This window comes from Lygodium microphyllum, chromosome 30 (assembly GCF_053477565.2).
Source record: "Lygodium microphyllum isolate KBCC chromosome 30, Lygodium_microphyllum_v1.1.10, whole genome shotgun sequence".
NCBI classification, from domain to species: domain Eukaryota; kingdom Viridiplantae; phylum Streptophyta; class Polypodiopsida; order Schizaeales; family Lygodiaceae; genus Lygodium; species Lygodium microphyllum.
Genome location: NC_141164.1, coordinates 3644479 through 3716567, shown reverse-complemented (window position 1 = coordinate 3716567; position 72089 = coordinate 3644479). Strand labels below are relative to the sequence as shown.

General features: G+C 42.1%; 2 protein-coding genes across 2 annotated transcripts; one reads left to right on the top strand and one right to left on the bottom strand.

Annotated features, from left to right (window-relative positions):
* Positions 1 to 14774: 14774 nt before the first annotated feature.
* Positions 14775 to 57775, top strand: MURE (ALBINO OR PALE-GREEN 13). Its single transcript, XM_087673066.1, has 5 exons — positions 14775 to 17074; positions 17175 to 17291; positions 17419 to 17594; positions 56706 to 56851; positions 56960 to 57775. The coding sequence occupies exons 1-5, from the start codon at positions 15115 to 15117 to the stop codon at positions 56976 to 56978; spliced, it is 2418 nt and encodes an 805-aa protein (XP_087529192.1). The 5' UTR covers positions 14775 to 15114; the 3' UTR covers positions 56979 to 57775.
* LOC148009497 (uncharacterized) lies at positions 36560 to 39007 on the bottom strand. Its single transcript, XM_087673202.1, has 2 exons — positions 37784 to 39007; positions 36560 to 36814 (listed from the first exon to the last, which is right to left on the bottom strand). The coding sequence occupies exons 1-2, from the start codon at positions 38945 to 38947 to the stop codon at positions 36560 to 36562; spliced, it is 1419 nt and encodes a 472-aa protein (XP_087529328.1). The 5' UTR covers positions 38948 to 39007.
* Positions 57776 to 72089: the final 14314 nt, after the last annotated feature.

The window sequence follows — 72089 nt, the reverse complement described above, 5'->3', positions numbered from 1 at the left end:
TTACTGGTGGATTTAAGCCCGACAAAATTTGGACACCTGCTGCGTCATGTCCATCTGTGCCGCATACTTTAAAAGTGAGACGAATTTAGAGTAGTATGTGTCAAGAGTGAGTCCTAGCTGTTTTAGCTCGTAGAACTCATTCATTTTCTGCGTACGATATGCAGGTGGTAAGTATCTTCCCTGCACGGCTTTCTTCAGCTTCTCCTAGGTAACAGACCCCTCTAAAATCCCTTGATCCCTGCACCATTGCTTCCACCAAAGTCTAGCTTCGCCAGTGAGCTTTAACTTGGCGAGCATGGCCTGATTGGTAGGTGCAGTACCAGCTGCTTCAAAGTAATCCTCCATGGATTCAATCCAAATTTCAACATCAGCCTGGACGAATCTGCCTCTCTCGTCAAACTCGGGTGGCTTTATCTACTTGAGGAGGAACTTCTTCTCCTGGGTCACAGCAGTACTTGATGTAGGAGGCGAATTTGGAACCTATACCTGGGGTTGTGCTTGGTTTTGGGGTGAGATATCCACATGGATACCAGGAGATGAACCTCCCGCAGCTACTCCTTGGACTTTCTTAGGCGGCATCGTAGCTCGAATGTGAAGGTAGCTTTTGCTCTTTCTTTTGAAATTCCACCGTCTCTCCTTCGAGGCAAGATGTCGTTAAAATGGTTGGTCACAAGAACGATTGATAGGACCTTTAGATTCTTAGACTCTTTGGACAGGAAAAATTTACAAAGCCTAAGAAGGTCCTATAGGGTCTATACTTGGCAAAAAGTTTATAGGTGAGTGTGGTTTTTCAACCACAAGAACCCTTGGAGAACTTTGACTTGGGGTAAAAGGTATAGAAGGCACTTATTCTCCTTCCTTGCACTTCCTCTATTTTTTTTTTCTTCTCCTTCCCTACTCCTCCTCCTTCACTCCTCTTTATTTCCTCCCTTTTTACCCTTCTACCTCCCTCTATTCCTTCTCTACTCTACCTCTTTTACTCCTTTCTTACTCTTCTTTATATTTTCCTCACCCTCTACTTCTTTTACACTACTCCTTTCTCCTTCACCCCTCCCTACTTTCCTTCATCCTCTACTTCCTTCCTTATCTTTTATCTTTTTCCCACTCTTCCTCCCTCACTCCACTCCTTTTCTTTATCTTTTCCCTACTCTTCCTCTTTTACTCCACTCCTTCTTTTCACTCCCTCTACTTTCCCTCTTTTATTCTTCCTCACGGGCTACTTTTTCTCACGGGACAACATCCGGGCCCATGATGATAGTTTGGATTTGGGGTCCAGGGGGGAAAAGAAAGAAGCTTAGGGGGTTGTGGGAAAAAAAAAGAGTTATGAGGGAAGGGGGGGGGGGGGGGAAGTGAAAAGGTTAAAAGGGTTATAAGGGAGGTGAAAGGGGCTTAGGGGGTTTTTTAAAACCCCGAGGGGGGGGGGGGGGTGGTCTGATATGAAAGGGGGCTTCCTAAGGCTTTGGGAGCTCCTCAAGAAGCTTCCAAAGCTTCTGGGCTTCTTTGTGGAGATGCCACGTGGGGGTGATGAAGCCTCTGTTGGCGGCAGTTTATACTTCCTAGGTGGCGGCAATAGGGCGAGCTGATGTGGGCGGTAGCCGTCGATTCTCCTCTCCCCCTCACACTCTCGGCCAGCAGAGCAGGGTGTCGCCTCCCTTCTCCCAGCCTTTCCTCCTCCTTTCAATGACAGTGACAACCGCCTTCCTCCTAACTATCTCCCACACCAAGTTGAATTCTCACGGCCCCTCCCTCCTCACAGCAGTCACACGGCCCTCCAGCTCGTAATCGCGATTCGGCCGTCTCCTCCTTTTCAGCAAGTTGCCGGCAGTGGTATCAACTGCGTCCCTTCTCCCCCTCCGTTTCTTACAACTTCAGCCCTTCCACCTTATATAGGGGAGGGGAAGGAATCCTCCCCCCCCCCCCCCCCCCCCCCCTTGCCTGTCAGTCGGCATGGAGAGGGCCATGAGCAAGCTCCAGTGAGGAGCTTGCTGGCCCCCCTCCCCTCATTCCAAATCGATACATGCGGCGTCTGGCACAGCACACGCACCGCCATGAGGGCGGAGAAAAAAAATTTCCCTTAAATTTATTTAATATATTACATTCTCTCCCCCTTAGAAGAATCGAGATGTCCTCATCTCGAGATAAACTGGGGATATTAATAGTTGAGAGTGCCTTCATCTACCCAAGTGGCATCCTCCTTGGGATAATCTTTCCACTGGACGAGGCATTCTCTCAAGGTTCTAGATCTTAACTGTCTCTCCCTAACATTTAAGATCCTATTCGGCCTTAGTTCAAGGACTCCTTGACTAGGCATTACAATTTGTTCGTCATCAAGTACATGGTTAGGGTTGGGTACATATTTTTTCAATAGGCTGATATGGAATACATTGTGAATCTTTAGGTTCTCAGGGAGTTGCAATCTGTAAGCATTGGGTCCTAGACATTTGAGGATTTTGTACGGCCCACAATACCGTGGACTTAGCTTCTTGCACTCTCCTAGGGATAGAGAACTCTTTTTAGGGCATACACGAATGAAGACCATGTCTCCCTCTTCGAAGACTCTTTCTTGGCGTTTCAAATCTGCGTATGCCTTTTGTCTATCCTTGGCCGCTTGTATGTCTTGTCTTATTGACTTTATTTGATCATCCATTTCTTCCAGCATCTGCCTTGATGCTTCAACCCTCAGGGTTGGATCAGAAAAGTTTAGAGGACTTCGACAATCATGACCATATAATGCCCTATAAGGGGTCATCTGAATGCTCTGCTGGTAAGAAGCATTGCAGGCAAATTCAACTAATGGCAAGTATTGAATCCACCTCTTCGGCTCTCGACAGCAATATGCCCTAAGCTTGGCCATTCAAGCACATCTCTCACCTTGGCTGGGTCTACTGATATTCCTTCTGATGATACTATGAATCCCAGATATTCAATCTGACGCTTGAAGAATGCACACTTCTTCATTTTTGCATACAGCTTATGTGATCTCATTGTCTCAAGGACAATCCGAAGTTGAGGTTCATGATCTTCTTCCTGTTTAGAATAGACTAAAGTGTCATCGAAAAAGACAAGCACGAAATCATCAAGATATGGCCTAAAAATGTCCTATATTAATCTATTGAAGGTAGTAGGTGCATTTGTAAGTCCGAATGATATAACCAAAAACAAAAAGTGCCCATATCTTGTATTGAAGGCCGTCTTTGGAATATCTTCTTCCTTGATCCTTATCTAATAGTAACCTGACCTGAGATCAATCTTGGAGAAGATCTTTGCACCTTGAAGACGATCAAGAAGCTCATCTATTCTAGGAATAGGATACTTGTTCTTGCCTGTTGATTGATTCAACCCTCAGTAATCAATACATAGTCGAAGTGTCCCATCTTTCTTTTTCTGGAATAGTACTGGAGCTCCCCACGGTGAATTGCTAGGCCAGATGTAACCCTGATCTAACAGTTGCTTGAGTTGTTCCTTCAACTCAATTGCTTCCGGTATGGACATTCTATAAGGTCTCTTTGCAATTGGTGCAGCTCCAGGCACTAGCCTAATCTCATGATCTACTTCTCTTTGAGGCGAAAGTTCAGTCAATTCCTCAGGGAATACGTCAGCGTATTCCTTTAGCCAAGAAGGTCCTTCATGAGACTCTTGCTTTTGATCTAACTTGTTGAGTTTGATCAAGTAAACGGGTAATCCTTTTCTGACTCCTTTTATGATCCGAGATACTTTGGCCAATTTGATTCTTGGCACTCCTGCCTCACCTTGAGTTGTGACAAATTCCAAATCGATACATGCGGTGTCCAACACAGCACACGCACCGCCATGAGGGCGGAGAAAAAAAAATTCCCTTAAATTTATTTAATGATTTATTCTTGGCTTTAATCAATCATGCAAAGAGAAATTGTTAGGGATAGGATATATTTGTCCGAGTTATTTGTAATGAAGGCGTTTAGCTTATTTGAATGAATGATAATGTATAGAACTTAGTTTCCTTCGAGTAGCATCATGCATTATAAATTATGAGCAAGATTATCTATTTACTGTAGTAGTATATTTCAATTAAATCCTAAAGGTATAGAAATTGTATCTTGCACCATTAGTCCTATTCCTTTTCGCAACGAATAATTGTAAATGATTAAATTCATAAAAGGTTTCTTTCGTTGCTCTAATTACTAGGAAGTTATCATTGCTAATTGCACATCTTAGCAAGGGAAATGATTGTTATTGGCATGATTTCATTTGCAAGGAAAAAGAAAGATTAAATTGAATTGTATTGACTGAAAAGTAAATTGTCACAAGGATAGCAAAACCGTGACAAGGCGATCAATATTACCTTCCAAAAGATAACCAAACCAATCTAAACATAGAAATACCATGCGAAAGAGTAAAATGTGCCTTGGAAATGATTTAAAGACCAAAGAAATATTCATACCCTAAGCACTTGACTACTTCCCTTATTGTAGGGTCAAAAAAAATTCGTAAAGATAAAGAACTAGGGTTGTCCCTGAGATTCTTAAAAAGAAACCCTAGGTCCGACATACGCTAGCTTAAAGGATCTAAAACAGATTATTCCATCGCAGGACTTGCGCAGCAAGTACGAAACCATTTAGTCTTGTGATTGATGCACAAGGAGAAAGGGTAAATACCCTCAACAAGGATGGCAGATCCCTATGCAAGTTATCTTGAAAAAGGACGTATTTTTGGATATCCTTCTAAATAAGGAAAGTTGTAAACCAGAAACTAGAGTATCTAAGGAACTTTAGGGTTGACCAAGTTGGGTTAATAAGGTACGCCCTACACCGGAACGTAAAGGATCTTGCCAATTTACAAAGCCTAAGAAGGTCCTATAGGGTCTATACTTGGCAAAAAGTTTATAGGTGAGTGTGGTTTTTCAACCACAAGAACCCTTGGAGAACTTTGACTTGGGGTAAAAGGTATAGAAGGCACTTATTCTCCTTCCTTGCACTTCCTCTATTTTTTTTTTCTTCTCCTTCCCTACTCCTCCTCCTTCACTCCTCTTTATTTCCTCCCTTTTTACCCTTCTACCTCCCTCTATTCCTTCTCTACTCTACCTCTTTTACTCCTTTCTTACTCTTCTTTATCTTTTCCTCACCCTCTACTTCTTTTACACTACTCCTTTCTTCTTCACCCCTCCCTACTTCCCTTCCTTATATTTTACTTCCCTTCCTTATGGGTGATGAAGCGTCTATTTTGGCGGCAGTTTATACTTCCTAGGTAGCGGCAACAAGGCAAGTTGATGGGCGGTAGCCGTCGATTCTCCTCTCCCCCTCACACTCTTGGCCAACAGAGCAGGGTGTCACCTCCCTTCTCCCAGCCTTTCCTCCTCCTTTCAACGACAGTGACGACCGCCTTCCTCCTAACTATCTCCCACACCAAGTTGAATTCTCACGGCCCCTCCCTCCTCACAGCAGTCACACGGCCCTCCAGCTCGTGACAACGATTCGGCCGTCTCCTCCTTTTCAGCAAGTTGTCGACGGTGGTATCAGCTTCGTCCCTTCTCCCCCTCCGTTTCTTAGAACTTCGGCCCTTCCACCTTATATAGGGGAGGGGAAGGAATCCCCCCCCCCCTTGCCTATCAGTCGGCATGGAGAGGGCCATGAGCAAGCTCCAGTGAGGAGCTTGCTGCCCCCCCCCCCCCTCCCCTCATTCCAAATCGATACATGCGGCGTCCGGCACAGCACACGCGCCGCCATGAGGGCGGAGAAAAAAAAATTCCCTTAAATTTATTTAATATATTACAACAAGAAAACCTCAAAACAGAAACCAAAAAGCAGAAAAAAGTGAAAAATGATTTTATGTCTAAAAAGAATGAGGAGGAAATTCTTGCTTGGAATAAATGAATTCCTTAAAGTGAAAATTGTGTGGCAATCCCTTTGTCTTGTTATGGAGAAAAAAATCCTACAAATGAACTAATGGAAGCTTGTTGTGCTATGACAGGAGCTAGAAATGGCAGGATAGCAAGACCACACCCATCGACTTCTCTTCACGAAAGAAGAAAATAGATGGTATGGTATCGCCCTTGAGAACTAGGCCTACAATTAGCTTAATTTCAGGACCATCCATAATGTCGACAAGGTGGTGATCGAGGAGGAAACGCCCAGAAGAATCATAGAACAATGCAACCTTACAAAGTATGTTGAGAAGTTTGGGCAGGAGGCCGACTATAATTGGTGTGTAGAGTTCTTGAGAACCTATGGCTCTAATAGAGCATGTGGCACCGTGACAATGGGTAGAGGTAAAGAGGCCAAATAGGTGCAGGTAGAGCTGAGTAGACCTTGGTGGAGAAGGCATTGGGGTTAGCGCCCAAGGTGGAGAGGAGACCAAAAAGAGATGTCTATGCCATGCTCAACATGAACAGGGACCAATTCCTAACGAACGATGGCATTAGCATCCAGGATATCCCCGATCTTGATGTAAGACTCCAAGCCAAGGCCATCCATGCACATTTTCAAGTCAGAGGTACAACTCGCTCATGCACAGGATTGGAGTGCCTCTGTTGGAGAGCCTGGCAACCCATTCACCTGACGAGATTGACTGGAATGGCTACGTGTAGAAGACAATCGACCATTCTGCCAAAGCACTAGCCTTGTGGAGTAGGCCAACCCGATGAAGAATCCCTAGCATCAAAAGCTGGAACAGAAAGAAGGGAACCTGCCTCAAAAGATTCATTCATAGGGTTCAATGGAGTACTAACGGCCCTCATCTAGGAGCCAATGGGAGAGGTGGCATGCAAAGAAGAAGTAGGAGAGACACCCGAGAGGACACCACCTCAGGAGCAAGAATAGTCTAGTAAGAGAACATTAAGTAAGAAGGAAGAACAGGAGACACAATCCAATCAAGGAGGGCTTAAAAAGTCCAAGAAGAAGACCCCCCGAAAGCAATAGCAAAAAACCGAGGGAGAGAATGACAAAAAAGGAGAAGGCCGGCTTTTAAAAGGCACAAAAAGAGTCAAAGAAGGGTGAAGAAGAGAGACAGAGGAAAGAAGAAGCCAAATTGCAAAGGATCCAAGAGGAGTCTAAGAGAGCCGAAGAGGAAAGGAAGAGGAGAGCAGAAGAAGAGGTAGACAAGCTACAGAGAAAGGAGGATGAAGACATGGCTTTGGCAATACGCATGTCGATGCACCAGCCCTCCAAGCAGGAGGAGTTGGCTACCATGAGCTCGTAAGGAGAAGAAGGCCCAACCACTAATGCCCAAGTGCCAAAAACCGCAGCACCACTAGCAATAGAAGGCAAGGAAAAGAGCCTGTTATATCCAATCCTAGTCGTTCTCATGCCTTCTACCCTAGCCACCACATCCACCCAAGGCACCTCAACCATTATGGATGGAAGCAACCTCATGATCTGGGTGCAATACTTAGTCAGCAATATACAAGAGATTGCATCTGCACCTAGCGAAGGAGCCCCTTTGGCAGGAACCAAGAGACCAGCTACTACAGATGACAAATAAAGACAAGACCTAAAGAAGCTAAAAGTAGAGGCATCCACAATGTCCATTCCTACGACAGTGCCGCCATTCGTGGGCTACAACAAGTACGTTAAAGAGCTCCTTTCATAGGCTAGAGAGGGCTAAGGAAGAAAATAAAACTACAATGATCGAATTGGAAGCGGAAAGAGAGACATTGGTGGCAGCCTTGCAGCTAGAGAGAACTTGCCAAGTGGCCAATTATTGAAAAAAGATATGGTAGTGCAAATGAAAAGAGTTCAAGAAGCCATGGATCAACTTGCAGTAGAAGCAGAGAGAGCTTAGGCAGGAGAAGAGCATCAAAGAGAGGCGAAGGAAATGAGATATGGAGATAGAGGAGCAAGGAAGGTTGGAAAGAGAGATCGAGTACTTGGAGGACGAGAAGTAAAAAGTGACTCAAAAGTGGAGAGACCAAGAGCCAATTATACCAATCTTAGCCCAAAGACAAAGGGAGAGCCTAGAGGAGATGAAACAAAAGGCCAAAGCATGGGTGACCCAGAGTGAAGGAAGAGTAAAAGACCTAACAGCCCGTCTAGCCTGTACAGAAGGTGACAGAGTATCAGTAGAGAGTAGAGCTGCAAACACAAGATTGGAAGCCCAACAATGTGCCTTCCTCAATACCATCTTGGATGTCACACAATCAAAAGAGGAGGAGGCAATTGAAACTCTAAGGAGGAAGCTGGAGATCTTCACCCATAGAGCCATAAAGCATGGACAGTGTGCCCAACCACAATGAGTGTTGCAGGAAGTAGCCTAAGCCAACATGATCAATGAGAGTATCTATTAAAGACAGGACTGGCAGTCCAAGAGGTGGAGCTATTAAGCTTTAAGGAGGAACAATGACCAAAAGAGCCAATGAGAGAGGAAGAGTAGTAGGTACCGTAAAAAGAATTGGGGTAAGATTTTGAAGTAAGGCAACAAGATGAGGAACAAGTCCCACAACAACCCTCTCCAAGACCGTAAGCCCAACATGAAGTACAATTTGAGGATGCAATGAATGAAAGAAAAGAGGAGGTCAAGAAAAGAAGGAAGAGGCTACTAGAACAAGCACAATAATTCACTAGGTGTAGTCATCCAATTTTGTTGTCAACTCCTCTGAATGTACGCATGAACCTAAATAACTATGTGCAAAGTATAGGAACTTCCTTAAGTAAATCGCTTAAGCCCTTAGCCTCCTCCTCTCGATTCGGAATCCAAGGATTGGTTCTCGTGCACATTCAAAAAAAAGGGGGGAAAGAACAAGGAAACACAAAAAAGAAAAGAGAATTAAGGGAGGAAAAGGAAAGACAAGAGTAGGAAGGGAAAAGGGAAAAGGAGATCTCACTTGATGAGTGCCACAATCATTACACCTAGGGGTCCTCAAGTTAGGCATGCCCAGTGGGTTGAGGTTGTCGGCCGGCTCCGTTCCTAACCCCCTAGCCCTTTTGTCCCCACTTCACTTTTAGGGCCCATCAAGGGCAAGACATGCCTAGGGTACATGTACAACTCTTCCCCACAACCTCGAAGCTTATTGTGTTTGATGTGAATGGGGCACTTTTACATAGGTGTCAGAGGCAAAAGGGATGATTACCAGTCAAGCCCTTAGAAGTAGGTAGATATTGGGTGATTTTGCATATAGGCCTTGCTAAGTTTCTGAAGGAAATATCTACATTGTTTGACATTTCTATTTGGAGTTTAAAGATGGACAACTTGAGCGGGCCACTCCAACTGCTTAGAAGTGATTGTGTAAAGCAAACAAAGCAAGCACCACAAGTTGTATTTCAATATGGCATGTGCAAAACAATTCCTATAACCACTTCTTCTAGAAGGAGACATGCAAAGCCATATTTCTTGAAATGTTTTGATCACATTGATTGGGTACACTTTAACCCAACGATGATACCATTTGTGGATGATAGCATGGACAAGATGCAAAGGAACCCACTACCCACCTCCTTTATATTCTTACCCTCATTTGAGGAAAATCCCATGGATACCATCCTCTTGGAACATATGCTTCCCTATTTGACTAAGCTAGCAAGTTTTCATAGGGGAGTCCAAGAGTTTGTTAGGGATCACCCATTACACCCTCAAATAATGGACCTTGATTGATATTTGCAATATGCTTACATACACTAGCTCGAAATAGCCATCGTGAGACATTTTCCTAAGAGTCTATATAGGTCTAAGGATGGGATGATGACATATGGAGTAGCCAAAATAAGCGAAGGAAGAACTAGTCTTATGCCACTTGGCAAGATCGATTTGAATGATGTTAGTTGCCAAAGTCTTGTGCAATCAGTAAGAGAGAGAGTTTCATGGTTTTCTACCATGGTTAACAAGTTTTACATAGAGTTTTGGGTATCTATAGATACAATCTAGGGTCTTGACTAAATGCAAAGGCTATGGTTGGTGCTCAGGTTTGAGCCTCACTACTTTGGAAATGGGAGAAGATGTATTATCACTTAGTTGGATATGATAGCATGGAGGGGCAATTATTATGTCATATGGTCAATCTTAAGGTAAGTATGCTTGGTGACATATACTTAGAGTCATCTTGTGGTTTGGGAGATGATGGACTCCTTGGGTGAAATGTGACTTGTTGCCTTGGTGGTGCTCTATTATGACATGTATATTGTGAAGGTGAGATTCCATTAAGGGATTATGGATCAATGTGTACATTTACTTTGTGCACAGAGGTTCACCATCTTGCAAATGTTGTTGTGGACTTATTATATCTTTTTGTAGTAAATTCATGTACTATAATGCAAAATGCATTACTATATCAAGATATCTAATTGTTGGAAGTTTCGAGTGTTGAATGGTATAGTATTGGAAAGAATAATTGAAACATATAAGGAGGCAATATAAAGTTGCATTTTACAGAGACTATGAAGCAATTGCAAGGGTTATTATAAGCCTGATCAAATTAGGATGAGAGAGGGCAAGAGAAAGAGGGAAAGGAATGTGTAATTGAAGCTATTTATGTATGTGGTTTCACTATTGTGTGTGCAATTACAATACCACTCATCAAAATGTAATTATAAAGCATGTACAAATATTAGAGAGGGGGGAGGGGTTGTGAATCTATACATGGATGTGAATGTATATGTGCACAATTGAACGAGTAGCAATGTGATAATATTATTGTCCAAATATTAACTATTAAAACAATTTGAAAATATTAGATCTCATACCTTTTTGTAGCAGGTTCATGCAGCATAATGCAAAATATGTTAGTATATCAAATTATTTGATGGTATAGTCTTAGAAGCAATAACTGAAACATGTAATAAAACAATACAGAGCTACATTTTACAAAGATTGTGAAGCAATTGCAAGGGTAATTGTAAGACTAATCAAACGAGAATGAGAGAGAGGAATGTACAAGTGAAACTATTTGTGTATGTGATTTTGCTCATGTGTGCACAATTGAAGTACTAATACATGAGGATGTGATTGCAAAATATGTGTAAAGAATTATGAGAGGGGGGGAATGTGAATATACATGTGCATGTGAATGTATATGTGCACAATTAAACAAGTAACAGTGTGATAATGTTATTGTCAAAATATTAAGTACTAATACATCGAGATGTAATTATAAAATATGTGCAAAATATTGAGAGAGGGAGAAAAAGTGTGAATGTATATGTGCACAATTGAACAAGTAATAGTGTGATAATATTACTATCCAAATATTAACTACTAAAACAGTTTAAAAATAGTAGATCTCACACTAGACTTGAACCCTTGGCAAAATGCACAATTGCAAGGGTTGTTATAAATGGATGCATAACTTCAATCTAAGCCTAATCATGAGAGAGAGAGAGAGAGAGAGAGAGAGAGAGAGAGAGAGAGAGAGAGAGAGAGAGAGAGAGAGAGAGAGAGAGAGAGAGAGAGAGAGAGAGAGAGAGAGAGAGAGAGAGAGAGAGAGAGAGAGAGAGAGAGAGAGAGAGAGAGAGAGAGAGAGAGAGAGAGAGAGCAAAAGTGGTAATCGAGGTAGTTAGCATGGGGGGAGAAAGAGACTAAGTGTTGATGGCACCATTGGTAGTGATGCTTACATGAGGAGGGGGCGAGTTAGATGTGGTGGTAGAGGAGGAGATGGAGATGGTGGAACTGGCATTGGTGCTTGATATATGCCCAAGGGAAAAGGAGGAACATGCAAAATATATGGAACAAGAATTGGAGGTTGCCAAAAAAACTTGCTAAAAAAGCTCATTTTTTACACACACTCCAAGGTGGCAAGAATGTGTATCTAATCACACTCATCCTCGAGAGAGAAAATATATATGGTCAAAGGTCGAGAGGTTGAAGGGTTATTAGAATCTCAATGTAAGAGTGGATAGATAGCATTTAAGTTAACTAGCGAGGTTTTCTAAGACTCCATCTCAATGTAGTCCACCTCCTTCTTATTTCCTAGAAAGACTAGATCATTGCCCTAGCTCTTGATGAGACATGCATTGTGCATCCATAGTTGGTTGAGCAACATGTCATAGTTAACTTCTTTCATTATAACAAAGTTAACCTTGAATTGTACCCCAACGATCTTGACTAGCCAATCTCTTAACACTCCCATTGGCCTAACCTTAAACCCATCGATGATGTGACAAGATGAAAGTGCACTAGTTCAATCGGCAGATTTCCCTAGGTTTGGAGTATGTCTTGATTAACTATGCTCATACTAGCTCTAGTGTGAGCACAACTTTAATTTCAAGATTTTCTCATCAAATCATTGTAATGCCAAGGATTTCCACAAGAAGAACATCATGTCACTCAGCTCCTTCCAAGAATGTGTTAATCCCTAAAGCACTTAGATTTTGAAGTGCACTAAAAACTAGGTTGTAGAATGTGGTGAGATCTGACAAGGTTTGTTCCTTGTACCCAATATTTTAGTCCTTGCTAAATCCATGGGCTATCTAGTAGACTTTTGAGTGGAATAGTAACTTTTGTGGATGCAAGGTCTATATATAATAGTAGGTTCAATCGTCTTATAGATATATTGCGGCTTGCTTGCATCAAGAATAAGAGAAGACTCTTGTTTTATGGACTGTGGGTCACATGCAAGCTCAGTTGTTGTGATTTCATTAAGTTGTCGTGGCTTCTCTTGAAGAGGTGCAAGCTTGGAAGGCTCAAGATCTTGTCAGTCTACTTGCATGCAACTTTTCTTGAGCCTCCTTTCCCCATTCCTTAACCTTGTCAATCAAAGCTAGCTACTAAATTAGGTTAAGGTATACCTTGTCCTTGGCAATGGCTTTCTTAGTAGTTTGTGGTGCTATTGTAGCACTTTCTACACTCAGGTAGTAATCATTTGTGGTGATGTTGAGAGTTCTTCACTCTTAAGTTTGAGTTCAACTCTTTTTCACCTTTTCTTTTTTCCAGTGGAGGTTGTCCACATAGATAACCTCATTCAGAATATTCTTGATGATGGAGTGATCAAGTTCAAAGGAGGTTGATCACTCCATCATCAAGAATATTGGAGGTTGTCCACATAGATAACCTCATTCAGAATATTCTTGATGATGGAGTGATCAACCTCCTCTGAACTTTATTTCTAATGGAGGTTGTCCACATAGATAACTGCATTCAGAATATTCTTGATGATGGAGTGATCAAGTTCAGAGCTCCCAATCAAGGTTTCATAAATTCTTTCATTGAGGATGCCCTTCGATGAAGGCTTTTGTGATTGCCTTGTCTTTGTGGTGGCAGGGATCCATTTGTAAAGACCCTGACCTCAGATACTTATTCTCTCATGCTTTTGTTCTCTTGCTTGTTGTTCATGAATCGAATAAGGAGGTTATCCCCAAAGCTAGGTTTCGATGAAGTGTTTGATAAATATGTCCTTAAGCAATACAAAGGAGGCCTTCCCAACAACATCAAAATTGGTAAACTAGGTTCACTCCTATTCTCTTAAATAAAGTTCCAAAGCCTGTGCTTACTTGGTATCACCTAGAAGGTTATTAGCCTCACATACTTACTCAATTGTTTGATAAAGGTATAAGGATCATAATTGACATGGTACTTGTCCAACTATTTTGCAACTAAGGAAAATTTTGCATGGTCTCTAGTGCTTAAAGTGTTTCCTATTCTAGTTAGGATAGTTTGTGCAATGTGGGTCCCTACTTACATCATATCAAAGCAATTGAATAGGTGTCGTTACACAAGATCTGCTTACATGGGCATAAGCTAATGTCTAGTGTCATTGTTAAGATCTAGTAGTTGGTTGAGGATATTTGTCCCTTGGGCTTGCAACTCTTAAAGTTTCTTTCCATGGCTGTAGGAGTCATGGTAGAGATATCGAGCTCCATAGCATGTTGTAAGCTGTTGATTGAGGCTAGGAAGTCATTCGAGGCATCTGCTGAGCCCTCAACTCTCTTCATTGTGCTTGGTGTTGTTCATGTGGTTTCTCTTGCCTCTTGATGAACTAATTGGATAACTTGGTCACTAGGTCATAGATAGGGGTGTTTTCAACATGTATAGATTTTCTAGGACTAGAGTCTCTACTTGTGCTTCTGGCTTGAAGTGGTGCTCTACCAAAGACACCTCTAGCCTCCACTTTCATGCATGCACCATCAGCACTTATATTGCTTGTATGAAGGGGTTCCCCTTGTGCAAATACTGCATGTACAAAGACACCCTACCTAGGAACAATGGTAGCCTTGCAATTGCCATAGTCATACACATGTTGCGACCTATTATCCCCCCCATCTCTCTCACAATGTACATCTCACCGTATACTCAACTCCTTAGGGTGTGCAAGTTGAAACAAAGTGAAAGATAAGCTAGACAAGGCTTGTAAAGGGTGCTGGTTAATGCTTTGCTTTTCATGCCCATCTTGCATGAACAGGAGACACAAAGTGAGGGTGTTGGGAGGTGTTCTAAGAAAAATCAAATGGCACATTTCAACACTTGTTAGGAGAGAGAGAGAGAGAGAGAGCTCCTTCATGGCACATGGGGGACGAGGTCTCTCTCTCTATAATGAGTATGCATGTTGTGGGAAGGCTCAAGTGGGAGTTGAGAGAGGCATTTTCAATAATTAGATTTAAGTTTAATATTAGTTTCTCTTAACAAATTTTCTAATCATGTAGGCTTGTGAGAAATTCTAAACATGCCACACAAGCTTAGGAGAAATGTAGAGATTCTAGGCTTATCATTGATTCATTTCTCTTAAAAGGTAAAAAGTATATAAAAGAAGAAATAAAGCACAGTTTGTAAAACTATACATAAAAGGAAGAGATGAAAGACAGTTTTGTGAGTACTCCGATCTTGAAGAACGAGTTCAGTAAAAAGTTAGAGACGATAGATAGGCCTAGCGTGCCTCTTTTGAATAGAAATACTTTCCACGCACAAATGTGTCCAGTCCAACCATATGCAAGCATAAGGTCGGGTTAACTGTAATCTTCAGTGGAGGAGACTCCGAGGAGGTCGTGGCTGTTGACGTACAGCTTCGGTGGAGAAGCCGCCTAATCCATAGAAAGCCAGAAGCTACAAGCTGGAGGGAGGGAAGGCACAGCAGGGAATGATACTGCAGCAACTAGCAGGATGATCGATGTAATGAAGCGTGTCGAAGAGGCATACAAGCCATGCCTGTTGTCTTCCTATCGTTCTCTCCCCTTCCGCCAGCAGAGAACATTCAGTAATGAAGAAGACGCTCATTGAGGAAGAATGCAGGCCATGGCGTTGTTTGTTCCTTCTTTATCGTTGTCCTCGTCAATCATCAACAGTAAGAATGATACAGGTGTTTTTAATCGTCGGGTTGCTTCGACTTCATTTCGCCATGGCCACTTTGCACAGCTTACCGTTCGAGCTCCTTTGGTAGCATCCACTGGTCGAATTGGTCCCTGCCTGGCTTCTCGTTATAAGAATGTTCCTAGCCCGGCCGACGCCGACCCTTTGGAAGTAGAAGAGGACGAAGAGGAAGACGAAAGTAAGGGCATAACGAAGTTTCAGAAGATATGGAGAGAGGCTGCGAGGAAGAGGAAAGAGGCGGAAGAACATTACCAGCAAAACAGGGCCGTTTATCGTGAGGCTGTAGGGCTTGATCCAGAAGGCGACGAAGAAGAGGAAGATTTAGATGAAAGCGAACAAACAACACTATCCCTTTCCAACGATGGTGATGATTTTTTCACCGCAGTGGATGCTGCCGTTGCAACATTGAAGAAGAAGGAGCCAGGGAAAAAGCAATTCAAGTCTTCCACAGATGATGAAAAGAAAGACGATGACAGAGACAAAACTGGAGAGGTAGAAGACTTTGAAGAGGAGGAGCAGCAGCAGGAGGAAGAATATGAAGATGCGGAGCAATCTTTAAAGAAAGGGAGGAAAAGAGTTTCAGCTCGAAGCAGTGGCTTCCAGGAAGAGGACGAAGAGCAAGAAGAGGAGGGTGAGCAAGAAGACGAAGGGGAAGTGGATGATGATGTCCTGGCTGACCCCTCATTTGACCTCAATTTCAGTCTTGAAGATGAGTTGGACCAGATAAAAGAACCCTCCTTTTGTACAACACTGGCTGAGCTTCTGAATGAAGCTCGTGTCATACCTATTTTGGTTGATGGGGACCAGGATGTTGACGTTACAGGGATCCAGTATGATCCTCAGCTAGTCAGCCCCGGTAACATGTTTGTTTGCTGTTCTATAGATGGTCATTCCCAACTTGTAGAAGCAGCTGAAAAGGGTGCTACTGTTATTGTTGCAAGCATTGAACCACCTGTGCTGGAAAATGTGAAGGCGGTGGTTTTGGTCGAAGACACGAGGTCTATTCTTTCAGCTTTGTCTGCAGCATTTTTTGGAAACCCTTCCAAAAGTCTCTATGTCATTGGCATTGTTGGGACTGATGCCAAAACTACCACGTCATACCTGTTGAAAAGTATGTACGAAGTAATGGGGCACAAGACTGGTTTGCTTGGTACTATCACCAACTTCATCCATGGAAAGAAGAAATCTGATACCTCCAAAATGACTAATGACCCTGTGTCTATGCAGGGGCTTATGGCTACTATGGTGCACAATGGTGCGGACATGTGTGTTATGGAGTTCTCTTTTGAAGACACATTTCCAAACTGTAGCAAAGAAGTGGATGTGGACATTGCTGTGTTCACGGGCCTTACAGCTCGACACTCTGAATATTCAAAAACCGAGCAAGAGTACAGGAATGCAGAATTAGGACCATTTGAAAGGATGGTAGATCCTAAGAGGCATGCCAAAGTTGTCAACATCGATGATCATAATGCACCCTTTTATGTTGCCCATGGCAATCCTGATGTTCCAGTTGTGACCTTCAGCATGGAAAACAGAGAGGCTGATGTTTATGCCCTGGAAGTTCAACTCTCTCTATTTGAGACAGATGTGCTTGTTCATACGCCAAGGGGAAACATAGAAATTTCATCAGGCTTACTAGGAAGACACAATGTCTATGGCATTCTCGCAGCTGTTGCTGTCGGAATTGCAGCAAATGCCCCCTTAGAAGAGATTGTTCAAGGGATAGAAGAAGTTGATGCTGTGCCTGGCAGGTGTGAACTTATAGATGAGGAGCAGGCATTTGCAGTCATAGTTGATCATGCACGGACCCCTGATGCTCTTTCTCGGTTGCTTGATACTGTGAGAGAGTGTGGTGCCCGAAGGCTTATAACTGGTATGTTTCCCATTGTTTAAAACGAATCTTTCACATTCTTTCAAATGTGTTGTGTGCTGTAAGTAATGATGATTCACTGATACCTCCACTTTGATTTTAGTTGTCGGATGTGAAGGTGATTGTGATCAAGGGAAACGACCAGTAATGGCAAAAATTGCCACTGACAAAAGTGAGGTGTCCATTTTGACCTCAGATAACCCAAAAAAAGAAGATCCCTGTAAGTACATGTGTACAGGAAGTGATTGTGTGTAGCATTTGTTGCTTCCATTTGACAAGCTCCACAGAGAGGCTTTAAAAACTTAGCCTTTGTTGAATGGAATATTGTCCCATTGTTATGAATGTAGTGTACATTCTCGATGATATGCTAGCTGGCATTGGTTGGTCCATGAAGGAGTACCTCGAACATGGTGAGCGGGATTACTATCCTCCTCTTCGCAATGGTCATAGACTATTTGTTCATGATATCCGGCCTATAGCTGTTAGAGCAGCTGTTGCAATGGGGGAAGAAGGCGATGCTGTGGTGAGTTATATCATCTCTCTCTTTCTCTCTTTCTCTCTCTCTCTCACACACACACACACACACACACACACACACACACACACATTGATTTTGGAGCAGAATAAAACTAGGGGTCAGTGAAGGAATAGAGTCCAGACTAACTTCTGTTGTGACTTCAACTGTACTGCAACTAATATGAATAACAGCTCCTTCATGTAGCTTCCATAAGTTTTGACTGGTTTGTATGGTATAGCCATACATAGATGCATTGGTTTGCATTCTTCAATCCTTGCTTTACTTACAGAACTTGATGTACAATATTATTACCTGTTATATGCTGTTCTTGGCATGAGTGAGACTGTGGTTATGGCTGAAAGATATCCTTGGAAGCAAAAGAAAGGGGAAAAAAACTCTAAGAAATTAGAGTCATCTTTAGAGTCGTACAAATTTAGAGGGGAAGTACAAGGGATATTGTTAGTACAAGGGTCCTAAGCAAACATGGTTTGAAGAAAAGCTTGACTGTAATATTAATAGTGGGTAATGGGTTGCCATGCTAAGGCACTGATGGGGTTAAGGGGTCATACTTAGACTTAGCTGATTCTTTTCTTCAACCATAAGGCACATTGCTTTTAGGTTGTACATACTTCGACTTAGGTGATTTTTTTCTTCAACCTTAAGGCACACTGCCTTTAGGTGGGAGATTGTTGGAGATAAAGGGCCATTGTGCCTTCTATACGTGCTCGGGTGTGAATGCACCCTTAGCACTTGTAGTTTATATATATCTATCACAAAAACCTAAAATTTATTCTTTTAAACTTTGAAGTTTATACTTAACAATTTAGACTACCCATGCTCATTGTAGCCCTCATAATGCGTAAGTTAGTGCGGCAATAGACTAGTTGCTCTAATTATCATGTGCTAAGTTGATTATTGCGAATCTTCGTGTGAATGAGAGAATAGGCACTCTAGTTTCTCTCTTATGCACTTGAAGAGTAATCTTGGGCAAGGACCCTCATGGCTAAGGGCTAAAGGGTCTCCAATGTGTATCCAAAGTTTTGCTACCAAAATAAAGGCTTCACAAGTGACTCTCTCCTCCAACAAGTGGGAGAAGCAAAAGCCACATGCCCTTTTTGATCCGCACAGCATTCTAGCTCCTCTAGCACTATATTGTGGTCATCCACAAGGATCCACGAGTCAAATAAGCAAGTTGGTCCGAACGGAGCTCTCTATCATTCATGACCATTGGCGACTTGTAGGCCGGATGTACCAATGTTGCAAAACCATGGATGGGCTTATGCATCCATGCCCATCTTCTCTCTGCTATCTCTAGAACATGTGTATGCTATGTCTCTGTGATCATTGTATAAGCATGTGCCTTCACCAATGCCGCTCTAAAGAAGCAAACGAGAAGGCATATGGTGGACCCCTGGCAATCACTCATATGTAACACCCTATAAAAGGAAGTCACGACAATGTCAACGGCACAGACTTTCTACCAAATTTACTCATTAAGGTACAAGTATTGTATGGCTTTGGTCTCCTTAGTCTCATGCTTACCTACTCATTCCATAGAGTGGACACCACTGTTTGGTGCAAGGCGTGCACCGCATCTCATAAAGGCGCTCTAGCAGTAACCACATGCAAGCAAATTGAGTCGAAGAAAGTTTCTTTAACTCGAGTGTGCTATGCTCATGATACATCGCAAGCACCTTTACCTTTAGCATGAAGAAGGTGGCAATTGATGTAGCGTTGTGGACCACCCTCTTCACCCACTTGAGCTTCCCAATGTTCTCCATGAGCAAGTCCAAACAATCACTTGCAGATGGAGTCCACACAATTGTGGAAAACTCGGCCTCAAGCAAATGGCCTATGCGTCGACAATTCGATTCATTGTCAGTAACAACTTGCACCACATTCGAGGGGCCCATCTACAACCGCAAGTTACAAGTAACAATACTTGGAGGTTAGAGAGAGAAAGAGAGAGTTAAGCCTTTCAAGTTTCAACTTTCAAGATTCAGGAATGAAAAGAGATGGGGGTTGGGGCCCGAGGGAAAAGAGAAAATCGAGATAGATATTAGAGAGAATAGGGAGATAGATAGTTATGCTTAAAATGAAAGAAAGTGAAACAAATTTAAAAGGCAATGTATACCTCAATGATAACTTGCCGAATGTGGCAGTAGATGAATATGCTCGTTGTTTTCCTACCCCTCTTGTCGGTATCTACGGCCTGCAAAAAGTAAGTGCTGAGTGGATATGCGACGAGTATGTTGATGATGTCCTGTTTCTTACGATCACTCTATCCGTTGGTGAGAATGGAGCAACCATACTTTATCCATGCGACCTGAATAGGGTCAAGGGCTCTATCAATCCTCTTCTTCTCTTTATCAATCTTTTTCGTCCTTATGTTGTTGTATGTGACATCGGTCCATCCTTCACATGGATCCACATTGGCAATGGCTTTTACCATATTCTTCCATTGCTCTTGCTTTAGGACATTGAATACAAGATTGCACTTAGTCACCGTGCGTGCAATTTCAATGTCGACAAATTTTGCCTTTCTCTAAGAAAGGCAATTGATTCACACACATGACCAGGTGTCCTATGAGCCTCCACTTTGTCTTTTACCGGAGCGAGATGCGGATGCGGATGCGGAGCCTCCACCGCCAATGGTAGAGGCCTCTCTTGCATCGGTTGAAGATATGCCTACCTTCAATGCTTCCTCATTAGTAGGCATAGGAGTTGGTGCGGATATGCCACTTCCTCCTCCTCTTGTGGATCCCCCTCTCATCTTGGCAAGAATCTCATCCGCAATGTTGTAAGGGATTTCCTTGCATGGAGCAACTTGCTCCCTTGTCTTGGAAAGATGTTGGAGAAGCTAGGTTGCACTACTTGTATAGCGCTTCATGCAATACTTGAACGTCCAATGGTGGGAGTTGGGCTTCTTTGTGTCTCTCTCCACATGGATTGCGTGCAAATTGAAGGTCTTGTGCTTTTCAGAAGTCATAGTGTTTATGACAAATGGAGAGGCTTGGGGGGGGGGGGAGAGAGAGAGAGAGAGAGGGAGAGTGAGATGCTTGAGTCTTGACTCTTGAAACTTGAATGTGAAAATTAAAAGAGAGGGAGAGGGTTGGGGTAAACTTCAAAGTTGAAAGAGCAAGATTGAGAGAGGGGATGGAAAATGCTTGAGCCTAGAGTCTTGATAGAATGTGAGAAAGAGGAGAGAGTGAGAGGCTAGAGCTTCACAAATCACAAATCAATTCAAGATTCAAGAGGGGTAGATGAGAATGGCAAATGCTTGCTGAATTGGTATGGAAGCATGGAGGAGAGCAACACCTTTTGTAGATGAGAGAAGGATCAAATAGTAAAAGAGGGGTCAAGAGTCAAACATGGCTGCTAGTAGGATGGAATCCAAGGGGGGCTGGGGGACGAGTGCATAGCTGGAAAAGGGGGTGAGTTGAGGTATTTGAGGCTTCTCACCCCGCCAAAAGTGCCATGTAAGACATATGTGCAGGCAGAACACGAGGAGATGTAGTGGCCAAAGAAGGCCTGTTTTATCTTATGAAACCATACAGTATTATCAATACCGTATGACATATGAAGGCAACTATGGTACGAGTGAATGCAGTGGAAGACTAAAGAATGAAAAACTAAGGATATGGCCACCATCATGTATGTCCATCAGAGGGCGTTACCAATGGAATGCCGGTGACAAGGTGGAGAAGTAGTCCTAGATGCATGTGTAGAGGATGACCTAGGAATGGATGCAAAGGGTGCAATGGGTGAGGAACTATCAAACCAATCAGCTAATCCTTCAAGATTATTGAAAGATAGAGGCTGTTGAGGCTATTTGTGTGCCACATGTCGAGTGGCCCCTTGGATATAAGGAGCCGATGGGTTAGGAACGGGACACGTAGTCCCATTGGATTTCTAGGAGTGGAGACAGTCACAAGGGTTTGTTGAGATTTCTTAGGAGGACGACCCTGGACCTTGGTACAACACTCCTTGTTTACATGGCCCAATCTTTGATAGTGTGTGCAAAACCTATTTTTCTTTGGGAGTTGTTGCTAGATGGGTTTTGATTCTTTGGTGCCATCAAAGGAAGGGGTGTCACCCTTGTTTTGGCTTGCCTTCGCATCTTGTGAGTTTTTTCTATCTTTGGTTTTCCCTTGTGATGGAGAGGCAAACAGACCCGTCTCTAAATAAGAGTATGCGGAGGACTTCTTATAGACTTGATAGTGTAGCCTCGTATAACACAAGAACTGACACTTAAACTCCTAGAAGGTCGGCAATTGGGGCAAGGAGATGGTATACTGAATGAAATGGAATTATTTTTTAGGTAGCTTGTTGAAAAAGATTGTAACTTGATTGTTGTTTGACTTGAGAGAGCTAGTAGTGGCAACCTCAATGAGTAATCGTCGATATTTTGCCAACTTGACTTTTAGATCATCTTGATCCTTAATGGAAAACTCTTGAAGCTCAAAGTTGAGATTGATATGCCAAGTGTGATCTCATGCCACATAGCAGTCAATGAGATGACTCCAACCCTCAGATGTGAGGGGAAAATGCTATAACTGAGAGTGGAACTCAGGGAGCAACCCTTGTAGTAGCTTAACATTGGTTGTAGCATTGCGGACTCTCAATTGACGGATGTGATTAGGGTGAGTCAGGCAAATGCTCTAGACCAACAGCCACAAACCACGAACCACAATGTCCTCTTGAAGGGGTGTGAGGGTAAGGGAGAGGCTGGAGAGAAGAGTTGATGGACTGAATGAATCAGCTGTAAGGAATGAATGAGAGAGTGGCCTATAAATAGGCACAATCAGTCTAGGATGGCGTCCCTTTTTGGGGCTGCAAACTCTAAATGTAAAACGCAGAAACACAAAAACGCAAACTACAGGTGAAGGTTGAAGGGTTTCTCAACACCCCCTCTCAGGCCCAAAAAGGGGGAACAAGAGAAGAGTGAGGTGGAGATGGAATGCTACATGCTGAAGAATGCTTATGTAGCAGGTGCCACTTGGACAGTGTCCCTCGTGGAGAAATTGTTCACTTGCCCAAGCGTCCTAGTACAAAGATGATGTAAACATGCAATGTATAGGAATATCGGACTTTGTGTGGTGCCGAGAACCATAAGGATATGCTCGTACTCAATCTCGGGAGGTGGCTCCATGCTGACCAAGGGACGAAAAAGATCCACCCTGTAATCTGAGAATACCACTTGAAAGGAGACCTTTGAAGATAGCTAGGAGACTGGATGAGCTGTAGAACCTGAAACTCAATCTCGAGAGAGAAGCCACTAGCTCCGTGACTCCATGCTGGAAGGAATACGAAGGCCTAGTCACCAAGTCGCTGCTGAAGACCCAAGGGCCCCGATCTAGGTAGATCCTCTAGATCCTGGATATGAGTAGAGGAAATGACTGCTCAAAGGAGAGCCACTCCTCGAAAGTGAAAGGTGGTGTGTGAAGAACTTCATGGCACATAGGGTCCCTCTCTGAATCGGAAGGAGTAGGGAGGGAGAAAAAAGATATCTCCCAATGTGCAGTGGAAATAATAGAGAAATCAAATGTTGATGTTGAATCTGCCACTGGGCTTTGTCTTCTTTGATGAAGAGGATCTTTGTGGGTAAATGCAGCCAAGGAAGGTTGGATCTGATGTAGATGACAATGTAGGAGAGAGAAAGATTAAAAACGCAAGAAAAATCAGCAGAAGCAATCAGTATGCTGAAATCAGCTTCGATCAATGTGTGATAGGCTGGAAACCGGCACCGGACTGTTGTAGATAGCAATGGCTAGCTTGGACCGTGATGTCCTTTGCGTCCGGGGTGTGGGCAACAAGCTGAAATACCTGAAATTTACAAAAACGAGATTGTTTTCTGAACGGAGAGTGATCAACAATAGTCACTCTGCTATAAACAGTTGCAAATTGTGGGTGGAAGGTTGGAAACAGGTGCCAGACTGTAGATGACAGCAAGGGACAGCTAAGACTGCGATGTCCTCTGCGAAAGGGGTGTGGGCAGCAAGCTGAAAACACCTGAAACCTGCATAAACGAGATACTGATGCAGTGGAAGAAGAAGAGAAGTAGATGCTGAAGCTGCCACCAGTCTTTGCCGTCACTGGAGTGGAGGATCTTTGCCGCTGTTTGAGCAGATCCGGCTCGGATACCATGTCATGGGATGACGTACTAGTGAGATAGTAGGGTTTGCGGGGAGGAACACGGAGTGAACTCGGCAAACATGGAGAAGAGAAGAGAAGAGAAGAGAGAAGAAACTCTGATGAATGGAATGATGAAGACCTGAATCATGGAGTGAATGCGATACAAGGGAACAAGGGTGCCGTAACACAAGGAAGATGATGAAGACAGCCACGAACCATGAACCACAATGTCCTCCTGAAGGGGTGTGAGGGTAAGAGAGAGACTGGAGAGAAGAGGTGACAGACTGAATGAATCATCGTTGAGGAATGAATGTGAAAGTGGCCTATAAATAGGCATAGTTAGTCTAGGATGGCGCTCCTTTTTGGGGTTGCAAACCCTAAACACAAAATGCAGAAACACAAAAACGCAAACTACAGGTGAAAGGTTTCTCAACAGCTAGGAGATGGATAAGGTGTGTAATGGGAAAAGAGTGGATACGGTGGGGGAGTGGAGTATACTTAGGAATGAATCCCAGAGTGCCCACCATGTATGCTTGAAGTGAAACCAACCTTCCTTCTCAAATAGAGTGGTAAAACTTGATCAAGCACTTAATTACAACAATTAATTAAAGACAATAAATTGAGATACACACTTTACCTTAATAATCTTGGACATTGTGGCATCCCTTGTAGGATTTCTTTAACTTGAATTGCTAATGGATTTAGTACAAGATGAGATTCCATAATCTTCTTTGCTGATCCAAAAGCCCTTTGCTGTACAAACAATCAGCAAGTGATTCAGACCAATTGCCCCTTGATTTTGACCCAGGACTTGCACAAATTTGACACACAACTGGCCAAGTGCTGCCCCAATTCACAATGGATGAGTTGGCATCTGAAATCCTCGACAATTCTTTGAATTTTAGGTGCTGATTTAAGTGTATGATGCCTTTGACTAATGGTATGGGTCCCAAGGTGATTGTTAAACCTTAAATTTTGCAGAAATTTAGAGTTTACAGCAGAAATTCCTTTGCTGTCCACCAAGTTTGATTGAGATCTGCTCCCAATGGCTGAGAATTACAGAGAATGGCTGAGCACAAGTTGGAGAAGGGGAGAGAATACTAAGATGAGAGAGTAATTTGGGATTCTTCATGGGGATATGCCCTAATTTGGTTGTATTTCCTTTTCCAAACTGCTGAAAATGCAGTCACCTGTTGTCTAGCCTGCCTAGAATGGCTGTTGCCAGCCTCCAGACATTGGCACTAGCCCTTGATGGGTTTTCTCTTGTTGTCGCTTGCCTCTAGAAGGCCCTAGCTGGCTGTTGACGGCAGGGAAATGCAGAAATCTGCACAGGGAAATGGACCAATAGCCTCCTCTCTCTCTCTCTCTCTCTCTCTCTCCCACAGCCATTCCCAATGTGAATTGATCCTTAGATTGGCATTAATTAATTAATTAATGCTAGTCCCTAGTGTCACCACTAACACTTGATGGTCAATTGATTGTCCTGTTGGAATATGCCTCTCTACTAGGCTCATGTGAATTCTCCTCTAGTTGGTGGAAAAAGGGGGATATGTATTTAGACTCCTTTAAGAGAAATAGTTGGACCCATGTGATCATGACATCACTGATGATGTAAGCAACCCACTTGCCTTAGGTGTCCATCAATGAGTTTCATGTCTCTTATGAGGACACTATTTTTGGCCATTAAGAGCAACCATGCAAAATAAGTTTTTGCATCATCAAAGTCTTCAACAAAGGTGTCCAGCCACATAGTTTTTCAACAACAAACATTAACCTTTTAATGGTTAGGTTTTATTTATTTGGTAACTTCTCCATATCTTGTAATCCTAGACAATGTACCAGTTGTATTCACATTGAGTAATCCTAGATATTCTACTAGTTGTATTCATGTTGTGTAATCCTAGACATTGTACCAAATGTATTCACATTGAGTAATCCTGGACAATGTACTAGATGTATTCCTTTCTTTATCTAAGAGTGAGTACCACCTAGCCTAATCATCCTAATTATTCATTATCCATCTCTTCCTTATTGTTCAAGCTTGGGAGGGTGTTGGAATATGCCTCTCTAATAGGCTCATGTGAATCCTCTTCTAGTTGGTGGAAAAAGGGGGAGATGTACTTGGGACTCCTTTAAGAGAAGTAGCTGGACCCATGTGATCATGACATCATTGATGATAGAAGCAACTCACTTCCCTTAGCCTATATAAAAGGCTCATTCTCATTTGTAACCATAACTCTTTGATCTATCAATATGATTATACTTCTACTTTGCAACTAGCTTGTGTCTTGCTCTCTCTTCTTTTCTCCTCACACACAATTATGAGCACACTACAATACCATCCTCTATAGCCATGTTTTCTAGCTCATGATCATGTGTGGAAACACTGAATTTCCTACATGTCCTAGGATAAAAAATGACACCAACTAATAACCAAAGCCGAGTTGGCATAACTTGTTACAACTTTTGCCTTTGACATCCACTAACTCCTTGGGGTCTTTGGTCTATTACCATAAAATAATTGCCATGTGCATCACATGTGCCTTACAACCTTGCACATTTGATTACTAAATTTATCGAATGTTACTAGCAAGATTAAAGCGTTTCACAAATTTCACGTCCTTGTTGAAGGAAGTGTGTATAGTAGATCCAAATGTGGGTATGGACCGGTTGGGCATGGGCATGGTGACCACACGAGTAGCCCATGGAGGAGAGATAGAGACATGTGGAGTAGAAGATAGAAAATCCTGCGTAAGAGTTGTTAGCTTGCCTATTTTAGTCTGTTAGTCTGTCATCTCTTGGTTGCGAGCTTCGTTAGAGTATGATGGAGGCACCAGAGCTATGACTGAGTTTTCTTCTAGATTTATTAGGAAGTTTTGAGTTTGTGCAGCCAATTTCCAGCCCCTTCCACCTCCGACTGCTCCAAGAGTGCCATATCAGCATAATTGCTGCCATGTCAGCATTTTTGGCTTGTCTAGTTGCTACCAACTGCATTAAATTAGTGATGATACCATGTGAGAGTGCACAATGGAAGAGAACCACACGCGTGCGCACACTCACAAAGAGAGAGAGAGAGAGAGAGAGAGAGAGAGAGAGGTGCACTGATTGAAGAAGAATGTTGAATATAAGGGAGTGGACTGATCAGTCCTTGCACGTAGTCCGAGGTGTTAGTGAGGGCACCGGATCAGGCTGAAATGATGGTAGCAGCACCAATGGTGATAGAGACGGTGATGGAGATAGGGATGGTGGTGGAGATGGAGAATATGCAGCCTGCTATCTATGCTAGAGATGGAGGAGACTGCAGCCACCAATGGAGCATCTACCAAGGAAGAGATACATAGAGTTACCCATCGAGATGAGACCCCTTAGGCTGAAAACACAGATTTTCAGTTATCTGTCCCTTGTTGAAAACACAGATTTTCTGCATTCTACTGCTCCATATGACATAGGTGGACCATCTACATTCCTTCTACGATGGAGCTGTAGCTGATTTCCATGGTTTGGGACCATCTACAACAAAATGCAGATATTTGTGGCTGTTTGCAGGTGTTGAGGATGTCTTATCAGTGGTTCAATGGCTTTGATAACTGTGACAAGGAGATCTCTCATCACTCCTTTGAAAGATGGTGGGATCATCGAGAAGACCGGAGGTCTTGAAGCCCTATTGTGCGGTCTCATTGTTTGTATCACCATTCTCCATCTCCTCCTCCCTCTCTCCATGTTTCCCATGAAATCGGTTCTATTGGCTTTAAATTGCCTCACATGGCACCACCAGTTCAAGTGCTTGTTCTCCCTTCTCTACCCAAAGAGAACTCTCCTAGGATTTGAGAGTGGGTGTTAGCTTGCCATTTTTTGTCAATCTATCATCTCTTGGTTGTGAGCTTCATTTGAGTTTGACGGAGACATTGGAGACTGTGTCTTTCCATATAGTTTTGTGTGCATTTCTTCCTTAGTTAGTGTTTGGTGTGTTCACATTGAGTAGGCAGCCATTTCCAACTTTGCTAGGGGTTGCACACCCTGTTTGTTTGCGATTTGCCCGGGAGGATGGCACATCTGCATTTTTGCTAGCATTTATTGCTGGTTGGCTACTTTTAACAGGCCGACTACTATTTTAAGTGCCATTTTTGCCAGGTCAGCCAGTTTGACTGTTTTGCTGCTATATATAGCAGCCCACTTGGTTGGGGGCAGATCACTTGTGTTTTCTGCAGGTTGCACACTTCGACATCCGTCTTTGGTGCTGCCATTGTCTTCAGCTTGATCCAATGCCCTTGCCGAGACTTTGGGCTGTATGCAAGGATTGATGAGTTCATCATTGTATTCAGCATTCATTTCAGATTCAGTGCAGATTTCTCTTGCGTTCGTGCTATCTTTCTCTTCTCCTTTCTCTTCATATTCATGTTCCTTTTCTATTGCGCATCTCATAGAGGCTTTGATATCAATGGACCGCCCCGCTAGACTTCATCCTATACACATGGCATGAAATGAGCGATGGAATCATATAAATATGATTAGGGAAAGGGACATTGTTCTCACCTCCCAACCATAGAGCCAATACACTCTCACCCTTGAGCCTAGGAGCTAGTAGCAAATGGGCTAAGACTCTACCTTAGGAGCTAGCATTTCTATTCCACCAACCCACCCCAAATATGAGTGTGAGTAGAGCTACCTAGGGTGTTGTCCACAATTATGTTGCATTGTAATGTGTGCAAATAAGGTGTAGGTCTCTTGTTTATAGAATAGAGCTGTCCAAATCCTAAACTCCTCTGAATATGTTCAGACTAAAAAACCCTTTAGCTAACCCTAAGTGCCTTGAGTGGGTTCGCATTGCAAGATCTTCCTAACTATTTGGATGCATTAATACTTGGTGACTCTTAGTAGGCCTATCTTGTGGGTGCTTGTCCATGATGTCCAAGGATGTAACATAGCCTTAAGGTTCCCCTAGCCCTTTTCACGTTGACATTTTGAATAAAGGTCATTAGTGGTACTTAGATGCTAGGCTTGTGTTTCAGGTAAGGACTAATGTTGCAAGGATCTACCAATTTGGATTGGGTCAAAGACATGGATTTTTGGCCTTACTATGGTGGCTCCACGTTCTCTAATAGTTGACCCTCACTTTCCTGGACCAGCATGGTGTTGCTATGTGCTTCCTTTCTTGGGATGAAGTTTCAAATACCCGTTGATGCTACCACATAGGTGGTTTCTCCTCACAAGTTTCTAGTTGAGATACTTCCTCTTATCCTTTACCAAGCTCTTGGACACATATTTTGCCCTAAAGAAATGCAATAGCTTGAAATACAGAAAACGTTTCGTTTTGTTTGGCAAAACACATTCATGAAACAAAATTTATATTTATGAACAGAAATTTTTTTAAGGGTCTTCCACACCACCACCACCACCACCACCACCACCTATATATTCTCCTCCACCTCTTCCATACGCTCCTTTGTCACCTCTTTTCTTGGTCCGCTCCCTCCTGAGCGGTAAATGTCTCCCCACAATGATTCCACTCATGAACATTGGTTTTTATGCATTATGTATTATATATAGATCATAGCTTATACATCGTGATTTGTGAATCTTGAATGCTGGTTTTTGAATGAGCAGGTCGAGTGGATGTGTTTTTTTTAGTCTTTGGACTTTTTGACTCTAGGATCTAGGTGGAACAAACATTTTCTAATGGATCTTCTTCCTTAGGCACTTGGTTGGTCAAAAGTGCAATTGGGCATCCTTCCAAGTGATAACCCTTGCATGTGACAACATTCTCCCTTGACTTCACACAAGAAGCCACTTGACTCATGGCAATATCCCTTGTCTATGAGACTCTTCAGGGTGGTCTATGCCTTTGGTTCCCTGAATTGTACATAAAGTAAATAGAAACAAAAGGAAAAAAGAGGGATAGCACTACTTGTCATTCTTTGTTAGGTTCCCTTTTTGGGCATGAGAAGGGGTGTTGAGCTATAAATAAATAGGTCAAAATTACTTCTGAGATTATTGGCCAATATATTCAGCTCTTGCATAGTTCCAAAAATAAATTTAAGTTGAATCCCATTTTAACTTGAGAAGTTTCAATAAGCTAAATTTGTAAAAATTTCTATAAAAGGGGATCAAGGGACAATGTCTCTTTCGTCCCAAGAATCATTGTTAGTGCCATACTTCTCTCAGCCTCCCGTTGCCGTCATCTTTAGCTCTTATCGCCATTAGTCCTCAACACCATCGGAGGCTGCCAACGTGATCTTTGGAGGCATGCCTTCTGTCACTATGGTGTCCCTCTGCTCCTTCAGTTATCGTTGTATTCATTATCTCACTAGTTTATTTGCATTATTTCATTTCATCCTTTGAGTATACATTCGTTTATCATGTTGTTTGTACATCTCTATGCACTCTTTGTTAGCCTTTGTATTCTTCACTCATGGTTGTAGAGCTCTTGTCCTCACTAGGCCCAAGGTTATGGGGTGCTGAAGGAGTCCTCAATGATGTGGATTAGCAAGATCAGTGTGGTTTACTTAAATGGATCTGAATGGAGCAACCAACCAATACTTAGGTGCTGGAATGCCTTGGAATTCAGTGTGAATAATGGCATTAGCTGTGTGGCAAGCATGAGCAGCAAAACACGGTTCTTTCTAGTAGTGAAGATGACCTAACCTACAAAGATGGTGTGGCAAGGGAGATGTTAACCGTGTTTTCACTTTTTGGCCTGCAGCCATGTGTGTTAGTCTGCAGCTTTCATTCCTAGCCTTCAATTTCTAGTTTTATTGCTTACATTTGCAATTCATTTCTCTTTATTATAGCTGGACATAATGAGAGAATACATGGAGTCACACAAAGATTTGAATAACTATGGAGGTGATACTCACGATTGACTTCCAAGTTTTGTTGGTAGCTCATAGCTACTGAATAGCGAGTGTAATGTAGTATGTTTGGCAATTGAAGCATTTGATTATGCAAAGGCTAAAGTAGTAACTTGTACCACACATGTATACATATACCTATTACTAACATAAACTTTTGGTTTCCATTTAGCCGTTTCAAACCAAGGCCAAACTTTGTTTTAGACTATGAAACCTGCTCTCTTATTTCCCCGTTTTTTGAAACTCTTGGCAACTGTGGTGATATTATATGCAAAGGTGCGTGGTGACAACTGTTTGTCTTGTGCACAAATGGAGGAACTGCTTGAATCATCCCCTTGGCCAAAAACTCCTAATCTCTAGCCCTACTTCAAGAACCAATGAAATGGTGGGACGTGCCATGATAAACTACGATTGAGGTGTGGCGATATTCCACTAGGGCTCAATGTGGTAGTGGTAGTGTGTTTGACTCTTGAGCTCATGGCTATGATATGTCTAATGTAGGTGATGGTCTTGAATAAAGCATCAACTAACATGGGGGTTGTTGCAATTTCTGCTATAATGGTCTCATGTGGTACTAAGGGTTTTTGGCATAGAAACATGAAACGGGGAACGAGAACGGGGAACGGGGATGGGGACGGAGACCAGAACGCCAAACCTAGGGTACGGGGACGTGGGAACGAGAACGGCATTTAAAAAATCAAAATTCATGAAAAAAAATTAATATTTCACTCATAATCCATGTGGACTCTGGAGTGTTAAAACTTAAAACCAAGGTATATAATCCACAAGGACAAATCATTTTAAGTTTTAACTTTAAGATATCATGCATTTGTCAGATGGGAGAGGATCGAGGTGCAGCTGAAGTGCAGTAGACAGTGTGAGAGTGAGAGACAGAGTTGAGCACGACACCCAATGCAATAGTACTGAATAGAGTGTAAGCTGAAAGTACAAATGATAACCCTTATACCTTAGGGTTATAAGGGGCTGTTCACACCCGAACACAGTAAGTGCCCGTAAGTGTGCACCACAAGCACATACAAAATAGTACACATAATCTGGGGGAAAAAACCTCTCCTACCGAGAGTAAAAAGTGCCCCAGTGTCCTAGTGATCACCCGCACACTCCCATATGAGCGTAGGCGTAAGTAAGGCGTGTGAGATACCCAACAAACCCCCCTGGAGTGAAGAGTGATCAAGTGTACAAGGATCATCCGCCACCAAAGGGCGTCAAATTCAAAGCATCGCGAAATGCTTCAAATTTGTCTCGTGGAAGAGCTTTGGTGAAGATGTCTGCCACATTGCTGGTGGTAGGACAGTAGACAAGGCTGATATCACCTGCATGTAGCCTCTCTCTGACAAAGTGGTAGTGAATCTCTATGTGTTTCGTGCGAGCATGAAACACAGGGTTCCGTGCCACTGCAATGGCACTCTGACTGTCAGTATATAAAGGAGTAGGCTCCGTAACAGATACATCCAAATCAGCAAGTAAGCGTCTAAGCCATACGCACTCAACTGCAGTAGTGAAGGCTGCCTTGTACTCAGCTTCACATGACGACGTGGCAACAGTGGATTGTTTCTTGCTAAGCCAAGAAATGCATGACGAGCCAAGAAAGAAACAATTGCCACTAGTGGAGTGACGAGTATCAAAATCACCAGCCCAATCAGAGTCACTGTAAGCATGTAACTGCAGTGGTCCCCCCTTGGCATAAAGTAATCCAAGAGCTCTAGTACCCTGCAAGTAACGAAACACACGCTTCACAGCTTGCCAATGCGACATACGAGGCTGATGCATGTACCTGCTCAAAACTGAAACGGCAAACTGTATGTCTGGCCGAGTGTGGCATAGATAGATGAGACATCCCACTGCTGGAGCATAAGTATGGATATCAAACAAATCACTGTCATCATGTAATGACAGTTTGAGCCCAGGTTCCATGGGTGTACAAACTGGCTTGCAATCCTGTAAGCCAAACTTCTCAAGAAGTTGCCCAATGTACCTTGACTGACATAATCCAATGCCTCTAGCATCATGTACAAACTGGATGCCCAAGTAATAGTGCAAAATACCCAAGTCAGACATGTCAAAAGTTTGCTGTAAATTATTTTTGAATGCTGAAATCTGATCAGCACGTGTTCCAGTGAGCAAAAGGTCGTCTACATATAGACACAAAATCAGCATGGATCCCCCCTCTTTATGTACATAAAGGGTAGACTCAGATGGGCTGTTTACAAACCCCTGACTAAGCAAGAAAGCATCTATCTTTGCGTACCAAGCTCGTGGAGCTTGTTTCAAACCATATAGAGCTTTTTTCAGCTTGCATACTAAATTTTCTGAGCCTTCAACTGCAAAACCAATGGGCTGCTGTACATACACTTCTTCCTGAAGTTCCCCATGTAAGAATGCAGTCTTTATATCCAGCTGATGCACTTTCCAACCAAAATGTGCAGCCAAGGCAATCATAGACCGAATGGTCGTCATACGGGAGGTAGGAGCAAAGGTCTCCTCATAGTCAATGCCCTTTTTCTGTGCGTAGCCTTTAGCTACCAGCCGTGCCTTGTACTTATCTATGGATCCATCTGCATTCCTTTTCAATTTGTAGACCCATTTCGTACCAATGGCACGCTTGCCAACTGGCAAAGACACCAAATCCCAAGTATGATTCTTATGAATAGAATCCAATTCAGCTTGCATGGCTGCCATCCAATGCACACTATGTCGTGCATCCTCAAAACATTCAGGCTCCTCATTATCATGAGTACATGCTGCCATAACAAACTCCATGGAATGTGCTGAATCATGCAGTCGAGTTTGCCTTCGAGTACGACCAGCCAAGGGTGTTTCCAAATGACTATCTCTCATAGTCTGCGTGTACCATCTAGGCACCTGTCTTGCTTCCTGACTGTGTACAAGTTCCTGCTGAATTTCAGTTTCAGCAATGTGCTGATTTACTGCATGTTCCATAGGAGCAGCTGGCTGAACATTAGGTTCATTTGCTGAAGTACCAGCTGAATCACCAAATGTGATGGGCAGCAGCCCTTCAAAGACATCACGGGCAGCCTGATATGTATCAAAACCAGCCAAGGATAATTCTGATTTTTCATCAAATACAACATCCCTGCTGACAAAAACCTTCTTGGTCACGGGATCATAGAGTCTGTAGCCTTTGCTTTCGCTGCTATATCCCATAAAGATGCATTTTACAGCCTTGTTGTCCAACTTCTTTCGAAGTACCTGTGGAATATGGGCATATGCAAGACACCCAAAAGTACGGAAGTGGCCAACAGAAGGTTTGCGGCTGTGCCAAGCCTCAAAAGGTGTGACGGTTTTCAAGGCCTTGGTAGGGCATCTGTTCAAAATGTGGCAAGCGCACATGACGGCTTCCATCCAAAAACTATGAGGCAAACTCTTTGCCTTCAGCATACATCTGGCCATCTCCATGAGTGACCGATTTTTCCTCTCTGCTACCCCATTTTGCTGTGGAGTATATGCAGTAGTGTACTGATGGATAATGCCCTTCTGCTGCAAATAAGAATTCAGCATAGAGGACATGTATTCCCCCCCTCGGTCCGAACGGAGAGTCTTAATCTTGCAACCAGACTGAGTTTCCACAAGTGCACTGAAAGCCAAAAATGCATCATACACTTCAGACTTCTTTTTCAAGCAGTAGACCCAGCACAAACGTGTAAAGTCATCAATAAATGTTACAAAATAGTAACAACCACCCAATGACTGTGTCTGCATGGGCCCACAAACATCCGAATGCACAAGCTGCAATCTGGCTGTTGCTCTAAAAGCAACATCACGGGGAAAAGAGAAACGATGCATTTTCCCCAAAATGCAACCCTCGCATAAATGCTCAGGAGGTCTCTCCAAGAGAGGTAATCCATCCAACATCTGAGTACGCTGTAATAGCATCAAGCTGCCATAGTTTACATGCCCCAAACGAGCATGCCATAACTCTGCCTCTAACATAGCAGGAGTAAGAGTGGATGTCAAATATGCAGACTGATCTACCGAAAGAGCATCCAACTCATATAACCCATGACACAGAGAACCTGTCAAGACCAATGTCATGTGTTCCTTGTCACGGACCATGCAACGGTCATCGTCAAAGGTGACCTGCAAACCACAACGTGCCATAGAAGAAATGGAAAGCAGATTCTTCTTAATGCCAGGCACATACAAAGCATCCTGTAGGCGGAGAATAGAGCCATCAATGGCTGTAAGCTGAATCTCCCCAATACCACGAACAAGGTATGATGCATTATTAGCACACTGAACAGACTTCCCAACGGGAGGTGCACCAAGAGAAGCAAACAAATCTCTACGAGATGTGATATGCCGTGAAGCACCACTGTCAAAGAACCAAGTGTCAGCATCTTCTGTAGAGCTAAATGCTCTATCAGCCCAAGAGACATCATAACTGCAAGTGTAAAAACAATAGTCCCTGTCTGCAACAAAGGACGCGGACTCACTAGCAGTGGAAGGAGCTGCAGAAACAGACATCCCTGACTCCTCCTTCTTCTCTTTGGCGATGCGCTTCCTGCACTCAGTGATGTAGTGGCCAGGCTTCTTGCAGTAATGGCATTTTCCTTTCTTGGCTTGCGTGCCCCCCTGTTTCTGACTTGTCTGTGAAGTGTTACTACTACCAGAACTCTGCGAAGCATTTTTCCCTTGGCTGTTTTTACCCTTCTGCCTTGACATAAAAGCCTGCTCAGAGGCTATACCATCCACACCACTGTTCCGTCTAGTTTGCTCCTCCTCTAGAAGCAAACTGACAAGCTGAATGAAAGTGATGGGCTCTTTCGAAATCCTCATAGTGAGGTTCAAGGCAGTATGAAAAGCCAAGTAAGAGGGAGGCAGTGAATTCAATGTCGTAGAAAGCAGCTGCGCATCTGAGTAGTACTCATCCACATTCATGAGTTGCTCCCGCAAGTCCTGAATTTTGTTGAGATGATCCTGCATAGAATCACCCTCATTCATCTTTAGAGTCTCTAGCTCTTTCTTCAAGAAAGAGATGCGAGTCTCATTCTTTCCTGCAAACATCTGCTCCAATGTCAACCAAGCTTCTTGTGAAGAAGCTGCTGAACGAATATGAGGAATGATAGAACGCTGAACTGCCAATGCAATCAGCGACATAGCCTGTGCATCCCGTGTATCCCAAGCTTTCTGAGCTGCAGTTCTTGGGGGAAGTGGCTGAGCGGGCTGAGGTGGAGGGGACTGAGGTTGCCCTCTTGCACGTCCTCCTGGAGGAGGAGTAGCGGGAGCCACAACTCCCGGTCGTGCTTCCTCTCCACTGACATAATCCCACAAATTTTTGGCCACTAATACATTCTTCATCATGAAAGACCAAAGGGAATAATTGTTCCCATCCAATCGGTCTTCCTTGGACACATAGGTGAATACATCTCCTCCCTGATTTGCCATTATTTCCCAAAAGGCAATAAAGCAATGTCAATGCAGTACGGGCTGGAAATCTGCAAATTTCCAGAAATTGCAGCAAACACAAGTCTGCAATTAATGTGCAAAGGGTACTCTGTCAAAAAACTGTCACTGATGCACGCTTCCCAAGGTGCAATTAGTGCTCAGCAGCACTAAAACATCAAAAGCCCCAAAAATTTCTGTCACAAATGTCTGTTACAAAAGCCCCAAAATGTGCATTCAATGTGTCACAGACAGACACAGCACGTTTCCCAATGCTGAAAACTGAACCTGCTGTTCAGCACGTTTCCCAATGCTGAACCTGAACCTATTGCAGGAACTCCTGTGTAAAAGAAAAGTGCAGAATGTTACCTCTGCGTGTTGACGACGGGCACGATTCCCGAGGTAATGACTGCTGGGTACAGTCGGACTGACGCACAGGTACAGGCGTGCAGGTCCAGTGACACGCGCAGGCAGGACTGGGCGCGCGCTGGGCAGAGGAGGCGGCACCCAGGACTGGCTGGTGGAGACAGGTGGCGCGCTGGCAGCTGGAGCTGACGGCACAGGCTAGCTCAGCGCAGGGAGGCTGCGCAGGCAGACTGACAGGCGAAGGGGCACGCTGGGCAGACACAGGGCAGAGGACACGCTGGGCAGAGGTGGCAGCACGCAGGTACAGGTGGCGCGCTGGGCAGGGCGGTGCTGCGCGCTGATTGTTGGAGCTGCAAGCTGGGCAGAGGAGTCGTCTGGTGCTGCGCGCTGACGGACTGACAGGCGCAGGCAGGACTGGGCAGGAATAGGCGGCTGGGGCAGAACTGGCGGGGGCTGCAGACTGCAGACTGAAGACTGCTCTGAGCTGAGCTCTGATACCAAATGTCAGATGGGAGAGGATCGAGGTGCAGCTGAAGTGCAGTAGACAGTGTGAGAGTGAGAGACAGAGTTGAGCACGACACCCAATGCAATAGTACTGAATAGAGTGTAAGCTGAAAGTACAAATGATAACCCTTATACCTTAGGGTTATAAGGGGCTGTTCACACCCGAACACAGTAAGTGCCCGTAAGTGTGCACCACAAGCACATACAAAATAGTACACATAATCTGGGGGAAAAAACCTCTCCTACCGAGAGTAAAAAGTGCCCCAGTGTCCTAGTGATCACCCGCACACTCCCATATGAGCGTAGGCGTAAGTAAGGCGTGTGAGATACCCAACAGCATTATTCTAAAACTACTCATTAGAAATTGAATTGCAACTTACAAGGCTCAAGAGGTAAGCTATTCAATTATAAATAATAAAATCCATAATACATATGCCAAAAATCATAAATGATAAAACAATGAACAATGAACTAAACTTAAAAGTCTAAGCTAAAAGAACATGCCTATGGTACCATTGCCAAAAAACTTAAAAGATTACAAATATGAAATTGAAGTCTAATCTTTGAAAGAACATGCTCATTGCCCCAAAAAAGACTGCAAATATAAAGTCTAATCTCTAGACTAAAGCAAAATGCGGCATGCCAAAATAGCCCAAAGGGCAACTGCAAGACTCAAGTACAAATATAATATCGGCATGGCACAACTGTCAACAACCCAAGTGTCATAGTGTCAGGACCATCCGAACCATAGTCCTCCCACCACAAAGCTGCCCCAATCTTACAGCGATCCTCCTGTGCATCCCCACAACCAAAAGAACCCCGAAAGGTCTTATAACATGAAAGCTGATCTCTGATCTTTCGTCTAGTGCCATGATCAGGCACTAGACGAGACAATATAAGTCTCCATGTATCCATAACCTCACTGTCATTCTCCTGACCCTTGCCCTGGAACTCAGGACCCACAACAAATGCAGCTGCATGCATGGGTGAGCTATAGGAGTTCCACCTCGTCACAACTAAATGGTGTATTTCCTTATACGCCTCATCATTTGGTGCCAACTCCTGCAACTTTTCATTCAGCCTATCCATAGCCTCATATACTTTGCCAATGCAAGGTTGCATAGCATCCATAACCCTCAATAAATGTACAATGGGTGATACCATAGCATCTATCAACTTTACATCATCCCAAAAAGTGGAGTTATTTGCTTTCTCCAAGCATAAGATACCTGTAGGAGTATCTGCCAATGTTGATGAGGTAAACTCATCACTAAGAAATAACTGTCTCAAGGCACCACTGCATTCTCTTAACATGCCTAGCATCAAGAAGTTAAAGGCAAATCTGGTATCAGAGTATTTTAAAAGTGTCTTCTTCGACCGCAAAGAGAAGTGATGGCGAAGAAATTGGTGATTCAAAACAAAGCTAACCATTTGAGCTCCTTGCTCTATGACAGGTGCAATCCATGACAGGTTACCAATATCCTTTAGTAGGTTGTTTAAGCAATGAGCCATACAATATGAAACTGTGATATGTGGATAATATCCCTGAATAATAGCACCTGCTGCCCTATTTGCAGGCTCTCCATCTGCAACAAATCCCACAATATGCTCTGGGCCAATAAGCTCAACACCTGTAACCCACTCTGCTGCAAGTACATCTGCTGACTTTCCTGTCCCCGATGCATCATGTGAAGATATAAAATACATTTCCCCACGAGAATAAGCAACCATACCATGAATGGATTGCTTGCGTGTATCACTCCAACCATTAGCAATCAAGGAAACTCCATTTTTAGCCCACATGCTCTTTCTAGTCACTGGTGCTTGCTCAACAAGGCGCTTTTCCTTGTTGAGCAAAGTGGTGCGTAAGGTCTCTGATGATGGAGGTACATACGAAGGGCCATACTCACCAATCTTCTTGCACATCAATTTAAAATACTCTGACCTGGCTGCACGAAATTGAATGTGGTCATGATAAAAAAAGCGTGCCACTGATGTATCCACCTCTTCCTTCTTCTTGGGATCCCAACTAGCATCAAGTGTGCTTTGTCTACGTGCAACATGTGGCGTTATTGATGCCATGGCCGATGCAATGCCTGTAGTAGGTGTGGAGGTAGCACTTTCTGATACTGACCCTGCTCTAGATATATCTGATGGGAATGGTGTCACAAAAGTTGCAGGGTCAACTGCAACATGTCGTGGTCTAGATGCAAGATAAGCTTGTTGACCTGCTACACGGTCACAAAGCTCCCTTTGCTTCTCCAAGGTCACATTTGGACAAAACTGCACCTCTGAATTTGGATCATGTAGGAGATGAGCTCGGACTTGATTATGCATAAATATTAAAATTTAAAATGGAACAAGTGGCAATTGGTAGTCCATATTCTAATATTTAAGTAACTTTGAAAAATGAAAATCAATAAAACTTTGAAATACAAATGCTCGGCTCAATGGATTACCTTGTTTGCTCCACTAGTTCGCTTGTATGGGCAAAGCTTGCAAGTCCATGGTCGAGATTCTCCACCACTCAAAGGGCGGTCAGCATTTACTTCTTCCCACCATGACCAATCATCAGACCTTCTTCCTCGACCACCAACCCGACGAGCGGGGCGGGGAGATGAAGCCATTTATGATTTCAGGCTGAAAATTGAAGGCCTTAGGTTCAAGAGTTGAGAGAAGGAAAAATTGAAGGCTGAAAATTGATTATTGAAGGCTGGAGAGAAGGGAGAAGGCTCAAGAGTCAAGACTCACTCAAGAGTCGAGAGAGAAGGGAAAGGGAGAGAAGGGAGAAGAAGAAGAAGGTTCATGGAAGAAGGAAGAAGAGAAGGGAGAAGTGAAGAGAAGGTAAAAGGAAGAAGGAAGAAGAGAAGGAAGAGAAGAAAGAGAAAGAAGAGAAAGAAGAAGAAGGAAGAGGTTGGAGGTGGGAGGAGAAAGAAGAGAAAGAAGAAGAAGGAAGAGAGGGAAGAGAAGGAAGAGAAGAAAGAAGAAGAAGGAAGAGAAAGAAGGTGGCTGGGCCCTGGGGCCTGGGGGCAGGATGCAGGCGGGTCTCGCGAGCAGGATGCAGGGCCCAGGCGGGAGCAGGACGTAGGCTAGGACTGGGCTCAAGCCTCAGGCGGAAGCAGGCGGGAGCAGGAGAACTGGGCCAGGCGGGAGCAGGCGGGACGCAGGAGAACTGGGCGCAGGCGGAAACAGTTAGCGGGCGGCCCGTAGGTAATTTTTGCCACGTGGCGTTCCCTGTCCCGTTTCAGACAGGGAACGCAGCAGGGAACGCGTTGCGTTCCCTGTCTGAAACGGGACAGGGAATGTTCCATCATTTGGAAACGCGGTCCGCGACGGATACATGCCGGGGACGGCGATTCCACGTGCCGGGGGGCTGTTCCGGCCGTTTCCTGTCACTATGGTTTTTGGTGAAACATTGTGGAGATCATAAGGATAGGAGGATGTATAGACCAACCTAGCTTAAGTGACTAATGTATAAAAAAACTATCCTTTTATATGAGGTTTTTAAAAGTGACCTTAGTGACATTGTTAGTTCATCTTTGCAAGTGCAAGATTCCCTTGTATAAGCTTGTCTTATGTCAGCCATCTTATGGAAAAATGGCTCCTTGTATTCGTATGGACAGCAACACATGCAGCAGGGGCGACAATTAGCCAGGCAGAGCATACCCACTAGTTGGTTGGGCTGCAATCCTCTACGGTAGGGGTAGCAGTCAGTCAAGAGGAAGATGAAGAATGATGATGATTAGGAGGAAGGTGGCAGAGGGATGCATTGAAAGTGAAGGTGTGGAATGAATAGGGAGAGAGAGAGAGAAAGGAAGAAAATGCCCACATGTTCTTTTATGGGAGACTTTTAGGCATCTGTCCTACCAGCAGATAGAATATCGTTTTAGCTAAATGATTTTTTTCGGGGTTGTTTTTGTGGTGTTAAATCAGGTTGAAATGCATAGCAATTTTCTGGTATTTCAGGCCTTTTAAATTTTACTTGCTCAACACTCCAAAGCTCAAAGAGGTGCCCAGGGGGAGCAAAAGAGTTGAGTTCTACCCTCATGTACCCAAAAGGTCCCACCCCAAATAGGCAGAGGCATTGTGCATCACGATGGGTTGCCCAAGGGCCTACTAGAGTTGCACAGGTTATGAATATTTTCTTTTGGGTAGCCAAAGTGAAGGGGTCCTTTGTTTTTTTTTTTTGGGGGGGGGTGTGAATAAATTACCAGTGATAGGATTCTAGGATTCCCATAAAGGACAATCATGTGGCAAGGGTGTCGATGATGAAGATTGGACAAGGTAAAGCTGCCAAGGTAGAGGATATAGTTGTATATAGTAGAAGAGGAAAAAATGCTCTCACAATCAAACTGATGGCTAAAGAGCAGGAATAGAATCAGCTTGTAGTGCTGAGAGCCTGATGAAGAATCAAAGAAGCACTTGCACCGTAGGTGGGAACCTATAAGGATAATAGTAGCCAAGGTGATAGCCGAAGTTGCTTGAAACTCAGTCTCAGGAGAGACATCACTAGCGCTTCCTGAGGCTGAGTTTCAAGCATCTTGTAGTGCTGACAACCTGATGAAGAATCAAAGAAGCACCTGCACCATAGGTGAGAACCTATAAGGATAATAGTAGCCAAGGTCATAGCTGAAGATGCTTGAAACTCAGCCTCAGGAGAGACATCACTAGCTCTGTCTTCATGATAGCAAGAATATGAAGGCATACTTGATCTTGGGTCTCAGAGGACACTGTCCCTATCTCCTTGTTGGACAAGATATGTAGGTGTAGCTACCAAGGCATAGCTGAATTTCATGGTTTGGCATAAGCAAAACGTATGCTGAAAGGGGTTGGAGACTAAGGCCAAGGCTTTTCAGCATGGTGTGCGAACGTCTTTCGATGGTCATAATGGACCTTGACCCTCTTTGGAGGGTGGGATAAAGCTGGAAGAGCTGCCCAAAGATGGAGGGTGCTCAATAACATAGGCCAAGAGATTCCCCTTTGAAGTAGATAGTGAAGCTAAAAACTCACATATGACAACCTTTGGGGAATTAGAAGAAGAGGGATTGTCTGTCGAGAAAGCCATACAAGGTATCTAGGATTGCAATGAAGCATCTTGCACCCTGACAAAATGGGAGGGTGAGATAGGAGAAGAATATGGAGTCCTCTACCAAATAAAAATGTTGTAGGAGAAGAGGGAAGAGAGATCTGAGATGTTAGAAGTTAGGTCATGTCTGTTAGCGATCATAGCCTGTTTGGTGGGCAGGCAGGCCTGCACAGTCGGACCAGCAGGCTGCTGCACAGTCGGACTGCCACGTGGCAGTCCGACTGCCTGCAGCCGACTTACTCCAGGCTGCGCCCTATTTCTGGCGCCCCATTTCAGGCAGTTTTTCGGCTATATATTGCCGACGTTTTCATCAGTCTGCCCATTCTTCTCTGTCGCAGATTACAGACTGGTGCCGTGCAGATTTCTGTCTCTGTTCACAGATTTCAGACAGCAGACAGTGCAGACTGCAGTAGACTTCGAGGTGGACAGCAGGTCGCATCGTCGAGGTGGAGACACGCAGTCCAGCGCACTGCGCCCGTGTATATCTTTGTATTCAGCATTCTTTATACAGCAGATCTTCATTGTACACTGTCTCTTTCTCTCCCTTTTCTCTCTGCGTTCTCTCTCTCTCAGTTCTACGCTTCCGCACCGCTGCACTCTGACATGGAATCAGAGCAATGTTTGAGGGCTGACTGAGCGCAGAATCAACCTGAAGAGGAGTTTCCATCGCGACACAAATTTGCGTTTTTTGCGTTTAAGGGCAGACAGGAGGGCTGCGCCTTGGAACAAGGCTGAAACGAGTGTGGGCGCACAGGAAAGGAGTATAGGTGGTGGATTTGCTGCTGTTTACTGCTGTTTGACGCGGAGAAAGTTTGAGTTTTCAACCTAAAAGTGCACGTTTTGCTTTTTCATCGCCTCCGGCGGGTGAAGAAGCTTCGGGACGCAGAAGAGCCTTAGCAGGCTGAGTTTACTCAGTCAGAGGGGGCTGCTTTTGCGTTTGAGAAGGCATTGCAGGTGAAGATGTCTACAGAGATGGACTTGGAGTTCCAGGTGATTATGGACCGGAAGGTGCCTGTCTTACCGGCTCTTCCTACAGATCAGAAGCTCGACGGCGACAACTACCGCATTTGGCGCGTTATGATGTTGGCCATTCTTGAGTCCTATGATTTGGCGGAGTTGGTACAGGAAGATATTGACCGGCCTTCGGTAAGAGATGAGTCCAAACTCTCTTCCGATGCTCGTACGGAGTTGGCCAGGGCCCAGTCTCATTGGGACAAACTGAATGCCAGGATTCGATCCTTTCTCTTTCTATCATGCACTACAGCCGTGATCGCTCACATCGAGCACTTGACGGTGGCTCGTGAGATATGGCTGGAGCTTGATCAAATGTACAATCGGATGACCCTGATGAAGAGGGTTTCTTTGGAGGTCCAGATGCGGACTTTGTCCGTCAATAAGTCTTCTTCGCTAAGGGAACACATTAACAAGCTAAGGCAGCTACAGATGCAGGTTCAGAATGCGGGGAAGCCGATTTCCTCCGAAGACATGGCGATCACACTATTGTCCCAGTTGCCGCCACGATTCTGTACATTTTACTCTGCCCTTATTGCTTCGGGGCGAGAGTCTACTCTTCGGTGGGAAGAGTTGGTTCCTATGGTCTTGGACCAAGAGGAACAGTTAAAGGGACAGAATGCTTCCAAGACGGAGGCGTTGACAGGTCAAGCCTCTCAGAAGAAGGGCAAGGACCAAAAGAAGAAGAAGGGGGATAACAAGTCCAAGAAGGACAAGGAGAAGGACAAGGACAAAGACTCCACATGTCATATTTGTGGAAAGACTGGCCATTGGAAGAAGGATTGCCCTGACAAAGACTCGAAGGACACCAAGAAGAAGGAAACCAAGGATTCTGGAGCGGTGGCTGCACCCTCATTAGCTGCATTTCTACATCTAGTTGTCATTGAGGACACTTCACCGAATGCTTCTGATGCTGCGATGTCGGCTCCCCAAGCTCGAGAGTGGATTGTTGACAGTGGTGCCTCACGGCACATGACTCCTTTATCAGATGGTGTTGCCCAGCTGCGACCTTCGCGTGGGCAGGTTCTCATTGGAGACAGCTCTTCAGTTTCTATTGCAGGTCGGGGTAAGATGCAGCTTATTCGGGATGGACGAGGTGGCACCCATACCTCAGAGGTTTTGCATGTACCAGGATTAGGGTACCATCTCCTTTCAGTTTATAAGATTTGCTCCCTTGGTCTTTTGGTGGAGTTTGACAGTTCTACCGTGCGAGTCCTTGATCGTGCATCGAGGAAGGTTCTATCATCTGGATATGAGGAGAACGGCATTTACAAACTGAAGTCTTCCACTGCCCTCTCTACTCTTCTTCTTACCTCACAGTCACAGTCTGAATTATGGCATGCTCGGTTTGGTCACCTGAACTATGACTATCTTCGGAGGGCGTCACGTGGACAGCTTGTTCGAGGGTTGCCGGATATAGTGGTGAGCCAGCAGCCATGTGTCTCCTGCATCCGGGGGAAGCAGCATCGGGATGCCATTCCCCCCACAGCTTCGCGGCGGTCTACTTCACCGATGGAGCTAGTATCTACGGATCTATGTGGCCCTATGAGGAATGAGTCCCTGCGTGGGAGCTCGTACTTCATGCTGACCGTGGATGACTACAGCAGGATGACATGGGCCTACTTTTTGGCACTAAAGTCAGAAGCTTTCTCGAACTTCAAGGATTGGCTTCTCTTTGAGGAGAACCGATCAGGCCGGAAGTTGAAGACCTTGCGATCCGACAAGGGAGGTGAATTTGTGTCTAATGAATTTGCTCGGTTTTGTGCAGATAGAGGAATTCACCAGGAGTTTGCCAATACCAAACTCCTCAAGAAAATGGTATTCTAGAACGGAAGAACCGCAGTGTGATCGAGATGGCGCGCACCATGATGGAGCACCGACAGACCCCTTAGGTTCTGTGGGCCGAGGCTGTGGCTACTGCAGTCCACATCCTTAATCGATCCCCTACTTGGGCCGTGGAAGGGATGACTCCATTTGAGGCTTATTTTGGGACGAAGCCAGATGTTTCTTACTTTCGGGTCTTTGGGTGTGATGCCTATGTTCACATTCCCAAGGCTCACCGTGACAAATTTGAAGCGGCTTCCCGAAAACAGGTATTTGTTGGCTATAGCTCCCAGTCCCAAGGCTACTGACTGTATGATCCCGTTAAGCGGGATGTATATACTAGCCGTGATGTGCTGTTTGTGGAGGTTCCGGCTTCTTCAACGGGTGAGGAGCACCCCGTTCTTGGAGATCCAGGGGAGAGTTTGGCTCCTTCTACAGTTCCACTGGAGCCTGTGCCGTTTGATTATGATTCTGTTTCTGACACAGAGTCTACTGTTCCACCGGATCCTTTTGCGGAGTTACCACCGGTGGACATTCCAGAGTCTTCTACTGATGGAGAACGACGAGGGGAGGTTCGGCCTCCTCCTCGTTGGGCCCGTGACACACTCCGTGATTCAGGGATCGAGGGGGTTCCTGAGGAATGGGGACCGCAGGATGGTCCGCGGCGGTCACGGAGGCACCCGGCGCATTCTTCGGAGCTTGTTTGCTCCAATTATTGTTTGATGTCCCATGTTATGCAGGATCGAGAGCCCACCTCCGTGAAGGAGGCTTTACAGTCCGCCCCATGGAAGAAAGCTATGGAAGCTGAGTTGGAGGCTATTGAGAGGAATGACACTTGGTCACTTGTGCCACGCCCCCCGACGAAGAAGGTGATTGGAGTCAAGTGGGTCTTCAAGACCAAATATCTCAGTGATGGTACTTTGGATAAGCACAAGGCTCGCCTTGTTGCTAAGGGTTTTGCCCAGCGCCCAGGGATTGACTGTCATGACACCTTTGCCCCTACAGCTCGTATGGCAACCATTAGAGCTGTTCTTGCTTTGGCTGGCCATAGGAGATGGCCTGTTTATCAGCTGGATGTGAAGTCGGCCTTCCTGAATGGTGATCTGAAGGAGGAGATCTACGTTGAGCAGCCTCCTGGCTTTGGTTCCTCAGATGGGAAAGTCTACAGGTTGAAGAAGGCCCTGTATGGTCTCAAGCAGGCCCCGCGAGCTTGGAACAAGAAGATTGATTCGTTCCTCCAGACTCAGTTGGGATATCGGCGGTCCAAGGCCGATCCGCACAGCTGTATGTTCACACTTCCGAGGATGGTTGTGTGCTGTTTGTATTATATGTTGATGATTTGATTGTCACAGGTGATGATGCACAGCAGGTCCAGGAGACAAAGTCAGCTTTACATCGGACGTTCGAGATGACGGATTTGGGGCTACTCCATTTCTTTTTAGGACATGAGATTTATCAGTCTCAGAGGGGGATTTTTCTCTCCCAACAGAGATATGTACAGGAGCTCTTGGTGTCTTTTGAGATGGAAGATTGTCGGGCCCTCTCTACTCCTATGGATCCGAACTGGAAGGCCACTTCCCCCTCAGCTTCTCCTTTGGCGGATGCTTCCCGCTATCGACAGTTGATAGGGTCTTTGATTTGGCTTCTCAACACCAGGGTTGATCTATGTTTTGCTGTTGGGCTCTTGGCAGGGTTCATGAGTGAACCTAAGACGGTGCATTGACAGGCTGCTCAGAGGATACTTCGGTATCTGAGGGGGACGTCTGATTTGGGGATTCATTACCCCGCAGGGACAGATGGGTCAGATCTTGTACTTGCAGGTTGGAGCGACTCGGATTGGGCCGGTGACGTGGACCACAGGCGGTCTACAACAGGTTACTGCTTTACTTTGGGTGCAGGTGTTATTTCATGGAGTAGCAAGAAGCAGCCCACGGTAGCCCTTTCGTCTACTGAGGCGGAGTATCGGGCCGCGTCTTCCACCACATGCGAGGTTGTGTGGCTTTGGAGATTGTTGGAGGAGCTTGGGTGCCCCCAGACTCGTCCTACATTGCTGCGATGTGACAATGAGAGTTGCATTGCCTTGGCGAGGAACCCTGTTTTTCATGCCCGGACGAAGCACATTGAGATTCAGTACCATTTCATCCGAGAAAAGCTTCTGGATGAGACCATCACTGTGGAGTATTGTAAGACGGAGGATAATCTTGCGGATTTGTTTACAAAGGCGCTTCCTCAGGCTCTCCTTCGGCAACATTCCAGATCCCTCAGGCTTCTGCCCTGCCCAGGCTCTGAGAGGGGGTGTTAGCGATCATAGCCTGTTTGGTGGGCAGGCAGGCCTGCACAGTCGGACCAGCAGGCTGCTGCACAGTCGGACTGCCACGTGGCAGTCCGACTGCTTGCAGCCGACTTACTCCAGGCTGCGCCCTATTTCTGGCACCCCATTTCAGGCAGTTTTTCGGCTATATATTGCCGACGTTTTCATCAGTCTGCCCATTCTTCTCTGTCGCAGATTACAGACCGGTGCCGTGCAGATTTCTGTCTCTGTTCACAGATTTCAGACAGCAGACAGTGTAGACTGCAGCAGACTTCGAGGTGGACAGCAGGTCGCATCGTCGAGGTGGAGACACGCAGTCCAGCGCACTGCGCCCGTGTATATCTTTGTATTCAGCATTCTTTATACAGCAGATCTTCATTGTACACTGTCTCTTTCTCTCCCTTTTCTCTCTGCGTTCTCTCTCTCTCAGTCCTACGCTTCCGCACCGCTGCACTCTGACAATGTCGGACTTACAAAGCCTTGCTTGTTCACAAAAGATCTAGGATCTTTAGCTGAAGAGCACCTTTGTTCATACCATGTTAGGAAATGGTACGGTTTGCAGAGAGAGAACATAGATGTGGATGACAATAACAAACAATGACAAACACTCAGAAACTTAGAGAATGAATAGTGATATGTAAGATATAATGGGGGAGCTCAGGGAGCAGAGTTGTTTGACTGCCACTATTTTGCATGGGAGTGGGCTGAGGGAGTATTTATTCCACACGGTGTTGTCCTCCAAAAACCAATCCCAAGTGCAGCAATCCACCAATGTCGATAATGAGGGCTGTTGTGGGGGCAGTGGGCAGCTGCTTGCAGATGTCCACATGGATGATGGAGCCTCGAAGAGAAGGATTAGCAGCAGGACAGCAGCAAGTGACAGCTGGGTGGCAGCTAGAGGCTGTAAAATACAGCCTTCGGGAGAGGTCTGATTGCTGGGCAGCAACCATAAAATGAAATTCAGCTGCTGGAGATCACCAGGGCAGTAAACAGCAGGATGGGATGTTAGGAGACAGCTCCTCCAGGCAAGGGGCCAGCTCTAGCAGTCTGATGGGAACCTCTGACCAGCAGGGTGGCACCTCTAAGAAGTGGGAACAGCAGCAGCATTCAAAACACAGCCTGCAGGATGGCCAACTAGTAGGCAGCACCACCAGCAGACTTGGCAGCATTAGCCAAGAGGATGGTGGCAGCTGGCTGATGTGGGTGACACCTCCTATGATAGTGGTGAGAGCTGGCTGAGCAGGGTAGAGCCACTAGCTAGCTATGTGGTAGCCCTCCAGGGCAGGGGCATTAACCAATGAAGAGGAAGATGATGGATGATGATGAGAAAGGTGGTGGAAAAGCTGGCATTGGAAGTGAAGAAAGAACGGATAGAGTGAGGAAGAGAATGTCCACAATGTGTCCTTTAAAGGAGACTTTTTAGACATTTGTCCTACAATGAAATAAAACATCGTTTTCCTCTAAATAATTCTTTTTAGAGTTGTTTTTGTGGAGTAGAGTAAACTTAAATGCATTGTAACCAACCTTTTATATATCAACTATCACCATGACATATTGGTTCAATGATTCAAATTAATTTGTTGCTCATTTACTTTGAAAGACGATTTATATTATTTGAGTGTTTCAAAAGTATGGTTAAATGTTCATCTTTCTAGTCAAGGGTGGCCAATGGCAAGAATACCTTAGAATCATACTTGGGTCGTCATTGACGACAGATGCCCAACAACAATTACAAGTTTAGACGGGTGGTGAGATTGACCAGAAAGCCTAGATGACTAACTTTTTCGCTCGGGTAGTCATATTGACTAAAAGCCCATATAACGACTGGTTTCAAAAATTGAAAGTAGATGCTCACGATCAAAGAAACAAATTGTGAACAGGGGAATCTATAAAAATAAGCTCTCTAGAATATAAATTTGGGGACTTTTAAAATATAGGAGGTTACCATTTTTGGAAGTTACTCAATTGACAATTTTGTTCATGTCAAAGGTTTCAAAATTTCACAAGAAAGTTCAGTGGCTATCTCAGATTCTTAACTACAGAGATTTTTAGAGCAAAAGGTTTAGAAGTTTCCTTCTCTAGAAAAGTGACATGTGGTATCTAGAATAGGGCATGCGTCATTTTGAAGAGAAAAGTATTCTTACATTTATCATTTTCAACAAACTTTTATTATTTGTAGCCTCTAAATTTCACTTTTGAGTTCCCAAGTCAACACCTATATATTGGAGGTCTCTCTCTTCGTTTCGAATAAGCTCTTATGTTGAAATTTTAGCCACATGCTTTGTACTCTTCTATCTACCACTCATCGAAGAAGTACTTTCTACTTAGCTTGATCTAGTTCAAAGTAGAAAAAAAATCAACTTGTTGTCCAAAGTATGTTGAAATTAGGGTTTTAAAACCCTAATTTTTAAAGTTGCAGCAAATCAGCTATTTTGTATATGGTTCAAGTACTTGGTGCTCAAGGTTTGTTTCAATAAATTCCTATAAAGAGGGATAGGCTGGTTCCCCTCTTAATGTGGTGTCAACTCTTTTCTCTCTCTGTGTGTATGTATCTCTCTCTTTCTCTCCCCTCCCATTTCCTTTGATTTTCATCATGATAATTGATCAAGTTGTTAAGTTCAAAAAATTGTTATTCTCACATTTTTCCCTGTGCTTACATTGATATCAGATTAAGGACTTCTTTCTTGCAAGAATTTTCTCGGGTGACAATTTCTTTGGGGCCAACTTTCTCACAATGTTAAGAGGCGAAGCGGGGAATTTTGATGAACAATTGGTAGGCCCTCGACATTGTATTTGCATGCTTCTTTGATTAGAGAAGATACAAAGATACAAGGAGTTGGAGCTAGAAGCGGATTCAGAAATTCAAGCTTTGATGGAGAGAAGGGTTAAAACATGGGCTGAAGTGAAGTTCTTTGAAGATTTTCCTACCGAGAAGAGTCTTAAGATAGATGATATTACGGCTGTAAAGGTCTACCTCAGTATGAAAGGTATCAATGTTATTGATGCAACTAAGTCTATGAAAGGTAATATATCACGTATCATTCGAGTATCCACTCAAGCAGTGACTTTAAAGTCTCATAATACACAAGTCCCAAGAATGCCTCCATGGAGAAGGCAAGGAGAAAGTCAAAGAACTGACTTTTTCCATGGTAGTTGAATTTGCAAAGATGCTTTTAGCAAAGGAAAACAATGCTAATAGAGACTTCAAGGCTAGAGCGAAGAGCGTCAATTTTACATTTTCTATGGTAAGAGATTCTCAAAAAGCTGTCTTTTACTAGACAATTTGATGCTACTTTTGGTAGCAAAGATTATACAGAAAAATCAAAGATTAGGATGGTTTAAATGCATTTAAAGGATGCCGCTTTAAATTGGTGGCTCAAAATTGTTTAAGAGGAAAAGGAATCCAAGTCTTGGAAATAGTTTAAGGAGATATTCAACAAGAAGTTTTTGCCTTGATCCTTTGAAGTAGATGTGCAACAAGAATGAGATGAGCTGAAGCAAAGTCAAGAAGATAATGTTGAGACATCTATCAATAGGTTTATAACCGTTTCTCTTAAATTTACATCTCTTAATGAAGTTTCTTTCAATATAGAGATGAAAAAGTTTATTCATGAATTACATCCAACGGTATGACAAATTGTGAAGATGACAAAGCTTGATACTTTGAAAGTAGCCCAAGATGTGGCTCTAGAAGCAAAATGATTACATATGCCATGGATGCTTGGTAAAGTCTCCAAAGAAGAACCATAAAAAAAGAAGACCAAGATGTTTGACCATCTCTTGTGGAGAAAAAGGACACATGGTTGATCAATGTCTCAATAAGGCAAAGAAGAAAAAAGATACCTTAAGCAAATGTTGTACCTAAGAAATCCTTACAATAGGATGAAACTCCATTAGAGAAAGGGAAGTTGTTTATGGCTTGGGATAAGATTGCTAATTTGCATGTTCTTATTCATTTCAATACATGGGCTATATATCATTATATCCATCCTTGAATTGTTGAAGCTTTACATCTACCAAAGGAGAGGTTTGGAACACTAGAAATGTCAAGAGTTTCTTTTCAGTGAAAGGAGTCTCAAGTAACTCTCATTTTTGAGAAACCACGAATTGAGATAAAAGATAATATGAGAGTTTTGTCATAGGAGAGCTTGGTTAGTGTGATGTTGTATTAATAATATCTTGGCATAGAAAAATAGATCTAGTTATTGATTGAAATCAAAATAAATTTAGAATGTAAAGCAATGAAAAAGTCTATTTCCTCGTACTTGATTTTTCTCAAAGATTCTAGCAAAGAGTCTAGAATTGAAGAGACCATCTTAGATATGAACGGGGAGCGAATGAATTTCTTAAAGGAGTATAAAGATTATTTTACAGACACTTTACTTGATGAATTACCACAAGAAAGTAAAAAAGAATCATCACATTGACCTTATTCTTGGAAGCTTGCCTCCAAATAGACTACCCTATCATGGAGTTCAACAGAATAAGAGAAGATTATGAAGTAAGTGAATGAGCTCTTGGAGAAGGGTCTAATAAGTCTCCATTCCTCACCTTTTTGCTCTTTAGTCCTCAATGTGTAGAAGAAAGATGAATCTTGATGCATGTGTGTGGAGTATACGGCTCTTAATAAAATTATAAATTGGAATAAGTTCTCCATTCCTAGAATTGATGATATCTTGGATATGTTGGATGGGTTCAAAATATTCAACCTATTTGACTTGAAGAGTGGCTCTCATCTGATAAGGATTGCTTCTCGAGATATTTATAAAACAACATTCATGACAACTTTTGGTTTGTACGAGTTTCTTGTGCTACCATTTGGTCTCACCAATGGTTCTACAACCTTTAATAGAATGATGGATATGGTCTTTAGAGCACAGTGGAAGTTTACATATACTTTCTTTGATGATATTTTGGTTCATTTAAAACATGAAGAAGAGTATAAGCAACACTTGAAAATAGTATTTCAAGAACTCCGTAAACACAAACTTAATGTGAATGGTAGAAAGTGAAAAATTTTTAGAAGAGGTTTGTTACTTGGACCATATTATATCCAAATATGAGATTTAGACGGATCAAGGCTATTGTAGAATGGCCAGAATGGACCAGTGTTCTTGAAGTTCAAAGTTTCTTGGGGTTATGCTCTTATTATATGAGATATATTAAATGGTTCGTGATGGTTGTTGGACCATTGGATGATTTGACTAAGAAAGCAGTAGCATTCCAATGGATCAAACTAGAGAAGGAAGCTCTTGAAACTCCAAAGTTCTATATTAGCAAAGGACCTATTTTGATTATATCTAATTTGTTAAATTTTTTCTTTGTAAAATATAATGCTTCAAGAGACTGCATTGGTGCAGTCTTAAACGAGGAAGGGTATGTTGTTGCTTATGCAAGCAAAAGATTGCAAAATACAAAAAGTAATGCTACTATCTATGAAAAGGAGTTGATGGCTATTGTTCAAGCTTTAAAAGATCCAAAGACATTTTCTCAATCAACCAAAGATTTTTGAGAAGCATATTCAATGGATCAATCATTTAGCTCGATTTAGCTTTTAGATATTGCATATTATTTGAAAGTAAAACAAGGTAGTTGATGCTTTGTCAAGAAGACCTCAGATTTATGTAGTGTCAATCATTCATTATATAGATTTCACTAGTATGAGGGACGTGTACTTCTATTGAAGATTTAAAAATCATTTGAGTTTACAACTTGGTAAAAAGGTAAACTCTTAAATTATTAAAGATGGATTTAAAAAAATGAAAGATAGGTTATGTGGTACTAAAGATTTTAGGTCTAAAGTAATAGAAGAATGTCATGCTACTCCTTGCTACAACCAAGGTACTTGAAATGTATTTCTTTTGGCTAAGTTTTCAATGAGACATTGAACAATTTGTCAAAGAATGTCTTGTGTGCCAAAATATAAAGTTTGATCACCAAAAGCTTGCAGGGCTTTTGGAGCCATTACCAATTCTGAGTCAATCTTGAAAAATCATTGCTATGGATTTTATTTTTGGCTTGGCAAAATCAGCAAATGGCAGTGATGGCATATAGACTATTATTGATAGGTTTAGTAAGCAGGCTCATTTCATTCCAGTCAAGAAGACTATCAAGTCTTAGTATATGACCAGAATGTTTATTTAACAAATCTTTAAGTATCATGGGCTACTACAATCCATCGTGATTGATAGAGATAAAAGAACTACTAGTCTCTTTTAGTGAGCTCTTTTTGAAAATTTTGGTATGAAGCTTATTTTTTCTTCTTTTTATCATCCTCAAATAGATGGTCACAGTGAGATGGCAAATCTCATAATATTGTATATGTTAAAATGCTCTTGCCATGAAACCAATCAACAATGGAAAAAGTATTTATCTTTGGTAGAATATGCTTATAATACCACAATTCATACTTCTACAAGTAAAGCATTATTTGAGATTATATATGAAAAACTACTCTTACTATCTATTTTTAAAATGAAGGAGGAGATTTTTTATTTTGATGAATTTGTGTGTAATATGGATACTCCTTTTGTCCAAGTCAAATGATCTATCCAAAGATCTTTAGAAAAATAAAAAAAAACGATGGATAAGCATAAAAGGCACTTGGTTTTACAAGGAGGAGATTAGATGTTGCTAAAACTAAATAAAGCTCGTGTAAGAAGCTCTAACAAGCCTTCATCACAAGTCCCTAAGCTCGTAGCAAGAGCTTATGGGCCATTTCAAATATTTGAAAATATTAATGACGTTTGTTATAGGTTACAACTTTCAAAGCATTGGAAAATTCACGATGCTTTTCATTTCTATCTTCTGAAGCCTTATGAAGGGTCTCTACCATTTGAACATGTAATGGATGATTCACTTGAAGTAGATGAATAAAAAGAGATCTTCAACTAGAGCAAGTCCCTAAGCTCGTAGCAATTCATCACAAGTCCCTAAGCTCGTAGCAAGAGCTTATGGGCCATTTCAAATCTTTGAAAATATTAATGATGTTTGTTATAGGTTACAACTTTCAAAGCATTGGAAAATTCACGATGCTTTTCATATCTATCTTCTGAAGCCTTATGAAGGGTCTCTACCATTTGAACATGTAATGGATGATTCACTTGAAGTAGATGAATAAAAAGAGATCTTCAACCAGAGCAAATAGTGCTTCATATGATCAAGGAATGATGAAGAAACATTTTTAAAAAGTTCATTTTGAAATTTAAAAATTATTCTTATTTAGATTTTAAATGAATGTTAAAAGAGTATTTTAAATTTTATCCAGAAATACTTGGAGCTTGTGAAAAAGCTACAATACCAAAAATACTTGAAACGAGGTCTTGAGGACAAGACAGATTTTAAGAGCGAGGGATCTAATCAACCTTTTGTATTTAATTGTTACTACAATATATTGACTCGATGATCAAAATTAATTTGATGCTCATTTACTTTGAAATATATTATTTAAGTATTTTAAAAATATGGTTAAATGTTCATCTTTTTAGTCAAGGGTAGTCAATGGCTAAAACGCCCTAGAATTGTACTTGGGTCATCATTGATGAGATGCCCAAGAGCAAATATAAGCTTATTCGGGTGGTTAGATTGACTAGAAAGCCCAGATGACTATGACTTTTTCACTCGGGTAGTCACATTGACTAAAAGCTTATATAATGAGTGTTTTCAAAAAGTGAAACTAGATGCTCATGATAAAAAAAACAAACCATGAATCTGTGAATCTATTCAATTAAACTCTCTAGAATCTAAAATTAGGGACTCTTAAAATTTAGGAGGTTACTATTTTTGAAAGTTACTAAACTGAAAATTTTGTTCTCGTCAAAGGCTCTAGAATTTCACAAGGAATAATTTTGTCTTTAGTGGCTATCTCAAATTCTTAACCGTTTGAGAGATTTTTAGAGTAAATGATTTAGAAGCTTCTTACTCTAGTAAAGTGACATGTGGTATCTAGAATAGGACGTGTGTCATTTTAAAGAGACAAGTGTTCTTACACTAGTCATATTCAACAAACACTTGTCATTTGTAGCCTCTACTTTTCAATTTTACCCACACCTATATATTGGAGGTATCTTTCTCTTCATTTCGAGTAAGCTCTTATGCTTAAATTTCAGCCACGTGCTTTGTACTCTCCTATCTACCCACTTATCTAAGAAGCACTTTCTACTTAGCTTGATCTAGTCCAAAGCATTGAAAAAGAAAATCAGCTTTTGCTCGGAGTATGCAGAAATTAGGGTTTCAAAACCCAAACCAGCCCTTTTGTATATGGCTCAGGCACTTGGTGCCCATTGTTTGTTTCAATAAATTCCTTTAAATGGAGACAAGTGGGTTCCCCTTTGAATGTGCTCTCTCTCTCTCTCTCTCTCTCTCTCTCTCTCTCTCTTTTCATAATGATAATTGATCAAGTTGGTCAAGGTCCAAGTATTGTCATTCTCACATTCTTCCCTGCATTTACATGCATAGTGATTTTACATTTATTGAGGCCTTTAATATTACTTGCTCAATAGACCATGGGTGTGGTTTGTGTGAGGTTCATTGAGAGCCCTCTTTGTGTGCAAAACGATTTGATGCAATGTCTCATGCGAGTCAATTATCAGGATGATGTTATTAATGTCGAGTAATAAAGAACAAGACCAATGTTACCTCCTCTATAACCTTAGCAGTTTCATTTATGTATAGGCCGATTTGTGTTGGGAAGAGTGGGCAGCATTGCGTCATCCTCATAATGTTCTGTGTCTCCTTTGATAAGTCACTTGGGCACTTGACTTGCCCCACCATCTCTCCTACAATGGATCCATTGATCATATATAACATCATTGATGGTACCTTGAGGATCTGTAACCTCTGTACTCCTAAACCAGCAACAAAATCTATGGCTCTGAGGTATCATAACTAATCATGTTGGCAGGATGAATCGTGATCGACAAGTTCTTTGATTCCCATGACTTCTACTATATCCAAGTGGAGATTTTGATATTCATATTTGATCATCATAGGTGAGTGTTATGATTGTTGTTCAATGCACAATTCTTTATATTAAGATCCATGGTTCATAACTCACTAAACTAGCTGTTTGTTGATGTGTCCACTATATTAGCATTGCCTTTGGGGCATATACTATTGTAGTCGTTGATCTGTACTCTTGAGTAAAAGTGATTGAAGTGCAAAATAATTTAAGTCCACTCTGCATGTGCACACGGGTGTCCGCGTGCGTGTGTGCATATGTGCATGCATAGAGAGCATTCCTTCAAATCTCAAGGAGGCTTCTTGGCATTCTACAGGGCAATGCTCATGCGCACTCAATGCTACCTTACTTCTAAATAGTTATGATTGTCTGTAAATAGCAGTTCAACTATAACTAGGACATATGTGCAATTTATATGGAGGTGGATTTTGACAATGTACCTATCTACATTATGTGTGGTTTCTGGACATTGGTGGCATCTTACACCCTCCTTGCCAAATGTCAGTCCATTGCCCTCTTAATCCTTTTTCTCCTCCTCTCTCTAGTCTGGGTGTTGAAGTTATGCAAAATTCAATGATTGTTCAACAGTATGCCATCTCTAATTGTCTGTCAAGTTATGCTCTTAACAATCTTTTGTTCTTGTATACAGGTTATAGCTGGTAAAGGACATGAAGCGTTCCAGTTAGTTGGTGATAAGAAAGAGTATTTAGATGACAGAGAAGAGTGCCGTGAAGCTCTTCAACATGTGGATGCTCTCCATGCTGCAGGCATTGATACAAGTGAATTCCCCTGGAGGTATTAGTTTTGCTGTCGGGACTTGTGCAGCATCTTATACATATTTTTGCTGTATCATCTCACGTCTAAATATGTATGCAGTTCTAATTCTGAGCATATCACATGCAGGCTTCCTGAGAGTCACTAGTGCTTCTGATTGATCAAACTACAGCTGAATGTGTGAGTTCTAATAGCAGCGAAGAGAAGATTGCAGTCAGATATGCTGTCAAAGCAGCATACAAGCAGCTTGCTAATATGCAAATCAAGTCTCCCCCCTCCAAAAAGAGATTGTAAGGTGATTGGTAGAAGAAGTTATGCATCCCAATCTTACTCAAGCCAAAATACGCAGGTAGTCTTGGCCGTTGGGGTTCCTGCCTCCAGTTTTGATGATGTATAATGACGTGCCATAATTACAAAAATGTCTTGCTATGCAACATTGTACGAAAGTGGTGTGGCCATCAGGAAGAGATGAGCGTGCTAACCTTTCGAGACTCAACCAAATCAGCATACAAGATGAGGGAAATTTAAAGAGTCACGTCCAACACAAACATGTCAACAATGCAGAAAAGTTCCTGTTGGAGCATTTCGTACCTAAATTTGAGGAGTTTAGTGGTTTCTGCTAACAGGGCATTGAGCTGTACGATCTTTGTTGAAGCAGAGTTGCTGTCGAATCCCCTTTTTTCTCTCTTTTTTTGCCCTTCCTTTTTGGTAGAAAACATGAAGTTTGTATTTATGTAAAGAAAAGAGTAAAGAGCTTCGAATTTGTTGTCCTAGCTTTGGGTAGTTAACCTGCTTAGAGGCAAGGGAATATGTCCATAACAGTCAGGATGGAGACTTACTTAGCTTCGTTGGAGAACTTCAAATTACACGGGGAGGGGATAAAACACAAGTTTACAATTAGGACCGACTGCCCGAAGGGTTAACATTAGAGACATTTAGATTCGTTCTTCGAGTGCTAGAGGAATTTGTGTCACCTCTTGCTTGGCCTGACGAACTTCCTTCCTCTCCTTCTTGGAAATACAAACCTCCAATGCTTGGAGAGAGTTATTGGCTTCTTCTTGCATGATGGGTTCTTCTTGGGCTAACACCTGAAACACCAAGCCCAGTCTCAATCCGGTAATGCCATTACTGTCAATGTGACAAAACACAGCTCTAATTAGTCTGTCGCTCCCTTTCTTTAGGTGATTATTCCTGTTTATCCAAGATCCTTTACAAGTTTTCGTTTGCTTTATATAACTCCCATCTGTTGATGCATAACAAGGCGTGTGCCATCTCCATGCATAGTACTAAGTATGCCACCAAGGCCTAAATTTGACATGATGCCCAATATTTCATGTGACAGCCAAATTTTTGAAGCGTCTTTCATTTATATCGATTGCATCTCAAACTACGTGGAAATTTAGGCAGGTCATTCATAATATCAATGAAAAATAATAGACATCTTTAATATGACATGTCATTTGACACATGCAAAATTATTTACTTGTTTTGATAAGTAAAATAACCAAAAAGAGGCATGGTAATTGTGGAATTCAGGTCTTATATGCCACTTCCAACACAAACTAGCTATCAGGTTGAGATCGTGTTGTAGCTTAGATGTTAAATATAGGTAAGAGTTTTGGGATAATTTGACACAAGGACATGAATTTTAGATAATCCTAGCCTTTCTAGTAGGGGCAGAAGTAGTGGATAGGTGCTAGTAGGGTATCTAGTTCACATCCTGGTCAAGGACATTAATTTTTCCCTTAAAAAGCACTTTTAATGTCACGGGGGTTAGAGAATTAAATGATTTAATATCTTATATTAAGATTTGTGGAAGACTCAAAGAGAGAAGAAATTTAAAATTGAGGTTGGGTAGCATTTAATGTTAGTTTAATGACGATACAGTAAAAAAGGGGTATGCAACTCGAATTTGTGCACGGAGGCCTTAATGAAAATGGAAATTTGGAAAATATAAAGTTTGGATTAGTTTTAGGTTGCTACCCATTGTAGGTTGTTTGGGGTGTATCTGAGGGTGGAGATTTGAGTGGTGGGTTAAGAGAGAGAGCAATTGAGCCCTTAGAGACAACAAAGAGACTTGATCTATTGTATTTTTGAGGCTTGAACAACAATGCAATTGTTGTGCAAGCATTTCTCTAGCGGAAGGGTAGTTGTTTAAGAAAATTTGTTGCTTATTTCTTTTTTCTTAGGAAATTCTTGTCTTAATTTTCTAGTATAGCTTTGGATTTTTTCAAAAATTAGGATGTCTTGATTGTCTCAAGAAGTGTGCCATCTAAATTTCAACCACCCAACAAGGGGATTTATTGAAAATTTAAGAAATTACAACAGATTTGAGAAGAATTGTCTATCTATAGCCATGGTGACTCGCATGCAAGTGTAGAAGACCTAGTTTGTGTTTGTGTCCTTGAAGTCAAGAGGCTAATTTGGGGATTTTGATGTTAGTCATTGTATTGGAATTAACAATTGCATAATATCTTCCCTCTTGCTTTTTCTCTCATCTAGACTTGATACATGTGCTATTTGGTGAAGAAGAGTAAAGTTTTGAGCCTCGGATTAGAACTTGATTATGTTGTGATTGTTGATTTACTTGTCTTAGTGTATGTCTAGCAAGGATTAGTGTTTGCATGGTAGTATTGAAATAAGTGTGTGTGTGTGTCTTAGTGATTTAGAAAGGCTACTTATGTAAGTTATTCTAAAGGACAACATAATGGGTAAGATTCTAGATGTGCAACTGTACTAATTTATTTGCAACAACAAACATGTAAATTTGAGGCTTGATATGGTTGGGCATTGGAGATATGGATGCAATGTTTTTGACCTAGTTTGTGTCCGATTGTGCACCTAATAAAGGGGCAGATTGAACTCGATAGTTACTAGTTATGAATGATAGTTTACTATTTCAAATATTGGAGGAGAATTGGCTTGATCAAATTCTAGTTGTATAATGGGTGTTTTGGAATTAATAGGGGTGTTAGCTTGTTGTGAATCGCTATAAATTAGTGCATTTTAGGGTTCCACCAATTTTCTATAAAAAGGAAGGATGATGCTAAGGTTCCATTGCTATCATAAATTAACTTTCTTGAAGTATATGGGCCTTGGGCACTCGATTGCAAGTCAAGAGGGCAAGCAATTTATTGAAACATTTTCAGTGGTGAGAAAATATAGTAGTCATATCTTCTCAATCAACGAACAAACACATCATGGTGATGCCTTATTAGAAGACAATGAAAATAATGCATTCCCTAGTCTTGGAATGGGCTCTCACCATGGTCAATATACTCTATGTTGGTTTTTGACATGAAGTTGTGATGTCAATGCAAGTTTATTATGAAAATAAGTAAGAATAAAACAATTCATATACATGAAATCTTGGAAATGTAAACACTATGCCTTTATAGGACAACAAGATTTGCATTCAAATGTGAGACATGCCATGCCATGGTTGGTCTCATCGGACAATTGCTTTGAGAATGCATGGCATGAATGCATTTGGTTTGCAACGAGTAATGCATGGAGTGTGTAGATAAACGTATCCTAGAATGGTTTTGAAATGCAAAATTCCATGTACAATCAATTTGGATGGTCTCTGGTGATGGTAATATTTGGGAATGAATGTTGTGCTCTTGGCATATTTGGTATACATGAGATTGGGGCTAGTCAACTAGATGTAATGTCATGTTGGAATTATAGCAAATGTACCATTTTTAGCAGTAATGTGAAAGTTCAAAGGATCTTTGATCTAAGGGAAAACTGAGCTTAAACCTAGTGTAGGTTTTAGGGCAAGAGAAATTATAGGTAAAGTTTCCATGTGTTGTCTGGTAATGTTAGGATTGTTTCATCTATGGATAGATGCAAACAGATGGAGAGGGTAGGTTCGTAGATCATCCTCGATGTTGCATTTTACCTTGATGTGTATAAGTTAGAACCAGGGCTTTTTCAAGTTCACTAGAGTATAGAGGATCTAGGGTATTGCTTGATGCTCATGGGGGAGGTTGGACCTCTATTCCCCTAGTGATGGATAGCTTGGTCGTAGAGTTTGCACCTCTACTCCCCTAGTGATGGATAGCTTGGCCATATGGTGGATCTTAGATGCACTTTGTTTGCATCTAGGGGACTATATGCTCATATTTTTGACTTTGGGATCATTATTTCGCGTACTAATTATTGTGACTTGGTATGCAGATGTGCATGATTTTTGCACCTCGACTTTGAAACTATACATTTGTAGGACATGTATGGAATACATGAAATTTATAGTTGGAAGTTATGTACATTTTCAAGGTACGTATTGAATGCATGTATGGTATATAATGTACATTTTTAGGTGACACAAAAGAGGTACATTTGCATGAATTACATGGGGTTTGTAGAGTTGATGTTTGTTTCACATGAGTATCATGTGATATGCCATTGCTATGAGGCATAGTTTATGCACAATTTATGCATTACTTCATCTTGGTGGTCCTGTTGGGTTTTGGCACGTGAAGGAATTCTTTATGGTTCTAACAATGGTTATGATTCATGTGTGTGGACCCTAATCAATTTAAGTGATTGGTTGTAGGCCACCCCCTCCTTTATTCTTTTCTTTTTCTCTTGTTTTCCCTATCTCATTAAGGTTTTATTTTTTGAATTTCATAGATCCTTGTATGCATCCATCGACACTTGACATAGAGGGGAAAAGAGTTGTGGATCTTATCAAGAATATCATAAGATGACCCCTCCAGTTGATATCAACCGAGAGTATTATTGATGTGTACATAAAATGGAATGCTAGGAAACGAGACCAAGGGTCTATCTCCTCTTGCCAAACAATATAGGAAAAAAAACCCTGCGTTGTATATGTATGTAAGGTCTATAAAAATAATGTTTCCAAGATGCACTTAGTTTCTGATTCATAATTGCCTTAACAGTGAGTATGTGGACAAAGAATGGGAATTAATAATTGCTTAACTTGCAAGTAGAGGTATACATAGCTTGATATACCTCGTTAGAGTCGAAGAGGACCTAGAAAGAACCAAGTTCTTGAATCATTTTTTTAAAGAAGTATAATATGTCTTTATTACCTAATTAAGTAATTCAAACAAAACTTAAGCCTCTAATTTTGTTTGGGCTCAAATACCACATGAGATGTACATGCTTGGAAAACTAGGGAATGATGTTTCGATCATTGCCTAGTTGCATGTTCTAAGTGATACCACTTGTATCTTATGAAATATGTGGATTTATTTAGTTAGATTGTTTTTGGGTTTACCTTGGATCCCATGGAATATGTGGGCTTAGCTAATTAGATTTCTATTGGCTCAACCTTGCAAGGGATGTGCTCGATTTGACCCATGAGAACTAAATTGGGTACTTAATGACTCAAGTATGGTCATCTAGTATTAGTCTAATGTCAAGTTAAGAGAGCCACTCATGTGATTAGTCAAAGCTTGAAGTAGGGCAAACACCATACTTGGTTCAATGAGAGTGAGAAATGAGGGAGAGTGGAGCATTGACCCCTCTACCCATAAGGCATAGTCTTATCCCGGGCCCCTAAAATGGTGCTATATTGGCTCTAAGGTTTGGACCATAGGATGGTCATTATTTTTAGCTCTAGACCTAAGTTGAGAAGCCACCCAACTAATTGTGTCCAACCATTTGTAGGATGTTCCCATTGGGGAATTCTAGATGGCAAAGCATGGAGACTAAAGTTTGGATTTTTCAAAATTACTCAAGCTCTTAAGATGAAGTGATAGAACTGTAGATCTTGTCGCTACAATCACAAGCTTTGAATGGATGTACATTTTGTGCTATATATCAAAAGTTATGGCTGTTTGAAGTTATTGTGTTACTCACATTGGTTATCAGGCATATAGTCCTCTTATCCTCCTCCATCTAAAATTATTTCCCTAAGCAAACACTTCCTTTTGAGACTTCTTTATCTTTGCTTAAAGTTACCTCTTTAATATGCACATCTCTATGGAATGACTTCTTGGATTCCCTAGGCCTTCTAGTAGGAGCAATGTTTAATATTTCATATGGCAATTTGTCAAATGTTTACCTTATTAACTTGGTAGTGTGCATATCCTTATCCATCATTGTGACTCTACATGCATGTGCATCACAAATACAGCTATCCTAGAGGGAATCAATCAAGTAGTCCTCAACGGATTCTTGAAGACATGCCAGAGCAGAACTTTGCCACTCAACTCTTAGGCCATATCTATCATAAATATTCTTGACTATAAGAAGCTAGGAATACATGCTTTAGTGAGAGAATTATTAATAATACCTTGTTACAATAGCATAGGTATAAAATGTGTGAGACATGTAATTTTTGACATCTTTTATAATAATACAATTACTGTCTCTCATCTCACTTGCTTCTACTCAACTTTCATGGCTTCTATCTCTTCTTTCCTCTCTTTCTAGTCTTTCTCTCTCCTTGTCACTCATTCTTTCTCCTATTTTCTCTCTCTTTTGCTCTTCTTTCTCTCATCCCTCAGCCCTTTCCTTGACAAATGGTATTAGAGCATTGCTCTTTGATCCATTGGTTCAATCTTTTCTTAGATTTCCTTGACAGGCTAGTTACCTTCTAGTTACTCAAGGATAGGGTGTCAGTCTCGAAAATGGATAGGTCCAAAGACCAAGGAGACCAAGGACAACCTAGTTAGAGCTAATTGGAGTACTTGAAGATAAAGTTAGAGGCATCTTGGATAAAATGGCAGGTCATGCATCCATAATAGGCCGTTTTGGAGGTAAAATGGTTAAAGAAAGGAAGAATAGAGTCAGTTTTGGGGCTAAAAGTCATGTTACTTTTCACGACATGCTTTCTCTTTCCTCTTTCTTTCAAGCTTTTGGCTAAAGCTTCCATGGAGGACAACAATTAACCTCTCTTCATGAGTAGTGTGAGCATGATCTTTCTCTATGAAATAATCTATGCATTATGCTTAGTCTATAGATTATCCTTGTGACTAGCATCAACCAAGCTTTGGAGCAGCATTCTTTAGTTCCCTTTTCAGTGCATTTTTGGCTGGCTAAAATAGGATTATTTTTCATCTCCAGCCAGGCTTGTGTTACTTCTTGTTGATTATGGGCAGGTCGGTCATCTCTAAAGGGCAGGGTAGCTTCTATTTCAACCTTTTGAGCTTCTCTTCCAACCTTCTCAAACCCTAGCCATGGCAGAACACGGTAGTAGCCTCAATGGTCAAGAATCTTGACAAATCTCACGGGATTACTCATCTTTTTGCTCCCGAGGCTCTCTATTTGGTTATGGATCATAAATGGCAGCAAGAATAACCCGTTTCTTTGTCTCTTCAACCTTTCTTCTTCTTCCAATGACCATGGACATCAAGCTATAGCTGAAATACTTTTAAAGCCTTCAAGAATACTAAAAAACGCTTGTATCTAGGGCCAAAGGACATTGTCAAGCAAGTATTGAGGTGGAAGATTGAAGAATTGGAGAAATTTTAGCATATTGATATTCTTGGAATACATAATGGAGTCATACTTTGGGGATTTTGCTCAGAGAGCTTGAATATTTGGCATTCAAGTATTCAAGAAGGTTCAAGGCATTGATTCTTCAAGGGTTTTATCTTCTTCAAGCATGCATGGGTTGAATTCAATGGATTATTGGAGCTTTATGATGAATTTTGGACAATCACTTCAACCATTGGATTGCAGATTGATTCTAGTTGAATCAATCAGTTTTGGACTTGAAATTGCTGCTGGTTACTCACAGTTTACAATTTTCAGACCGCATGTATGTACCCTGGCAGTGAGGTTACATAAGCTTAAGCTGAAGCAAACACATAGCTTATGTATTTCCAGTTATATCTACAGTTGAGACCACTTGTTTGAGGGTTGTTTTGGGGTGTCAGTGGGCTGAAATACCCTGGTTTTTTCTGCAATTTAGTGCAGAAAATTGTCATAAACTGTTACGTACTGAACTTAGTCAGTTATACTTATTGGACTGCAGGGAGTCAGGCACTTGATAGACAGTCTATTGCATCATGGCTAATGCACATGGGACTGACAATATCACTCAGATAGTTGGAGAGAGGTTGGATAATAAGAACTTTACATTATGGAAATTTAGAATGAAAAATTTTCTGGTTGGCAGAGGTTATTGGGATTTATGTACAGGAGATGAAGTTGCTCCTGAGTTGCCTGCACACAATCCAACAAATGAACATAAAAGAGCCTACAGGCTATGGAATGAAAGAGCATGCAAGGTGCTGCATTGGTTTTCCTTATGTATATCTGATGCTATGGTAATTCAAATCACTGGATGTGAGACTCCGAAGGATGCTTGGGACATACTGATGAAAAATTATGGAACCATGACACATGCAAGAAAGATCCAGTTGAAACAGTAGTTCAACAACATGTCTAGGAATGGCAAGAGCATCCAAACGTATACCATGGAGATTAAGACCATAGCTGATCAACTTGCTACTATTGGCTCAAGTGTATCAGAAGATGATATGATTGCTGTTGCTTTGAATGGCTTAGGCAAAGAGTACAAAGCTTTTGACACTTCCATTTCTGTTAGAGAAGAGCCCCCTAGCTGGGAAGAGCTAGTTGCTTTGTTGCTGCATGAGGAAGTCAAACTTGGTTTGAATATCGGTTCTAGTGCATCTCAGAGTAGAGACACTGTGTCGTACTCTAGCCAGCGTGGCAAAGGATCTAGAGGTTGTGGTTCATTTCGAGGTCGTGGTGACACTCGTAATATTTATGGACAGCAGTAGCAGCAGAGTAATTGGCATGGTGCAAATACACAAGGCCAGCGTGGATCTGGTGGGTTTAGAGGCAGGGGGAGATTACCCTGAGGTAGAGGTGGTGGTTCTGGTTCATGGCAGTCGTCTGATCAGTCCAACAGGGACAAGGACTGCCATTATTGTGGCCGGTATGGGCATATTGCAAAGGATTGTTACAAGAAGCAAGGAGATATGAAGGCAAAGGGCAGACAGCATGGGCACTATGCATCTTCCAGTGGTGCTCATGATGAGTCAGTTGATAGACTCTTTGCCATGCAGCATGTATCTAAAAATGCATCGAGACATGATAGAGATGACAGATGGTACATTGACTCTGGAGCGTCAAACCACATGACCCCGCATGGAGAGTGGTTTGATGAGATGGTTACAGGTACACATGGTCATGTATGTACTGGGGATGATACCCAACATGACATAAAGCATAAAGGGATTGTTCCATTGATGATGCCTGATGGCAAGAAGAAAGGCCTGCATGATGTCTTACATTCTTCGTGTACGCATTAAGCGCAACAGGCATCAGGGACTACTTTACCTCTCACAGAGGGAGTAAATTCATAAAGTCCTTAAACATTTCTGTATGCAGGACATTAAGCCTATTGGCTATCCATTACCTTCTTATGTGAAGGTCTCATAGGCCGATTGTTCGCAAAAAGATGAGCAGAGGGCCGACATGGCAAAGATCCAATCTGTTGAGATGTTGTCATTGGGGGTGCATATTTACACAGACTCACAAACTTGGAATAGTATCCTTCTTAGCGCTTTGCCTTCCTTAGGAGATTGATGGACGTTGGATGAGATGACGTTTTTTCTCATCCTGTTGTACATGTGTACATTGTATTGTCTTTTCTTTTTTCTTTTCACTGCCTAATTAAATAACTAAAGAATGCCTATTGAGGGAAGCGGGTGGGCGGAACCCTCGACTAGTATGTCCTATGATAGGGTGGTCTCGGAGAACTTGGAAGCTTCTCACAAGGTTTTACCATCATTCAACCCTTAGGTATTGTTAGATAGAACCCGATTCATGTCGTTTTAAGGAATCGAAATGGGACTATGCCCTATGGGGAGAAGGTTGAGTGAAACATCCCTCTCGTTTCTGATTCTCTTTGAACCAAGTGCGGCATAGATCTGCTTCGGCTTGGGTATCTCTGTGTAAAGTATGATGTCCAGGACCTAATCCTAGAATGCTGTTAGGAGACCTTGACCACTAGGAACCCAAATTCAAGTCGATCCTAGTGGGTTCGACTGCAAACATTCTGTTGTGAGGTGAACTCGAGAAACCCTAGGTGACAAACTCAGTAACATTCCATGGGAGTGCCATGCGGCATCACTTAGATTCGTCTCTCAATGGACAGCTAAAAATGTGTCTAGATAGTTAATAGGCAGGCACATTACATAGCTTTTTTTCAAACTTCTTACCCTTGAAAATTACAATGAATTGATGTTGTTATTGAATATTTATCCCTATTTGAATTACATTTATAATTGTGCATATCTACATATAAGACTCTCAAATCATTTTCATATGTATGTCTAATCTATGTCAATAGTGTCTCATGTATCTATGCTATTAAATATAATTTTTCACATCACCATGTTAGATGCACCTATAAATGCATGTCTACTAGCAGTTGAATCTTTGCTTCCATTCTATTGTAGTGTCCATGCACTATACATTTCCCATGCTATCATGTTTAATCTCTATTGATATAATATGTTGTTTTTTGGTTTTATTTTTATGGATTTTACTAATATTTTCTACTCATTAAATAATTATGTCTTTAATGTGATGATTTTGTTATTCTTTTCTATTGATTACATAATAGTGACTTGTTACACATGGTTGTATATAGCACCGGTTACATTGTGCTGAGTGGATAGATAGGGAATTAATGTGTTTTGTGTTTTTGGTGAGTAAATTATTAGCACTCGGACTAATCCAAATGCAATGATTTTTCTATTTATCACTAGAACACCTTTGGTACCTTATTTACTAGTGTGCATTAATGAGTGGAATTATTTACTATTGTTGTCACTTTAAGGCATTTGGCTAGCAAAAGCTAAAAGGATGCTTTTCATAAATTTTAGCACAAAAAACAAATATATATTTTTGTATAGATTTTCTTCAATGTGAAGGCAAGCACACTGTAGAGTCATCCAATTGTGGGATTTGATCCTCAGACCTACTACAACTTAGGCACATGCCCAATTAGCACATGCTCATTCGTGCATGGGGGGAAATTGCACCCATACTCTTATCATAAAGTCTTGTCTCCCTCACTCCCTTGCTCTCTTGTGTTCTCTCCTCAAATCCCAGACCTACTACAACTCAGGCACATGCCCAATTAGCACATGCTCATTCGTGCATGGGGGGAAATTACACCCATACTCTTATCATACAGTCTTGTCTCCTTCACTCCCTTGCTCTCTTGTGTTCTCTCCACATTTGGTTGATTAACTATTCATATACACTAAGGGTGGATAACATCACATTGATTAAAAAGGTTGTGAATTATCATTACAAAACATTTATAGTATGATTCTTAGTTTTATATAGCATTATTAAGTCAAATGGTAAAACAAAATTTAAATAATGTTGGGGTAGAAGGCCATATGATAGGCAACTATTTTGCATGGTTTATTTCTTACCTTGACCAAGCATGGGTGTGTTTGGATAGGAAAATCAAAAGTTATATTCATTAGAGCTACATATCTCATGGGTACTAAATGCATGGCTATGTGCAACATATTAAAAAACTTGATGTGCTTCTAGGTGTGCCATATTATATTCTACCTATCAATTTAAGGAGTTATGTGTCTATTAGAGAAAAGCTTACAATAGATATTATGTTACATTTATGCAAAGATCAACATGAGTGATTTTGATTAGCTAGGGATTCTTTGAGTAAGTTGTTGATTCAAGAAACAAGGACAATGTAGCCCTAACCTAAAACCATTATAAGTTAGAATATCTTTAGAATGTCATAACAAACTGGAAAATGCATATGACACTCTTAGGATCTAGCTTACTATGATTGTCCTTGGTGGGCACATGTGGCAGTATGCCTCCCATAACAAAGAATTTGTTGTCTGTGGGTCAAATGGCAGAACATAATCTGCAAGTGAGGTTTAACAAGGATGGATGTTTCATTGAGGAGTATGGAAATGGCTGCAAGTTAATTGCCAAGGGCAGAAGGGATGGCAGGATGTTTACATTGGATGCGACCATTCCGGGACTCAAGGCAGCCATGTTTGCTCATGATGAGAGTGCCATTCGGGATGTAGAGATTTGGCACAAGCGGATTGGACATGTCAATGTACAAAAGCTGAAATCTATGCAGCAAAAAGAAGTAGTACTTGGATTACCTAAATTCAAGTATAATGATTTTGGTCATGTATGCCCTGCATGTCAATTTGGGAAGCAGGCACGGTTTCCTTTCATGAGACATGTAAAAAACAGCACTAGGCCTTTACATTTGGTACACTCTGATGTCTGGGGTCCTTCACGTAATGCTTCCTTTGGTGGTGCACGATATTATGTCTCATTTATTGATGATTTCAGCAGGTACACTTGGCTTTATATCTTGAAACATAAGGATGATGTGTTTGATGCATTCAAAGACTTCAAGAAACATGCTGAAAATGAATTGGGCTGTTACATATCATGTTTGAGATCAGATGGAGGAGGTGAATATGTCTCAAACTACTTTGACAGGTATCTTGCTAAACATGGGATCAGAAGACAGCTCACATGTAGTTATACACCGCAGCAAAACGATGTTGCAGAGAGGAAAAACAGGGTTTTGATGGAGTCAGCTAGAGCTATGCTGAATGAAAAATGTCTGCCAAATGGTTATTGGGCTGAAGCAGTGGTGACTGCTGTATATGTGCTGAATCGAACCCCTACAGCAGGGATTCATGAGGTCACTCCGTATGAACGGCTGTATGGTCATAAACCTGATATTTCACACTTGAAGGTATTTGGCAGCATTGCATATGTGCATATACCGGATGAGAAGAGGAAGAAATTGGATCCTAAGGCAGTGAAAAGTGTGTTTATTGGATATGCACAGGAACGGAAAGCTTATAAGTGTTATGCACCTTCTACGCATGAGACACTCATAAGCAGAGATGTGGTATTTGATGAGTTAGCATCTTGGTATGGGAATCCTGTTGCAGTGCCTACTGATGGCTCACCCAGTATGAGTCTTGCTGAAAATACTCCTGCAGAGAGTACTTCCATGACTGGTCAGACAGGTGATGTATCATCTACAGTGAGTCCTTGGACAGGATGATTACGTAGTCGCACTACTGCATCCACTGACACGGATATGTCAGTGAGGGGGAGAACAGATAAGGGAAAAGAAAAGGTTTTTGAAGATGTAACAGGTCCACTCACTGCAGGTTATGATTCATCTAGCAGTGACAGCTTAGATAGTGAATTGGGGATTCCGTCTGTTATGACGCCAGGTGCTAGACAGAGCCGTTATGTGCCGCCTCATGAGAGGCAAGCTCACATTGAGCCACAGCTCAGGAGATCAGAGAGGGTCAGACGACCTGTTGACAGGTATACTTACACTGGATATTCAGCCCGGTCATTATGCTTATATGACAAAAGTAACAGGTTTTAGAGAACCAAGTAAGTTTGATGAGGCAGTTTCAGATGAGAATTGGCATGCTGCTATGGATGAGGAATATTCAGCTTTGGCTGAAAATTGTACATGGGATTTGGTACAGTTGCCTGAGGGCAAAACACCTATTGGATGCAAGTGGGTGTATAAGGTAACATATAAATCAGATGGATCATTGGAAAGATATAAGGCCAGGCTGGTTGCAAAAGGGTATGTGTAGCAGTATGGTCTTGATTATGAGGAGACTTTCAGCCCTGTAGCAAAGATGGCTACAGTTAGAACTGTGATTGCTTTGGCAGCAGCTAGAGGCTGGAAACTATGGCAGATGGATGTAAAGAATGCATTTCTCAATGGAGAATTACAGGAAGAGGTTTACATGGAACAGCCTGAAGGCTATATACATCCAGAATTTCCAGCACATGTATGTCGGCTGAAAAAGGCATTATATGGGTTGAAACAGGCACCCTGAGCATGGAATGCTCGCATCAACAGTTATTTACAGCAACATGGTTTCCGATTGGGAGATGCGTCCAGTACGGAAGCAGAGTATCGTGGTGCGACCTTAGCGGCCTGTGAAGCTAAGTGGCTACAGAAGTTACTGAATGACTTGGGAGTACACTTGGACAGCAAAGTCAAGCTATACTGTGATAATTTGAGCAGTGTTATGTTACAAGGAATCCTGTTTATCATGCAAGATCAAAACACATTGAGGTTCACTACCATTTCATCAGGGAAATGGTTTTAGCAGATTAGATTGACTTGGAGCATGTGAAGACTGAAGACCAGGTAGCAGACATCTTTACCAAATCACTTGGTAAAGATAAGTTCATTCACTTTAGACAGCTACTTGGAGTGATGCAGATGATTTGAGTTTTGTTTTTGAGCTTGAGGGGGAGTGTTAGAAATCAAGCTCACCATCAGTGTGTCTTCATCTATGACCGACATCTATGACAGCTAGTGTGTACAGCTGTCTACATGTGACTACATTAAATAAGTCGGGTTAGTAGTCAGTCAGTGACCTGACTAGAGTTAGTCAGTCTAGTCTACATTTACACTAGGTCACTTTATCTTGTAGTGGGGTGTGCTTTTCAGTTAAGTGTGTGGAAATGAAGGAATGAGCTTGAGAGCCTGAAGGCTCATGGATATGGAGTCTTTCCCTTTCTCTCTCTCTACTCTTTGAACACTTACTAGAGTGACATGACCAGAATATGCTGGCTCTTATGCACGATTGAAAGGACCATCCATATTCATTGACTTGTGCAAAAAGAATAGAACTTGGACATTGAGCAAAATATTTGGCATTGAACTTGTCATGTAACTCACGTGTTTGAATACTTGGGCAAACAAATTAGAGGAATAGTTGTAGGTCATATGCTATAAAGAAGTCTAGACAGGTTGTTTTCTATTGCCAATAGCTCATTGAAGCATGAGTTTATGCTCATACATGCCCATGTGTTGCTACATGATTATGTCATGCTTTTTGAGTTGGTATGAGCACCTACTGTGAGCTAAAATAGTACCGAACATTGCAATTCCCTATAATTTTTGACTACTAGAAGTTTCTTTAAACATGAATATGAGAAGCTTGTGTTACTACTATGATTGTAATGCTTATGTCCTGATGCTCAACTGGAAGTATACATCTTGGAACATGTTTGGAAGCTGAGATATTGTGCATATTACAGTGAATTTACTACTGAAAACTAAAGGATTGAAACTGTCATGAATGTACTATGAACAGAAGATATTGTCCTGATCGAAGTGTATCTTGGTTTGCAGGGTGTTAGATAGTGAGAGTTTATTACTGCATTGAATACATAGAGCTGTTAAGATGGCAAATGCAGAGAGAATAGATAATATAACTCAGATAGT

Coding starts and splice junctions, on each gene's coding strand:
- MURE (XM_087673066.1), top strand. CDS start 15,115: ATGCAGGCCATGGCGTTGTTTGTTCCTTCTTTATCGTTGTCCTCGTCA. Junction 17,292..17,418: donor CCCAAAAAAAGAAGATCCCT/GTAAGTACATGT, acceptor TTATGAATGTAG/TGTACATTCTCGATGATATG. Junction 17,595..56,705: donor GGGAAGAAGGCGATGCTGTG/GTGAGTTATATC, acceptor TCTTGTATACAG/GTTATAGCTGGTAAAGGACA.
- LOC148009497 (XM_087673202.1), bottom strand. CDS start 38,947: ATGGCATCAATAACGCCACATGTTGCACGTAGACAAAGCACACTTGAT. Junction 36,815..37,783: donor GTCAGGAGAATGACAGTGAG/GTTATGGATACA, acceptor TGCAGTCTGCAG/CCCCCGCCAGTTCTGCCCCA.